Here is a 60,948-nt window from a genome sequence, read left to right on the forward strand (position 1 = left end):
AGACAATTCAAAGGAGAGGGAATTGTTTGTTCTCTAATGTTTAATCCACAGTTTACATGTTAGATGTGCTCTTCTACACGACCTTCTCTGTCAGTGATCAATAGAGATGAACAATAAGGCTTTATATGTTTTTCGTTGTGTGTAGCTTTCCATTTGAAGCACCTGCAAAATGGACGATATTTGATACAGAGTGTCACAATTTATATTACCTGTCGGTTTCAACCTTGATATGTGTTTGTGATTCGCTATGACTTACCTGTTCTTGTGTCAGGTTACAGCTGGTCTGAAATCAATGATGATATACACTGACACTTGTTCATTTCAGAAATGTAATCGGGAATGATGGTATAACGTATTGTTGTAGGTACACATGTGTATGGTTATCTAAATCATGGAGGTTATACGACAGATCAATTCACTTCCGATGTAACTGTATGTGTATACTCTTTCATGTATATTCTCAGTCATAGTTACGAGCACACTACATGTATTATGGCAACGCATTCCTTCGCCCGGTATCCTGCAAGTTAAACAGGTTAAACAAAAACCTTTGGTTGATCGTCTCACTTTGACACGTGCCAACATTTCCCTGTCACTAGATATTCAATCTACCATTGCTAATTGAATGTGGGGGGTATTTTCTTCTGAAGAGTTAGGTCCTATCTTTTCAAAATTATTCCACCTATTAATCCATTAAATGGCGGTTTATTAAGCAATGTGAATACTGACCGTCCAGTAGTGACTATCGGTTTACCCTGCTAATGTCAATATTTCAGAAAAAGGCTTCATACATTGTATGTGATGAATCGAACCCGCGTAATGTGTGAATGGTTTATCCACTTGGCTAAAACCCCACCCACCCACCCACCCCATTATATCGATGACAAATATTATTATATATTTAATATGTCATTGGTGTGCCAATATACATTGAACTGTTGATTATAGATTTCACCAAAAGGGCAGTTTAGATCAGATTCCTATACTAGTAAAGTGTATGCAATAGATGAACGAAGGGAGAGTTGACAACTGGGTCGGTGTTTTTCTTCTGATAAACTGAAGTCCCAGATAATGAATTTAATCATAAGCAAAGTAGCAGTCAGTTATGCTGATTAGAAAAGAAACAGACCGCGACATTAAAAGTGAAATCCTATTGTGATGCAAAACGAACATACTTCTTGAACGTTTCTTCTTTCCCTACAGTCTGAAGATTATCTGCTATAAGTTTGTAATTTCAACAAAATCAGTAAATTCGCTATCATGTCACTGGATTTTCTGGTTCATCGATCAGGCGACCGTCTGCTTTGCTTACAGGCCTCATCATGGCAGGAATTCTGCTGTGAGGCGAAGGGCAACAAATAATCATTTGCAGTGCAATCAATCTGGTGTAATCAATGATTTTAATGCTCCTTTCATAAACATTTGCCTTTTACGCCAATTGAATCTGTTTCAACGGATAACAGTGATACACACAAGTTGAGTACTGTTTATGACAAATGAATTTATTTTGATTTTTGATTTTCAGTTTACATACTTTATTCAGTCTATACCATCCTTGATACAGTATAATATCTTAAAGGCAACATTTAATTGTGGTAGCCTTTGCAGGTTTGGGAAATGTGCAGTATGTACTGACGCTGTTGTAATGTAAACTAAAAATGCGCCTATGACAAATCAGTGTCTTACATTTACAAGTCTATATATATTGCCAGTCAAGCCTAAACTGCATACTTGTCAGATCATTCACATGTACGTAACCAGACAGAAGAATTAAAAATACTCGGACGTGGTCATAACCTGCTTAGTATTATCTGTATAATCGCAGACTGTCATTTTTCTACAAAGAGCGTTGTGTCTACAAGCATTAGTGGGATTCATTACCCCTGTAAACAAATAGGACATCAAAACTATCAGCATGTACTACACCATGTCTAGAAAACATCCGTGTACTTTTTAATTAGTGATATGGTCGACAATTTGGTGAAGCATTGGCCTCAAACGTAGGTTATCACAGCAAGGAACTACTAAATTTCAGTGTCAAATAGTCCTGGTACTGACAGTGCCTTAGTCGTCTAGACAGACTGAACAGATCGAAGCCTTTGATCTGAGTGGTGGTAAAAATCCTTACCTAAGTGTATTGTCTTTACTTAGATGCACGGAGATAGTATTATACTGGTACACAGACCACCTACATTAGTATGAGGACACACAGATAGCTTTGTTGCCGTGGCCGTCTCATATACAAAACTATATCTTTAGATATAATATTGCTTGAAAGTCATTTTGTGGTTGAGGTTCTTTCGATAAACCAGTTTCAAACTTCACAGCGATAACAAAAGGGAAAAAACACGTTCATAAAAGAAAGCAGTGCTAGAGCGTGAGGCTTCCAACAGATGAGTAAGAATTGGGCGGCATTTTGAATACCTCATTGTTGATTGATATTTATCAATTGTATCTATCAGCATTAGCAAAAAAAACCTTTTGATAAATGGTATGGCAACGTTCAACAGTTTGTGATTGATTTAGATCATTCTTGGGAATATATTTTAGAAATGTTTCATTGTTTAAGACGATATATTTGGAACGGATCATTTCGCTAGGTTTCGAATTTATTAATAGTATTATGTAAACTAAATTTACCCGAGCCTTTCTCTATGTGAAACTGTCGCATCGGCCATACAATATACACATGCATAAATATTTATTAAAAGGCGAGGATCCTCTGTTTTGCATCCCTTGTGATGAAAGAATCACGGTCAAGCATTTTCTGCTCGACTGTGTTGATTTGTGCATCACAAGGGATACATATTTCTGTGTAACAACGGTTAGAGATCTATTTAATAATGTTGATGGTTGTCTAATTGTTCATTTTTAACAGACATAGAACTGGTTGATAAATTTTGATTGATATGTTTTGTAGATTGTTGCTTACTCATAGAAACGATTAAGGGAACACATGAAAGTACAAGTGCTCCTTTATTTATTTCCACAATTTCACCCACAGTGCAATACATACCTTGTGAAGAAACCTGGAAAAGAATAAAGGAACACTTGTACTTTCATGTGTTCTCTTATTCGTTTCCATGAGTATATTTTTTAAATTGGTAGTTTAAGTTTAGTGCCTGTATCCTTAAAGGGGGTAAAGTATCATAAAATTATTGTCCTCCTGAGAGGATGCATAAGTCCCGAAACATTCAAAGTAAATTTAGATCTACCACTATCTTTAATTGTAGAATATATGAGATTTTAATGTATGGCTAGATTTGTCTACAATAGCTTACATCTGAAGGGATGGTGTAGATCCAGCTAGGGGACATGCAGGAAGCACATGTACTGTCCCCATGGACCCTAGTATGGTAATCTACTTTCAGTTGTTGGCAATTTATAACCTGTTCTTATACTGTATTGTTTCCTTTAGTTAAAGCGTCATACTAGTTTTAAATCTCTATTTGTGATGATCTAGTTATTTTACTGGCCTTTGTTGGCAGCATTTAGTGTGGAATGTTTTGCATTAATGTATTGTAGAAGTGTATAACTTGATCAGGTCACAGTATGGCTGACATACTGCCAACGTGACTTAAATTTCACTCACTCACTCACTCACTCACTCAGAGTGAAATATGATGTTTGCATATTTATTTCCTTTTTATCGGTTCCTATCGGTATCGGAATAGAAAATAATTAAAGTGTATTTTGGTAATATTATGTTAGAAAGAAGAAGAAGAAGTAGTAGCAGTAGCAGCAGTAGCAGCAGCAGCAGCACTGACTACAGGTGTATGATATTATATAGGAAGCACAGTCGAGTGTTTTGTAAAGTTGTTTGAAATATTTTTTTTAAAAACTACCGTGACAGAACACTTCATAACAATGTATTACTCTGTTAAATGAACTTTATTATTGAGGTGTCAAAATTGCTCATGTTATTTTGCACGAGCACTTATTAAAACGCCGCGCAAGCACAACACATATAAAAGACATAATCTGAACTTAAAATAGCGTAAAATACCGCTTTGATATTAAAGTGGTAAGGTGTCCGATGCATATATTATTTTATGTAATATTCATTTTATCTGTCAAATGTCCTGGATAACCCTAGATGTACCTGTTGTATAAATAGTTACAAACAGAGACGGGTAGTCTGTTCCATGAGTATCTCCATGACATCTACGCAACAGGCTAATCCTTATAACTTTGTAAAAAGTTATCATGAATTCTCGCACGTAAATCATACACAATGAAGCAGCGCTTCCAGCGGAGAGATCAGTAACAACCTGGATTATGACATGCCAGAATATAGCTGGACGCGTTCTCATACAATACTTGGAAATACTAAACCCTATCAAGGATATTGTGCTAAATGAAATGTTAAATACACATAACAGATGCATACATCTGATTCATATATTTACCAGGACCGGTGAATATGAAAATTCACGATAGACAATCTACACTCTTTTAAAATATAGGCATACTCGGAAATAATATTAAGTTGCAAGAGGCATAAGCTGTAGGTGATAACAATAATAAGTTACTAGCTGGTAATAGAAGGAGTGCATGCGTTTTTGTCCTGAACGACAAAACGTTAACCCGAGTGCACATGCCCAGCAATCTGAACAACCAAAGAGCTGACTATGTCAGCATAGTGTCCAATAGCACCATCCAGGGACCAGTGGGCAGCATAGAATGGTGTTTCCCTCAATGAAAGTAATGTCATCCCACAACATATCCACATGTGTCAAATGGGGAGATGCTGAGACTGGCGTTACGTTCATTTCGACATCGCCAGACGTAACCACCAAGGAAACACACTGATTCCCTACTCATCTAGAAACATGAAATATGACCAACGATGATGACCCCAGTTTTGACGTTGTATGCAGCATCTTTTGGCAATATAATGTTTTTCAAAGGGTAGCACAACGGGTGGTGGTCAAGCATGGAGATGAGCTGCATATTTTTAGGATTTTTAATAGTGTAACTCGTTACTTGTACGATAGTGTCCTATTGATAACTTGCAGCTTGGCATCACAGTTTTAGCAGTTGGGACTGTTTTCGGATGAGTTGATCCTGTATGCCTCCCGTTGACCTGGTTTGTTGGTACCGGTTCCATAGTCTTCCATCACGCACTGTAAACATTCTACAGACCTGCAAAGGGTCTGTGTCGTCAACACTAATATTTTCCCGGTACTTTTCTAAGGGTATAATTTGTTTTACAGAGTACCATGGATGTAAGAACTCAGGTACAGCTACTGACTTTTGTATAAGGTATTAGTTTAGCGTATACCAACATTAATGTACATACACCACATGCAGCCATGTAACAAATACACGTAACAACTTAATTGTGCTGCGGTTAATGAGATTGAAACAGTGCAGATATTGAATGTAGTTTGTTTAAACCTTTAAAGTATATGGGAGTTTGACAGGTATGAGAGTGGTACTTGAAAAAGTAGCAATAGCTGTCTATAAACTCATTATGTCGAGTGTAAAAGATTCCGTTTGATAGTTAGTTCATGTATTCAATATACAAACGAAAACATTTCAGTCAACGTCAGATGTTTAGTTAACGATATCGCGGTTTGACATTATTTATTACCAGCTGCACAAACCAGGACCATAAATTGCGTGACTTGGGGAAATTTACCTCACAGGAAAATCGACACTTGTACAAGGTTCAGACGGTGTGCCCATCTTTTCAACAGATTCACGCCAAATTCGAGCCTTGGACCTGGGTCATGAAACCGCAAACCACAAAGTTAAACCTTTGCACATTTTGCCGTGATGTTATCACTCGTTCGTGACGAAATGTAAGTGGTTTGAATTGATAAGTAAATTGATGTGCATTTTTACAGACGTGCACAAAAAAACTGGACAGTGGTATGACAATATGGGAGCTGATAGTCCCCAGGTGTCTTCATTTCGTTACAATGCATTAGAATATATGACACATTCCCAAACTAGAGGATTTTGTTCCTCAGAAGAAGCAAAGAAGAAATACATTTTAAACGTAAAGTCATTATTCATTTCACCTCAGTCACGTCAGTCTGTGATGCCGTTACATGTGCTTGTCACGTGGTCACATGTTCACCGACAGTCATTGTGTGACTGTGTAACTATAACTGTTTATGAAATGCACAATGTCATTTAGAAAGACGTCAAATGTAACAAATGTTATATTTTGGATTACACTTTCTTTGTTAAGTACAGATTCTAGTACTTTTGTTGGGTTGAGTCCCCTCCGGGATTCGAACCCACACCCTCAGAGTCAGGCACCTAATCGCCAGCACACAAAGTCAGACGGCTAGACCGCTCAGCCACCGCGGCTTCCACAAAAATGGTTGTCGGACAACTGGTAGTCTAGACTGCGGACTTTGTGTACCCCTCTAATAAGTGTTAATTAGCACGGCTTCCATTTTTGTGGAAGCCCCGGTGGCTGAGCGGTCTAGGCGTCTGACTTTGTGTGCTGGCGATTAGGTGCCTGACTCTGAGGGTGTGCGTTCGAATCCCGGAGGGGACTCAACAAAAGTACTAGAATCTGTACTTAACTAAGAAAGTGTAATCCCAAATATAACATATATTATAACTGTTTATCCTTGTAGATCCCTAACAAGATGAAAGAACGCAAATACAATTACACAAAGGAACGTAGTATATGTTAATGATTTCTAGTGACAATATATTCATATTTACCCATTAAACAAAGGGGGGTTGTGTTTTGTCAGAAATTGTGAAGACATATGTAGAAAGTTATGGAATCGACCGAAAGTGAAGGGAAGCGAATTCATGTCATTCAGTACCTCAATACAAGAAATGTTGTTCGTTTGCCAATAACATAACTTATCTGCCCCAATAAGAGCATTCCTTCATTTTCATTTTATTTGGGAACGAGAACACAGTTCTGAAAGTCATTAAAACATCAACCGTCAGAAAGGCACGAGTTAATGAATCTATGAAGGGTGGTCTAAAAACAGGTTGTTTCATCGTACAAAGTTAAGAGCACTTGCAAGTTATAAGGACGTGTTGTAATCACACACCGGCTCCCGAAATGGTATACAAATAGTGTATATTCTTATCGGAAATATCAAAGAAAAGTACACGAGAGATAACATCATTGCTAAGATTTCTGATCTCCCTTCAAAGATAATTACGTGTTTGTACAAAGATATCCGTAGTCATTACAGCTAATGCCAGCGGAAGATAGTGGTCAGTGAAAATGATATGGGAACTGCTTTGGGACCGTTGACCAGGCACTAATCTTGAAGCTAAAGATGAATATATCTGATTTTACTTTCAACCATGAGCACAATGCTTCTTTCATTAGTTGTGCTTTGGTTGATTGGTCAGTTAACTTGTTGAAGGGCATTTGTAAGAAACCACAAAGCAGAATGATAATATTAATAACATATTTTACCTTTCTGTCTACCCCATGTACATTAGGTTCGGCAATTATTACATTGTCATTCATCAGCCAATTTTAAGGTTATCCATAACATAGCCCAAACACTGTAACGCCGGGTGAACTGATTTTGCTTTTAATGAGAATTCATTTGAATCCCATATGATATTGTGAGCTGAGAGAAAAGCATTCAAATCAAGTAACACCAATTAAATCGATATTATTTTTGTACGTTTTGATGCGTATCACATTAGTATAGACTGCAATACATCAAGTATCAGAATGCTGATGTATACAAGTATACAGAAAAGGATACACATACCCGCTTTTGTATATTCGATGCAAACTATCATATTGGTTAAGTATGCACCTACAAATTCATGTCAAATAAGTCCTGTCAACTCTAAGTATGTTGACATAAGTGTTGTCCTACAACCCTGTTATGATGTTTTGAAACAGTTGAACATGAGTACATCTTCCTATGCCAGATACACAGTGCCGCATGCAACGTGACCGAATAATGGTTTACACACCTGAAACGATTCATTCCACACTGTAGAATACCTCTTGACCTTGGTTCCACGATGAGAAGTTTCAGACCTGGTGTTCACAATAACCATGAAAGTGGCTCTGTATAATCATTTACAGCCAGTTGTGGTTATCATGTTAGATACAACACTAAAAGCTTTGTTTTAATTATTCAAACGTGCTATTTACGAGTGTAGTCTACTCAATTTGTAAAATTATGAAAATGGCAAAAATGAAAAAGAAGAACTGTTTACAGTATTTTACTTCGATCCCCATGGAAATACCATTCAAGCTTCGATACAATGAATATGGTAGATATGATCAGGAAGCGACTATCAGGGAAGGTAAGAACTATATCAGTATATTCATACTGATCAATATTCCGGATGAGTGAGTGAGTTAAGATTTTATGTCGCATCGGCAATATTTCAGCCATTTCGTGAATAAATCAAGTTGTAGATCTTTCGTGTGAATGTGTCTGCGAGAGTGCGGTTCAGTGTTATCTGGAATTATCCTCTGTTACTGCATCGTGACACGACATGTCTCCCCAACACTGAACTGTAGCATGCACTATGGCACTATACTCCGACACTACATTATGACACTACACTCTGGGACTACATTCTTGCATTTGTATTTTGATGCTAAGCATTGACAATGCATAAGGACACTTTTGCACTACATTATGACACTGCATTACAGCATGTCAAATGGAACTACCACGTCCAACAACATTATGACATTACACAATGAAACTATACCCTGACATTGTACTATGCATGACACAACACTCAGACACAATATTATGACGTTACACAATAAAACTATACCCTGACATTGTACTGTGACACTACGCTCTGAAACTAGACTCTGACACAACTTTATGACGATACACAATGAAACTATACCCTGACATTGTACTGTGACACTACGCTCTGACACAACGTTATGACGTTACACAATGAAACTATACCCTGACATTGTACTATGCATGACACTACACTCAGACACGACATTATGACGTTACACAATGAAGCTATACCCTGACATTGTACTGTGACACTACGCTCTGAAACTAGACTCTGACACAACTTTATGACGATACACAATGAAACTATACCCTGACATTGTACTGTGACACTACGCTCTGACACAACATTATGACGTTACACAATGAAACTATACCCTGACATTGTACTATGCATGACACTACACTCAGACACGACATTATGACGTTACACAATGAAGCTATACCCTGACATTGTACTGTGACACTACGCTCTGAAACTAGACTCTGACACAACTTTATGACGATACACAATGAAACTATACCCTGACATTGTACTGTAACACTACACTCAGACACGACATTATGACGTTACACAATGAAACTATACCCTGACATTGTACTATGCATGATACTACACTCAGGCACAACATTTTGACGTTACACAATGAAACTATACCCTGACATTGTACTATGCATGACACTACACTCAGACACAACATTATGACATTACACAATAAAACTATACCCTGACATTGTACTATGCATGACACTACACTCAGACACAACATTATGACATTACACAATAAAACTATACCCTGACATTGTACTATGCATGACACTACACTCAGACACAACATTATGACATTACACAATAAAACTATACCCTGACATTGTACTATGCATGACACTACACTCAGACACAACATTATGACATTACACAATAAAACTATACCCTGACATTGTACTGTGACACTACGCTCTGCAACTAGACTCTGACACAACTTTATGACGATACACCATGGAACTATACCCTGACATTGTACTGTGACATTACGCTCTGACACTTCATAATGACTATGACACTACACTGTGACATACACATTATAACTACTGCTTTACTCAGCATTCTGACACAACATTCTGTGACAAACACAATGGACCTACACACTGACGTGACAATATGACGATGTGTTGCCGCATTAGACTCTGCGTGTAAGCCATGGCGCTGAATAATGGCACTACACCGGAGAAGGACAACGAATATCTTTATTTAAGCCACGTCTAGATGTTATTGATAATCTCCAATCTGATATGATGTGACTCATGAATAAAGTGAATGTAAACCTGCATGTGCCACTGTGCTGGAGTGGGTTTTCTTGTCTTGTTGCTGCATGTCTTGTTGGGGGGTTACTTCTTTCTATGTGTACTTTTCAAAGAATTCGTGAAAACCTCGTCTCACCAGTTATGTCAGCATAAACTAAACGTATATACCGCGCTGTTACATCAATGAATTTCAATGAAGGCAAAATTAGAAAACAACTCATGGTAATGAACGCGTTTAGGTTGCAAAAAATATATCCAATTATCTCGGGAACATTTTCTGTAATATGAAGTGATGAGGTAGAAACTCCATGGTATGGCATTTAACCACATTCCACTATGTAGCTAAAATTGATTGTTCCACTGTTCCAAATCCGGTGTTCAACAGCATGGGCATAGATCTACACAATTGGGATACGATGACTTGTGTCGACCAAGTTAGCGAGCCTGACCACCCGATCAGTTGGTCGGGCATATAACGCTTGTTGTTCTTACATGTACATATATATGCTCTCTGCCTCATACCATCCATTTACCTGATGAAGGAGCAGGTATATACTCCGAAACGTTGTGTTCCTGAGTAAGGAGCAGGTATATACTCCGAAACGTTGTGTTCCTCATAATAAACAAGTTGACATCCATAAAACTCTCTTCCTTATGATATACAAAACCTTCCATGGGACATTTCACTTGCTATATACATAGGGGAATTCGTGTTATTTTTGTTAAATACCATACCATGAAGTTTCTATCGCATCTTCTGCATCACATCATATTGAGGTGAGGTGAGGTGAAATTGGGTTTAACGTCGTGCTTGAATATATTTCGCTCATATGACGACGTGCATGCGTGTGTATGTGTATGTGCGGCTGCTTGTACTAACCCAGACTGAAGCTGGTTTTATAGTGCTAGCCCACTCAGATACCATGCCGCAGTGAAGCATGAATACCCCACTCAGACACATTATACTGACTCCGAGCCGACCAGTCCTTGTTGTACCCATTAATGCCGAGCGCCAGGCAGGGACCAACAAGTACCATATTTTAACGTCTTTGGTCATCATATTGAAGGAAAATGTTCCTGATATACATTTATATATTGTTTGCAACCTAAACGCGGTTGGTTATTATTATTATTTGTTTTCCAATTGTGCATTCACTTGAAATATATATACACGATTTTAACCTCCAATACGTCTGTTGTTGACATGGGTCGGCTTGATCACTATATAATATACATTTCTGTGTAACCGAGTTAAACACCACTTGCTGTAAGTAAATTGCAACAGAAAGTTCGGGTGATTATTTTAAATAGACACGAAACCTCTTGTTTAAATGGGGCATCCTTTATTTACAACGTAATACGTTTTTCACAAACATATAAAGTTTCTGTAATATTTACAAACACACACATGCTCACACACACGCACGCGCACACATGCGCACACACACACACACGCACAACAGACATTCGCCACATGCACATCGAATCGATCAATTACACCGTCTGTACAATATCTCAAGTATAAATATTCAAATTGCCAAGTAAAAATGTCAATGCTACAATAAAAACATGCACTATTTCTCGGCGGAGTCTGCATGTTCAGGTAGCCGCTATGTATAAGCGTCGGGCAAACAGACATCCTCCCTAATTTGGTAGAAGTGTTCTGATTCCCTCAATTGAATGACGAGCCATGGGGGGTTTCTTCTGAAAAAATACAATAACATGATCGTTATGGATTCAACACCCTGATTTCAGAAAAAAAAGTACTGGTAAAAAACTTGAAGGATGGAAATGTGAAAATGCTAAGTATTTTAGGAGTGTTTCAATCGGCTGCCTATGTGTGCAAGATGGAGTGGGTTAGTTGTCTAATGAGACAACTAAGCACAAGGTGAACTATTACTCATATTATACATATCGGCGGCTAACTAGGATGGTCCTAATGTACACGCTACTGACAAAATACCACCGGTATTACTTCCTCTGGGTTATGAAAGTACTCGCAGAATCATGGAAAGTGCAGTATTCATAACAGACACGGGAGGATTTTCTGATGCTTCACAAATATTGAACATCAAGAAATGTTACCGTTTGTTTGTTTTGGCAGTGTCTCGGGATGGCAAAAACTCCATAGTCCTGTATTGACGGTTGAAACTCGGCAAAACTGTAGCTGACTGCCGTCTTAACTACAACAAAGAAGTTGTCATCAAATTGTGTTGGTTGGTCTACTGTCAGGCAACATACATGTATGATGCGCTGTCTATAGTTGTATTTTAAACACTACTGGCGCCATGTACTCTGTTACAGGAAGGTGGTGGTGTAGCAAGAATAGTTCCACACGATGCATGCATTCCTTAACATTGATATAATTACAGACCATATGGCTACAGTGGGGAAAATTACTTCCATTAGTCACGGACTCGCAGGACCCCTGAAGGTCCGGGTTTGAATATTGATCTTCAGTAACCCATGCTTGTTCTTCAGGTACCCGTGTCGTAAGAGGAGACTAACGGGATCGGGTGGGCAGGCTCGCTGACTTGGTTGACACATGTCATCGGTTCCCAATTGCTCAGATCGATGCTCATGCTGTTGATCACTGGATTGCCTCGTCCAGATTCGATTATTTACAGACCGCCGCCATATAGCTGGAATATTGCTGAGTGCGGCGTAAAACTAAACTCACTCACTCACGGACTCGCTGGGGCAAACATAATCTGAAGTCGAAGAATAGTGAGCGAGTATGGTTTTACACCACTTTTAGCAATATTCCAGCAATATTCCAGGACATAAGAAATGAGCTTCACACATTGTGCCATGTAGGGAATCGAACCGGGTCTTCAACGTGCATGACGAGCGGAAGCTTTAACCACTAGGCTACCCCAGCGCCCCATTGTCGAAGAACCAGGGGTAGTAATACTTTTAACATTTGGCAGTGTATAGAGCCATATATTTCACGGTGTTTACCAGGGTTCGAAATCAACGTCGGTCTTTAGGTCCGAAGCCGACTGAAAATCACTCGGACCCACAGCTTTTGTTTCTGCAGGTCCTTATGGCCGAAAGCTTTTTCATCAAGAGTATTACTTCCATATTAAAATATGGGGCCTACACATTCTGATCAGGACCCACAACTTTTTATGGTTCTACGTCCTTAGGGCCCTCAGCTTTTCGGAGTTAAGGGCAAACACTGATGTTTACTGATTACTGGGTTCAAACAACGTGTGACGTGAGTTGTAGATGATAGCCACATATCATTGTAGCAGTGAAGATCCGGTTGAACTTGTTCTTCAGGTACCCGTGTCGTAAGAGGAGACTAACGGGATCGGGTGGGCAGGCTCGCTGACTTGGTTGATGCATGTCTTCGTATCCCAATAGCGTAGAACAATGCTCATGATGTCAGTCACTGGATTGTCTTCTCCAGACTCGATTATTTACAGACCGCCGTCATATAGCTGGTATATTGCTGAGTGTGGCGTCAACAAACAACAAACAAACAAACTTCATATTACTGATTCCACCCGTGCCTCCTTAGTGAGAGAGAGGGGCTAAAGTGAGGCAAGTTGTAGGAGGGAGTCGATGTGGTAGTCTGGGGGTAGTAGTAGTAATAGTTGTAGTAGTAATAGTAGTAGTCGCAGCAGCAGTAGCAGCAGTAGTGGCAGTAGTAGTAGTAGTAGTAGTAATAGTAATCGTCGTCGTCGTTGTTGTTGTTGACGATGATGTTGCGTTAATGGTAGTGGTGGATGATTGGTGGAGAAAGACGTTACACGGATTCATGTAGTTGTGCCCGTGAAGATGGTTGATCTTCGGTAACCCATGCTTGTCGTAAAAGGCCTAACGGGATCGGATGGTCTTAGTTATATAAAATCTATTTATACAGCGCCGAGTTCCAGCTTGGGTGCTCACAGGTGCTTTGTTGTTCCATTGGGTGTCAATCTCAACGGCACATTGTATTATCAGTCTCAACTCCCTGGGGACCATACAACTCTTGCAACTTGCAGAGTTTATGTGGCATTCCCAGCATTACGAGGTACCCAATCAGAGCTGAGTGGACTGGGACACATAGTCACAGTACTTTGTCTAAGTTTACTGCTCGTTGCTCTGCCCGCGACAAGGTGTTTGCACGTATTCATGTGGCCACCATCTGGTCATATACCAACGGATTCCTGGGTTCTTTTAAGTGCACAGGGTTTTGTACTGTACACTAGGGGTTGAAATTACACTGAAAGACTCTGTGTGCAAAAGCTGACTCCAAAGTTTTTAACCCGGTCACAGGTGGGTTCGATCCGGGCACCTCAAGTTCGCTGGCTCACTAGCCTGGCGCCTTAGACAGGTCGCCCAACAAGTCTCCTTGATGCATGTCATCCCAGCTGCGTTGGCCGATGCTCATGATGTCAAGCACTAGCCTGCCTGATGGTGTATCGCGATTATTTACAGACCGCCTTCATATAGCTTAAACATTTCTGAGTGCGGCGTTAAACAACAAACAAACGGTCGTAAACATATTAGTAGAACTAATAGCAGAATTATTTAACGAACCGAACACTGTTGACACAAATGTGGAAACATAGTGAGCTTGCGTTGCCTAACAAATACCACCAGGCGTCTCCCAACTGTCTATTATCGTGTATGAACCCCCGGGGCCAAAGAGCCAACACTGAACGGTAAACCCAGCTCGAACTGTCTATAGTGTGTTTGACCTTGATCAATCAGCAGGTCAACAAAAACGTCAAGGTCATGGGCTGTGTCACGTAACTCTCTGGACTCTTTAGTATAATTAAATTTAACCATAGCGTCTAATCGACTGGGAATTCCAAGGGGAATATAAAGAATTAATATTTTACACGTGCATCTAAATTCCTCTGTCTGAAGAGATCGTCTCTGTACTCTTGTCTATGCCTCTCGAGGCAGTTTGGCCACTGTCGCCCATGGCAGTTATTAAATTTCTTTACATTCATCGAACGTTTGTATGATCACAACATTCCTGCGAACTGTACTCAGTTCTTGTATGCAGATCCTGACTTCCTTGCTCACATTTGTGATTGTGCGGCCGTTAAGGTGGGTTGGATATTGTTGTTTTCTGGAAGCCCAGAAGTAGTAGTGTTACAGTCAATGCAACAGTGACTGAAATGGGTTAATTTCGTTATTTGTCAGTCGTGGCAGCTCGCATACACCCATCTTGGCCTCTGTCATAAACAATCTGAACATCTGTTGCAAATGTAATGTGTGTCGAAATACGCGTACTTTGACCTATTTGGTTCTTATGCATCTGCGTATTACAGAAACTGATCTCCACAGTTTTTGTTATGTATTTCAATTTCAATTTCCTATCTAGACATAATCCAACCAATCACTGTATGTAGCCAAATATGATTACCTCCACGAAGTGTGCCGTACATTGCCTCTGTGATGGGTATACAGTTCCTGGAACTGACGGTCAGTTTGACCATCACGTCTGATGACCGTGTTGGAAACTCCCACGATACAAACTCCACCCTCTCTTCTCCGTACCCGAAGTAGCTGGTACCCAGGTATGTCGCGTTGCCTTGGAAACAGATAATGTACGCCTGTAGAACCATACTACATACAGTGTCCACCACCACCTGCCCTTGCAGTTCTATAAGCAGGCGTGCTGTACTCACCATTACAAGCGGAATTGTGCAATACATGTACACCACTTATGAGAAATACACGGTGTGCAGCATAACGCATTACCATCGCTCATATATCTTTTTTTAAAGAAAGACATCTACTGCTGTAAACATGATCGTCATAACAAAGTAATTCTATAAGTATATCGCCTTTCCGGTTCTTAATTCCATTAGCAATTACCAAAAGCAATTACTGCAAGTAAGAACAGAATGCATACGCCAGTTCAACCTAAAGTGTTAATGAAAATGACATCAACGTAGAAAGTCTGGTCGTATTACTATCAGAACAAGGTACTACATTCACATGCATATGTGTAAGTTGTTACATCGACGTAACTACATATTGATTGCAAAGATACAGGCCAGTCATACCGACTGCATAAAATATATTCGCCTTGTATTGTACGAACAGACACATACACGCATCTGTTTAACAAGACCATATAGTGTTAGTGCAAGACAAAGTAGAGATTCGGTGTCAGATCTTTCAGCACTGATGAAAATAACATATACTACCCATCAAAAATTTAGACTCACTAGTGTAAATGTAGCCATTTACTTAAGTCAACTGTTTTAAAATAAGTTTTGCAAAACTGTCCATACTGTTTAAAGGTACTGTTTACACATGAACTGATGTATTGTAAAACACATTGGTAACGTTGAAAAGATTATTGTCATGAGTTGCACATGCTTTACAGCAATGTGATGCATGACCCTCGTGCAGTTCATCTGCATAAGGTTTTCAGTTGGTTCCCCTAAGTTAGTGGAGAAATTCATCTTCGATGTAACCATACATATATACATAACATATAGTGCGTGCTTTAAGGTAGTCTAAACTTTTAATGGGTAGTATATACCATTACATAGAGACATGAGTCTACAGTCTTCAGTTAAAGAGAAATCTCTCAAACCAACTCAGAAATGAAACGATTTAGTTTTGAAATGCTCGTCCTTGTGTAAGATACAGTTTCCTACACAAGGACCTGTATTAGAAAGATCCAGACCACACAGAATATAATACCCGGCGTGTGGTTGAAGGGCACTAGTCTTAACTATATGTGCCTGGACTCAGGTGTTTGTTACCTAACTTACTGTGCACCAGGAGGTATCACCGGTTTATCCCATAGATCAACAACATCACAACGAGCACAAACACGTCCCTTTCTTATGATAAGCTGCATACACAAGTGAGCAATACCTGGAGAGCGTGGCTGTGACAACTTGGAGCGTGTTGTGCAGTTCCATCACAATACCCCTTCCCGTGCCAACACAAGTTTGTTAAACATGCAAAATAGTCGTAGGTTCTTCAAGACTTGCTACAAGTTCACATCGGTTAAGAAATCATATCTAAAATGCAGGCAATTGCGTCAGGAACGTATGCATATTCTTTTAAGTTGTCTAGAATGTCTTCAGGTGACATCAAAGGGCTCCGACTGACAATCAGTAGATGTAAATACCCTCGTGCACGTGAATCAGTGCATTATGTCGTTCTGTGTCAGGACGTCTGAATCTACAAGTTTTTACCACACGTGAGCCACTTTCTACAACTGCTGGGTATTTGTGCAGACGGCAGGGACATATCAAGTGACGACAGGAAATTATTTGCATACTAATTCCGTTCAGAGAGTTTGTCTTTGAGGTTCGTCTTAAGAGGAAGATCAGTTTTTTGTCTTTTTTAACTCAAATCACTGCCGGCTATTTGCCCGCACTGGTCGGTTTACTTGACACAAAGTGCACTTCTTCTTATGATTACGAAGATTTTTTATCAACGCAACATTACAATGCTCTTGTGCATCTGATATATTTCACAAAAACATATGACTCAAAGATGTATTGATCTCAGCCAATATGGCAAAATGACCACTTAATTTGTACACGTCAAATCTCAAAATCAAAATTTAATCATTAACCAAGAAGTTGTTCAATGCTTCTTGACACAGTGATCATGGGTAGACATTTGCGACAATATCTTTGGGCCATGGAAATAGTTCTGCTTACTCTATCCTATGAAACTATTTAACACTTGTACATTTACCATAATAAGAATGCTTATTTATAACTGAACTGCGAAACAGAAAACACTACGTTAATTAGAAGATAAACATATTGCTTTTCGATGTAAGGTTAGGTTGACTCTGAATGTAGCGTGTATAGCTTAATATGTTTCATATACGTTTCAAAATTCAAAAGTATTGGGACAGAAGTTCCTTTCTATTTGTGTAAGCGGCCGCAGAGATGTTTCAATGACTGGTGGTTCATGTGATTAGATACCTCTGATTGAACCGAGTATTTTCAACATTCATGGTCGGTTGTTATATCAGATAGTGTGTGAAAGATTCAAACGTCCGTCGCAAGATATGAGGCACATAACATATTGATGAATGCTCTCACATATAGTGATATATAGTGAGTCATATGGGGAGATATGAGGTTATTACAGGTTTTGGTTATGGTATATTTTATCACTGTATAAGAGACAACAAGACTGTCATGTAATGACCCTCTGCCATGTCACTATCACTTAGCAACTGTCACACTGTATTACATTTCATTCGTAATGAATTTCGAAAAATAATTAATTCCAAGCTTACTTTTCAGATCACTGAAAGAATGTGTTTGTGTATGATACCCTTGTAGCAAGTCTAGGTACCTGGTACACATGGGTGCTGCATCTCTTCATGGATGTCCACAATGGTACAGCTCCCCTTGTCTGTGATGTACTGCTTCTTCTGGAAACATGATGTGTGCAGCAATACACTGTTTGTAACTCTTCCAAGAGTATTTACAGTAATAAACGGTTACACATTACACTGATCAACATTTACTCTGTACTCTGATACATTTATAATCATGTTACCATGCTGACATTTAGTAGCTTTCTCACTAAAATGGGAGTTTGTTCCATACCCCTTTCCCACTTAGAATATGCTATTATTTGCTGAAAAAGATTCCTTCTTTGATTCCAGGGTATACAGTGCTGGCAGTAACCTACCGTGTTGAAGTCCATCATGATACTGACAGTTCGGTATCGGCCACGGGATCTGTCATGGGCCTCCAGCGCCATCAACTTCCGGTCATAGTCGTAGAAAAGCTTGTTCCATCCCTGTAATAAAATACATGTGATTGAATGCAAGAATGTCATTTTCAACAAAATATGTGCAATTATGACTCGATGACTCGAACATTACTTTAACCTGCTGTAGTTGAAAATTGTTTTTCCGCATTTCCCTTCAACACATAAAGTTAGGATGCCTCAGAAAACGAAATTGTCTAACGTTGATTCATACAGCGTGCAAGTGCGATGTACAGGTAATAAAATGCTATTGCTCTAATAACATTTATTTAGAACAATATTTTCATTTAGAAAAGCCATTTTCATTTTCATTTGTAAAATAATTCTGCAACCATTTTGGCTTTCTGTACACGAAGTGGCATATTTGTGCTCAAATACAGAACTGTTTCCTAGCAACGGATATTTGAGTAGCTCAGCTTCTCTACACGAAACCCCGTACTAAAGGCCATCTCGAGGAACATGCTGTTCTCATGAGCTGTACATGTTAGCTCATATATCGTAGTTATTTAGAAATGACATGACAAATCTGGATAAATAACAGTAAACAAGGAGTTGTGTTGTTGTTGTTGTTGTTGTTGTTTTCCGGGAATGTGTATATAGTATCATGCAGATGGTTACTGATGTTTCTAAGTTGTAACTCCCCCAAGAATGCCATCTGATTCAGTCGGCACCATACTACAAAATACGAAACAGAACATCAAATGTGTTGAGCGTTTCGCAAATTTCTTTGTACTTCTATAACATGCACAACCACATTTCATCTTCTGAATATGGTCCGGATGCCCATATTTCTCAAAGTAGTCAACATCGTGTTCTATGTGTCTAAATTTTTACCGTATTTGCCGACCTTGGCGACGAGCATATTTCTCTAAAAAAAAATTAAAATATATTGTAAAATGTGTCAAAGCATTATGTTTAAAGCATTTAAAGCATGGAGCATACTTGAAGAGGTACGCGATCGTTGTTCAGAAGCCGGGCGTATAAGAAAGGCGAGATTATATTGTTTAGGAACACTGTCACATTGATTCCTTTATTGCCCGGGCCCCTTAATCAATGCTAACCTTTCGGCAATGTCAGACCACTTGTTTTCAGATTCAACACCCAGCCTCTAAACCACCACAAGCTCCATGCGGGCCTTTCTAACGGTGTTAATATTTGCAGTTAATTATTTGTGGATAAACAGCAAAAGTTAGCTTTTCAAACACGGCAGTTGATAGAGAGTGTGTGCTGCTCGCCCTTTGATGTATCTTGCGATAAAACGCCTTAGCCAATGGCTTTAGTTCTTACCTCTCCCTGTCCACGTGTTACGTAACAAGGACACATTGTGTCTTTCTCTTGAGAGATTTTTGCAAAGCTACCTCCGATAAAGATGCACCGTTTTTCTTCACACTTCCTTTCGAGGAGTGCATCAAAGTCTTTTTGCGCTTGTGATATGTGCACACCTGGTTCAAATGCAGCCTTTACCCGCCTTCATCTCAAACTGTTTGAGCAGTGAAGGTGTTCGGATTATTCCAAGGGAATATGCTGCATCTTTTTAAGATGATTATGATCATGAACTATCAGATGTCCCATACATGTTACGAACTACTGTGTAATTGCATGTGCCATGTGTGGATGTATGTAGTTGAGACAAATGTTCATATAATGCATATATGTTACAGGGACTGTGTGAAACCAGGAATTTCACGTAATTCCTAAAAGAGTCAGTGATTTCATGAAATCACGGTAACCCCAAGGGTCCTAACCAATGTAAATCGAGACGTTTAAATGTTTTATAGCGGGACTGAATTGTAATAGCCAGTGTCATAACAGTCTATGTTGTCCCAATACATGAATTTTATCAGCATGTACTCTGTACACTCATTATAGAATTGGTGTTCTTTAATTCAATAAAGGCTGTCAGGGGTTAGATGAAATCCCTGACCCAATATTGCAGTAACTTCATGAAATCCCTTGAATTTTTAGGAAATACATGAACTCCCTGGGGGTCACAGTGAATTCACGAAATCACTGACACTTTTAGGGATTACGTGAAATCCCTGGTTTCACACATTCCCTGTAATATATACACATGTCAGTGTGATGAGTAAAGAGACTGTAAAACATACATTTGCATTGAAGCCTTTCCTTTTACCGTTTGAAAGCCCAGTTTGAGTAACGTTAAATGACCGCTGTGCAGATTGAATTTTAGTGTTCCCTTAATCAGACGGTACAATACAGTATCCAGTCTACATGTTTACCTGATGAGTGTCACTGGAATGGTCATCGGGGGTAACATGGCTACCTTACGTGAAGGATGTATATGACTCCTTGACGACTTGAGAGTATCGTTAACAATGTTATGTCACAGGAGAAATAAAACCTACTTAGTGAAGTAAACCTGGTGAATTAATTACGAAGAACGTGCAATTGCCTTTGTACATTGCCTGCATCCATAAACGAGCAATTGTTTCCAAGTTAAAATGCTGTATGACAGAACTTGTAAACGTAAAAGTGTCAGAAACGTACTTGATCCAATTATGACACTATCGGTGCACCAAATAGAAAATATAGGTTGTTGTTTTTCTGGTGAATTATAATAACTACTGATGTGGACATAGAAAACTTCAGTACAATAGTGATGTTAACGCACCTTATGAGTTGTCAACACACATTAATGCCTAAATTGTGTATCATGGTTGTACTGAAACAAGTGTACCTTCCATATAAAATTTCTGGGATCAATTGTACTATATCCTATGTGTTTTTTTAATTTAACATTCTTATTGATTTATAATATCAGGTAAAGGACGATATTTTCATATTCCGCCATTGATACAATGCTTGTGCACGCTTCACTATCGGAGTATGACTCTCAACTGATGATATGGGATGGATCCAACAGATCTTACATACTTCATATCCTCGTGCTGTCAATACGTTCAGGACCATAGACCGAAATGTTTAGTGTGGAGTTGCCACTATGGTAACACATGGAATGACAGATCACACAGTCCAATGTTTAACTGCCTGGGTATGATCATGTTTGGTTATCAATTAAACATTTTTCCTTTCGGTCGCTCCAAACAGGTGTCGACTGCAACAATCACATGATTTTTACGAATAAAAACGTACTAATGCGGGTTGAAAGGTCAGGAGAGAAAAGGGGCAAGTTCAGTGTGCAGATGCAGTCACACCATGAGTGCACATGCGCATTGCCCTTGAAAAGTACAACACATGACCGTTGGTTGTCACAGACAGCCTTCTCACCCTGACGTTGTCCTGTGGTGGCATAGTAATGCCCTTTGTCCTAGCAAAGCGAAGCCATCCCTTGTACTTTGGTAAGCCTAAATGATTTCACTGTTGGCTCCTAATGTTTGCCTCTGGATTGTGACAAACCACGGATCATCCTGGGTTATATTTCGCCTTAACTCTGCTGATAACTGCTCAAGAGGTTTCTGAATACGTCTTTCTGGGCCAGTTTCTCACCTGGCGTCAGTACCCTTGGTACCCATCTTGCGGATTGAATGCTAATATGTAATGTGTCAGCTACGATGGACTGAAGGACCCAAAGCTGACCCCAGTAGTATCACAACGGGGATTTGACAAACGCATGAATTGTAGCACGTCGGTCAGCCATAGCTATGCGGTGAACAGCCTTTAGTTTCAGACGTGGCATGTGGTTGCCGACCAGCACTTGGGACATCGCCTAAGCTCCTTCTGCCACGCTTATATTCAACAGCTTAATATGCTTAGTATGTGTTAACAATATGATTTCTCAAAGACCCAAAGAACTTAATAAGAAGGACGGTCATTCCAAAGTGCAACGCGTCACTGACAAAAATTCTGCCCGGTATATAGGATGATAAATTCAATATTGTCACTAGCATCATCTGTTTCCCCGGGTATGTGTTCAAGGGAATGACTAACCGGCCTCGCATAAGCAAGCTGCGGGTGCCACAAGAGGGCAAGATAAGCCATCTTTTTCCAAATCCTGGTATCATTTCCATTTTCATGGGAAAAGGTGCATAGGTGCATCTATGGGTCTGGTTGGTAGGAAACCGTCAGTCGGTGGTTCTATGTTTGGGTATGTCTAGGCATGCTATGGATAAGGGGCCTGATGGTAGGTACCTTTTGTAGAGTTGCAAAAAATGTGGTCCAGACCGTGAGGCTCACACACGACATTCATTTCTGTTGAAGACATCACCGCTGACTGACAAATCAACACCCAGGTGATCCCATTCCTCGAGTAAAGTACATTGAAGTAATTTGAGAACGGGCGTCATTATCTTTGAAATCAAGCTGAACTACGAGAGAAATGAACCAGGTCTGACTCCAGAACCTCATCAGGATTATATGGAGGTATTGTCGAATGTACCTATAGTGCATAATTCCTCATGCGTTCCTATGCTGGTTTGACTTTAATGAGTGATTAAGGGGAATGAGAAAACACTGCGTGTATGAAAAAAATGGTCAGCATGACATTCTTAAAACCAAATGTCCAAATGTGTTTACTCTGATGAAACACCTACTGATATTATGTTATGTCTCTGTAAGATGTCTCACAGAGGGCAAAAACATAATATTTACAGTCACCATGAAACTCCACCATGTATGTGTGACCCGCGGACCCGCAGAGCCGTGGACCCGCAACCCAAGAGGAAATGTTATCCCAATGTTAAGTGATACAAGGTTACCAGACACTCAAATAACTGTATTAAATGTTTATAAAAACATTGTTGTAGTACTTTTATTGTAGTTATTAGACTTTTTCCAGTATCTTGCAACAGTTTAAACTAAAATGTCTAGTATTGCTGTCTATATTGATCTCATTTTGTGGCTATTTGGTATTTTTATACTTTTTATATGGTTGTTCACTATCTGATTACACAAAATGACACAGAGGCCTTTGACTGTGCCCCGTCTGTTGGTTCGGGTCCGAAGTTACAAACTTCTACGAAAAGCGTCACTTCAGGACAAGTGTGTGGCACCAGATACTGAGATACTATTCGGAGCAGCTTTAAACCTAGCTAACACCCTACACAAAGATACCATATGTTTAAGATTTGTTTCCTTGATGAACGTCACAGTCAACGATAATCAAGCTATAACAGCGTGTCTCGTAAACAACGAGGGCCAGGCATACCGGTGGTTGATATTTGGTTCAATATTGCAAGCAATCGGCGGATGATGACATGTACTATACCAGCTCCCACAGCATGGACACCTGATCCAGTTTTCTTGACTCGTAAAACAAAGTAATAAAGTGTTGAGGGCCTGCCATAACCTCACTTCTTTGAGAGGGGATATCACGGATGAACAACCTATTTATAACATTAATGAGCGATGTTTTCACCATCAACTCATTGGAGATATTCCAGTCGTAATCCTGCTGTATATACCACTGGCTTCACCTATTAGGATATCGTACATTATGTCACCTGCATGCACACCTAGTTTTCGATAACAGTGTAAGAACCTTCGCTAGCAATATATATAAAGACGGTGATAATCTATCTATATTATCCTATTGTAACCTTATTTTATACACTTTTGGTGCTAAATTATTTTGTGGAAACAGATCAACCTATTTGTTTTGATATTATATAGTGGTATCATTCGAAAGAGTAGTCGTATAAAGGTTACAACAATATTGAACAAACTTTATGGATAACAACTTATTTTATTTCGTGAGACGTTTCGATACAGATACTTGTACCGTTGTCAAGCAGGAATTCACTCACGAAATAAAAGAAGTTGTTATCCATAAAGTTTGTTCCATATTGTACTTCCCAACTTCTAGAATGCCACCCATAGAAGTTAACAATAGAATACTATACTATACTATACTATACTATTTTAAACGTTTCTGTGCAAATATATGTTGCTTATTTTGACAACAATGATAGATTATAGATGCATGTAGAACCTTAACATACCTATTTTGTTACACACGCATATGCTACAGATGTAGGAGATATATGCATTCCTCTGCAAAAACAAATAGATGATCGGAATTTGACCTTAAGAAGGGGTTCGTTCTCCAAATGTCATAGACCATCACTTCATATTTTGCACTTTAACCAAATGTAACTAACAAATTATCATTTACAATAAATTGACGGGTCTTTAAGTTTAGGAACAAATAGAGTATGCATGTGTAGCTTGCTCGTTTTGTTAAAAACATAACTTTCAGAAAGAAATACATTATGGCTGTCAACATGCACTGAATTATCTATATTGTAGTACGTCAGCCCACAAGTTACGAGTTTGTTTTTTCATATAACAAAATCATATTCTTAATCATCAGGCAGTAATTTCTCCTCTGTGTTGTATATAATAACGCAAGTGCAAGACAGTGAACTTTTACCACGACTGAACAAGTGGGCGTCAGATGAAGGAGCAGAGAAATACTTACGTCGATGGGTATGGCCTGTGATGCATTACTGACATAGACCCCGCCGATCTCGCCCAGCACCGCCTGGAAGACACTGTGCGTGCAGCAGGGCCGGGGTATGTGAGGTGTGGTCGTCGTGGGGCCAGGCTGGTGGGAGAATGGTGTGGTCGTGGGTCGAACCCATCCTGCCATCGACATCACGGTTACAAGAAATAATTGAAACATTGTCCCTGTAGGTATTATGAACTCGGGTTTTTATCACTTTTAAATTAACAAAGTCAGCCCTTCAGTGTGAACTTGAAGTAATGGTCTATGCTTTTACTTGTATGTCCTCTGAGGATATGATTAAAGTTGCCTCACATGTCAGCTTCCTCCAACTGGACGTGACCTATACCGACTTCCTCCAGTGTCGCAGACGTTTGCCTCTCGTCCACCACGACAGTAACAACTAACAGTACCACACTACACAGATTACAACTGCTGGAAAGTCTTTTCCGTATCTAAATGTCACAAGTGCCGTCAAGGAAGAAAGTTGATTCCTCGTCAGTAGAAAGTCCTGTAGCAACTGTGAACGGGCGCCTTACATATACGCAGAGGTGACCGTAATGTGTCTATCAACATAAAGTCACGGCAGTGTAGAGTCAAGACGCCCAGTGTTCCTATAAGGTTCCTGGAAGTACTACCTGCGAACTAGTTCAACAATTTCCAGCACTTGTGCAAGAGGCGACTCAAACTCGGGATGTGGTGAATATCTCTCAGTGTCAGCCCATATAAATGAGACATGTGATCAAAGAAACTGTTTTCGTAGAACGATGCACCGGCTAGATATATTGAATCAAATCATTAAAACCATCGATGTGTGTTCACTGACTTTTGCTGGGTAACACAAATAGGACGACACTCCGCAAAGTGACACGTGCTCAGCTCAGCCGTTGTCCTTCAGTACTGAATGAGAGCCCTCTCATGCAGCATTAAGGTCTCGAGGGACGCGGATCGATTTCATGTTGACTTACTGCGAATTCGACAAATAAGAACATGTCTGTTACTGGTCAGTACGCGATGAACTTGCTAGAAACAACAATACTAGAATTTTTAAGTGAAGGAGATATGTGAAACAGTCAAAAACTAGTGTAAAATGCAATTGTTTAATCCCCGGGGGTATGTATTGTTCGCGGTCGATGACGCCAGACAAGTTGAAAGTATATGTGCTTTACTTTAAAAGTCTGAGAGTTTCCTTGAAGTACACATGCGTCTGTTGTTGTGTACGCATATTGTCATGTCGCTGGTGTATACACCTTTGAAAACGAAATATTAAAAACATTTAAGACAAAAATATGTAAGTAAATATATCTCCGCACATTCCCGTGCAAGACATGCATCGACATGAAAATGACAAAGATGTTGATACACTTAATCTTCATGAGGCATAAGCAATGAAATGTTATTTAACGGTTATTAAAATCTAAACCTTATGGACTTAGTAACCAGAGTGAGCGGGTAGAATAGGAACATTACAGTCAATTCACTTACAGCGGTACCAAATTAGAGCTCCATACGTTAATTACACTGATATAAGAAATATAATCTACTTTTATGCTAAAGGATATGACATTAATTCATTACTATACGGCCACTCTAATGGATCGACTAAAGATAATCTGGAAATATTAGAATCTAGCCATTCTTTTATTGTATAGTCATACAGATTTGTGGTCTAAGTAGTTAAAACGAATGCACTAACTTGTACTTTCTGACACTAATAGTTAGATAAACAACACACTGCTTGTTTACCAGTCCTGTTCGACTTTTGGAAATATATGTTTAAACCAAATAGGTGCTTTGCTTATTGTAATGGTGTGAGGTACGGAAACCGTGTGTTTTCCATGACGAGGATAACGTATAGTTAGTAGACTATCAACCGTACACAGTTTAACATATAGGCTCCTTTACATGATGCATGCTGCCCCTATGGTCCTCCTGTTGAACCACCAGTCTACAGTCACGACACCTTACATGGATGTATTGACGCATGGCTGACATGGTTAGTTACAGGGACATGTTTTCTAATATTGTCTGATAATCACGACTGGTATTCATCCTTACACAATACAACCAAGTGTCCTCATTATATACTTTTCAAGTCCCTCCTAAATGTTGACACTTATCTCAGTTTAGATATTGCCACACATTTAAGACATTGTTAGACAGTATGTAGATGTGGTAATTTCAAACTTATTTCTGAGACTGGCAGATATAGCAATGTCACTTGTGATTCAAGATTTAATTGAAGATGAAATAGTTTTAGTTTATTGTGAAGCCTACTTAGATATGTGGAATACATTTCTAAATAAATATTTGAAACATCCTCTATCACAACTCAGTTATGGCAATATAATGTCTTCAACAAATACAAATGTTATAAATACTTTATGCCTAGTTTTATATAATGTCAGGAAAATAAACAAATTCTGATGCAAAATATATATTTATGAATGTATTTAGGCCAGTGGCCTTTTATTGAATAAAATGCATGTCTGTCTATTAATTAAGTCGTCATAACCCACGTGCCACGACCAATGAATATCAAAAACAATCATGGTATATATCCAAGGTATAACCATTAAATAGGTATGTTTAATAATTATACTTTGCACCATGCTTTAGAAATCTATATTATGCAGCCATCATCAAACATTTGATAGGTCCACGTAATGGTTTGAGTCAGTTGAAAGACCTCAATTCTGGCTCTGAAGTATAATATGTAAGTAATACATGTGTTCTAAATACGTAACAATGACGTACACATATACATCAGTACAGTCGTGGGTCCATCCAGGAAGAAATTGTAATACCGTGCAAGGTACTCACGGATACCGAATACATCCTGGGTAATGGTAATGGTTCTCAAATGAGAACAACGTCAAAGGTCTTCAATACGGGTGGTTCATAGTTCAACATAGATGTCTATATGTGTGTTTATAGAATTTATGTGATTTTGATTATTTTGATTATATACCAATTATATAATTAAATTGTATCTACATAAACAAAAGCATAGTTGTCTACAATTCACAGAAATATAAACACAAGAGTTGTATGATCAGTCAAATCCTTCTCAACTTTGGAATGTAATGAAAAACTAAATGTTAACCTTGACCATGAGAAGAGTAACTATTGGAACAAGTTCCCTTAGCAATGACTAGGAGGCAATCAATGCTTTGATGCAATCTGTTAGAATAAATAGCAATACAGGTGCATTCAAGCAAACACTCTGACGTCAATCGTTTACAGGAGCTCAACATCACGAAGCACTGTGGACAAGTGTTTTTGATCCCGACAATGTGATTGTAGTTTGTTAATACTGGGTCGACTGAGGCGGGTTTTTTGTTTTAAAAAACCGCAGGGAGAGAATGTAAATTTGTGGACATGTCTTCTACCTTGTAACACTTAATCAGCCATGTTTTCTGTCATTGAATTCTTGACATGATCTTTGCATATTAGTCATACTGTGGTAATGATTGTGATATTTTATTGACATTGAATTCATTCTACAGATAAGACAATTCGTTTCATTTGCTTTGCAAACAACAAGGCTTCGTAAGTTAAAAACAGGATTCCGAGACATTTAATCCTTGACACGATACATCACGCTGGCCCGATTTCTAAGCCTCCAATAACATATCTAGGGCATTTCGAAAAATATTCTTGTAAAAATGTATGCTTTTCATAATATGAGTCATATCTCCAAAAACGAAAAAACTATTCCACAATTCAAATATAATTAGAGTGCGAACCTCTCCATAAAAATGTAATCATTGCGTAACAGCTATTTGTAACAAACTAGTAATATATAATGATATTTGACGGAATTAAAAAAGGGTTATGCTTATCCTTCAAAATTGGTAATTATATTACAGATAATGCGTCCTCGTATCAATGCGTAGGCGTTACCGCTCAGATCTAACAGGTTTACATGGACAAAACTGAGGCTAAATGTAAAGGTAATAGCAACTGAAAGTTTTTTGTTAAAACAACTGCATCTGTCGCTTGACTGCACTTTAAGACGTTTTGATAATTGAGTTACTAATATTCATTTGTGTGGTTGCTTCAAAACAGCACGTAAACCATTCCATAATTATGTGCAGTCAACAAAACTGGTCTTGTCAACTTAGTTGAAAGCAGAAAATGTTTTGGGCATAAACTCTTGACATTATCTTTTGGCGTTATGGACATTTTGTATTGGCAGTATTTTGAAATAATATTATTGAGGTAGAATTAAAGGTATTTCTCGCAAACCAGGATAAAGTAACAGATAGACATAGAAGAACTTTTACAATGGTTTCTGTTAAAATATTTTAATTTAATACTAAATTGAGGATATGCCTACAAGAAATTACTGATAGAGAACACAGATAATTATTCAAAAGTGGCAACAGATAACACTAAGAAGTCTTTAGATTTAAAATTAGGGCAGTATTTATGTTATATGCAAGAATCTAACTTGGCGAAGTTAATTGAAACTGAGGACATCAAATGATGCATTGGTGACTGAGACCGGGAGATGGAAAATATCCCCATAATGTATCGAAAATGTAACCTCAGTATCATTGACCTCAGAGATACATTTCACTACTTATTTGTAAATAAAGCATTTTATAAATATGGGATATGTTCTGTACCTAAATATACAAATGTTAAACCAATGTATGCACAATAAATTATCATCTTTATTGCTCAAAATTAGGAACATATTCGTCTTTAGTAGATAAGAATCACGTTTGAAGCAACGTGTCCCACTACCTCCAACAGAGACCGCAGGTGAGCATTTTCAATAAGCAAATATTTTGTGGTCATAAGTCTCGCACCGATCGCATCTTATCGACAGTAGTATTTACCTGCTGACAACAGTTTGTTTCCTTCTTAAAATAAACAAATGTGGCTGACGACTGATACAAAGGTATCAAAAACAACAATTAGCACGTGTCCTTGTATAGAGCAAACTTCAGAACGTCACCCCACACAACGACTTTGTGAACATTGTACTGTTGCCCGGTTACAGCAATTATGATGTCTTTTCTATTTCCGTTACACAACGAATGTACAAAGGCAAGGTGATGTTTCAATATTTTAGTATATTTTACAAAGTTATGTTCATAGCCCGACTGTGATGTCATGATCCATGTCCAGTTCTTACAAAGGAATGACCATTGCCGGGCAAACGGAAGAGGTAGCCACACTGGTAGCTATGAAATACACAAAGCCATTTTAGAAAGTGGTCAAATGTAACATATGTTATATTTGGGATTACACTTTCTTAGTAAAGTACACATTCTAGTACTTTTGGGGGGGTTGAGTCCCGTCCGTCATTCGAACCCACACCCTCAGAGTCAGGCACCTAATCGCCAGCACACAAAGTCAGACGGCTAGACCGCTCAGCCACCGCGGCTTCCACAAAAATGGAAGTCGGACAACTGGTAGTCTAGACTGCGGACTTTGTGTACCCCTCTTATAAGTGTTAATTGGCACTGCTCCCACGGCCGAAAGCTATGAAATACACAATGCCATTTTAGAAAGTGGTCAAATGTAACATATGTTATATTTGGGATTACACTTTCCAAACCCAAAACAAAAAAAGTACTAGAATCTGTACTTTACTAAGAAAGTGTAATCCCAAATATAACATATGTAACACTTATCAGAGGGGTACACAAAGTCCGCAGTGTAGACTACCAGTTGTCCGACTTCCATTTTTGTGGAAGCCGCGGTGGCGAAGGTCTAGGCGTCTGACTTTGTGTGCTGGCGATTAGGTGCCTAAATCTGAGGGTGTGGGTTCGAATCCCCAAAAGTACTAGAATGTGTACTTTACTAAGAAAGTGTAATTCCAAATATAACATATGTTACACACTGGTAGCTTCCAATGCTCAATTCAAATTCATTTCCTTACAGAAGATTATACAATAGAAATAGTGTCAGTGTTTGTTGTATTTAAACACATATCTGAGCTTATTAAAAACAGTATGTATTGTGATTTTAGAGGCGTATCCGTCCATCCTCATTTTCGTGTAATATGTGCATTGTAGTTTGGGCTGGTGAATCTGAAGAAAGGTCAACTTGACTATTGCATTAGCATGTGGTCGCGATCAGGAAATCTTAGCATGAACGGTTTAGAGTCTATGTAAAAAATGTTCCATATTTTCTGGTATTTTCATGATAATATAAAAAATGTTCCATATTTTCTGGTATTTTCATGATATTAAATGTCACAATTGTGGTTCTTTCTTCACATATATCGCCCAGATCTCTGTGTTCGAGGAAAGTTATTTAGATAAACCTTTGCGTTTGTGTCATGAGAACGATACTGGGGAATTATTGACATGATACATTGTGATGCTAATTTGAATGTTTTATTAAAGCCATTGAAGCAGTGTTGCTAAAGCAGTCCTCGCATCTTATGCAATGCCTGACGCTGTCTCTACAACTACCGACAGTCGATAAGGATGCAGTCCCACAACCTTGTGTCTAGGAACTCAGAGATGTAAAAGATGTGAGTAATCCTTGATATCTCAATTAACAAATGACCTTCTTCGATTTCCACATAGTCTACGTGGCATTGTTACACCGGAAGGTTAATTGACCGGTGACTTTTTGCCTCACAGTCGTTATACAAGAGAAGGGGGAGGCATATCGATGGGAGGTGTGTGTGAGGGGAAGGTGGATAGACGGGGATGGACGCGACTTACTGGGGTTATGAGGGACATCATCTGTAAGGTCGGTGGGACAAACATCCGTAGTCAAGTGAAAGTCAAGATAATGCTGTGTGGATGACAGCGTGCGGTCACTGTCCTGTTTGCTGTGGGCAGAATCGATGGCGGCTGTGACCCACGTTTTGGAATGATTACTTCAGTTGATCTCTCTTTGTTTATAGGTACTGTGCTGGTTGCACGAGGACGAGATGCTGAATTAGCAAATAAAGCAAAATTTTATGTAATAACGTTATTGCCTATCACGAAAAGGATAAATAAACCTTCGATGACTTAGTTCAGAGCTTGAAAATCTTGCCATTTATAGCATCAAAAACGTATGCATCGAGAGATGCATTTGGATGGATGGATGGAGGGATGGATGGAGGGACAGGCAGAGACAACACACATAATATTTGTGTGTTAGTTTGTCATGTAAAACGTATGCTTCAAAGTAACACTACGAAGTATTCAATAAACAATGTTTTTAATGTATTTCTCATGAGAGAAGGAACTGTTTAATGCCAGTTGAGCAGTATGTTGGTGGCATCTGGTCGGTCTTTTAGTAAAATGTTCTCGGCAAAAGATGGAAGTTTATCGTGAAATACAAACTAATTAGCGAGAACGTTTCCCTGGTGTTGGAGTATGTACAAAGAGGGCATATCAGTGAACCACTAAGAGAACCGTGAATACACGTTGTCACTCTGTCAATCCTACTTAAACTATAATAACATATCAGCAAGCGATTTTAAGTGACCATGCAGATCTCACCATCAGACCAATTTCACTTAAAAACTCTGAAGATATTATGAAAATATATTTCTTTAAAGAAGTATTACATCTTAATTGAGATGAGGGAATGAATAAGTTTAGTTTTACACCGCTCTTAGCAATATTCCACCTATGTGGCTTCACACGTTGTATCCATGTGGAGAATCAAACCCGGGTCTTCGGCGTGACAAGCTGAGCTACCCAACCGCCCCAATTGAGATGACACACCGATTAAGCAACAACTTCTTAACGTGCAACTCTTTCAGTTAAAATTGTCACCACAATTGTAAGTAGTTACCCTGAAAGAAAATGCACATCCTCCCAGCTCAGCTCAATACTTGATGAAAGCTGTTGTTTATTCAAAACATTGTAATCAATGATTTATTATCCTATTGTTTGTTTACGTGTGAAATAAACAGGGTTACTCTTTAGTGTAGTGTATCTAGCAACCATTGCTCTTAAACCCAAGCTTGAATATCATTTCGTGATGCAGACAAATATTGAGTCACCGCTACTGTCCCAATAGACGCCGTGTTTGTTCTGTGAAGCATTTGAAATATATGCATACAGTACAGATTGCGTTGCAGTCCTTATTGACTGCTGATTGTATACAGAGATAATTTCAGCTGAACAGAACATAACATGCGATGGATCTCTTGGAATCAGATCGTCAGTTTATTGAGTTGGTACATCAGTTGATGTCAGTTAGGATCCAAACAGGTCCTTTAATGCTCGAACCGCCCTTCCCACCACGCCGACCTATAAATAACACAGCACCATGACGTCACAATATTTACATTTAGGACAGAAGTGACAGATGAGCTTGGAAGTTCCATCACAAGCGAAAACATAAATTCAGACCAGGCTTGTCATGGGTATTTAACGTAAAACATGTGTCTGGTGTTTATGCAATTCAAACACTTGGAAACACAATGCAAACACAGATATAAAGAGGTAGAGCGTAGAAAAACATCATCAGACTGAAGCACCTGCTAAGATATGTCCCCACACGAATGTCAATCACGAATGAACTTATCACCTGTACATATTGAGCTAGATCTAATCGGAGGTGGTTGTGTGATTATCGAAGTGGCATTAGAAGGAAATTTTGTTAAACAGCATCACGACTCACTGAGGTAGAATGTCGAACACATTTACTATTTTATCTTAATAACCAGTGCCCCGTTCTACAATGCGATCACAGTTCTAAGGTGATCGTTACTTCCATACTTTAACAGAGGCATATGTATCGTATCGCTAAGATCGCTTTCTTAATCCCAGATTGAAAATGTTTTCTTTTCTATTATAGGATTTAATATGTAAATTACCTTAATATATTATCATATATATGATTTAGTTTCATAAATATGTTTCTGATAGGGGTAAATGTTCTGGAAACACAATATTGGAATTTAATATATACTGAGAGAAACAAATAAGGGAACATCACTTCACGGCAGTGTTCCTATATTTATTCCCAGATATCCTCCCACAACGCTATACAAAGCTTGTGATGAAAACTTGAAAGTATGAAAGGAACACTTGAATTTTCCTGTGTTCCTTTATTTGTTTCTCTCAGTATATGTGTGAATACAGTAAAACATGTCCAAGACTACTGACCGCACTGCCCCCTGTCCGACAGTTTCGCGGGAGGGTGAACACACTGCGGTCCTTGATGCCAGGCTGGAACGACGTGATGAAGTAGACAACGTCGGTCTTGGCTGGAGACAGAGTATAATCACTATAATGACTCGGTACACAGAGCAGGCAGTTCCACAATCTATAGCAGCACATCGTGGCGAGGTTATATCAACAGGAAATGTTATGTAGGATCTATTTTAACAGTTTCAACAATTCCTGGGAATGACAAGGGTTATATAGACGGGTGTATTTAGCAAAGCACACAGACTTATGAAGCATGTAATAAAAAAGCAGTCAAAAAAGCATTAGAGTAAGCTTTCAAGCAAAAATAATAACAGTATTTTTTGTAACGGTCCTTTGACTATTATATAGATTGTTAAGTCGCAGTGGTGATTGTTGAAAACGTTATTGACAATGGCAGCAAAGGAAACAAGAATCTTGAAATCAGAATTAGTTGAGGGTCAGATGCCCTTCAAACTAAGTCCCTTAAGCCATTCCATTGAGATTGATTAATTAATACACCTGCATTGTTAAGGTTTTGATCAAGTCTCTTACTTGGTTTACCCTACGAGGTTCTGTCAAGCTGGCTAGGGCTAGACAGATCAAATCTAGTGCTTATCTCCCAAAGCCACAATCCACAAAGGTATTAATCAGGTATTTAAGTACAGCTCTCTGTTTCCTGCTACACATGTATTTATTCTCTTTATATATACTCCTTTGTGCATATTTCAATAGTGATGTTATATATATCTTTGTATATACTCTGTCTTCTGTGCATACTGTGATAGCATGTAATGTTAATGATGCTAATGTTTCTGCGGGAGATAGCTACCTACGTTGTGAAAACTTGCTCAGTCCTTTTCCTTGTGAATAAACTATGTTTATATCAACCCTGAGTCACAAGGTGAACTGAACATGTTTTACGAGACTTTAAATATTATCAGGATTTCCTGCTTGCCGTTTTCCCGGAGAGAGGAAGGTCGGCGGTTCGATCGTCTTGCCGCATCATACCATAACACGTTAAAAATGGTCCCCAGTTTCATTGACGTGCGCCTGGCATTTCGAACATGAAACAAGAACTAGTCGGCTAGGAGTCGTGATGTGTGGTATCCATTTTATATTGCAGCTTGTTTGTTTGCTTGTATGTTTGTTTTGTTTTGTTTTAAGCTGCACTCAGCAATATCCCAGCTATATGACGGCGGTCAATCGAGTCCTGACCAGACAATCCAGTGATCAGCATCATGAACATAGATCTCAGCAGTCGGTATATGATGACATGTGTCAACCAAGTCAGTGAGCCTGACCACCTGATATTGTTAGTATGGGTTGCTGAAGATCAGTTCGAACCCTGATCTTCACTGGTATGAAACAAAGCATCTCCATGGGCTGGTGCTATACATGTACTTGCATGTCGCTGTGTAAGTGTAATCGTCTTGACCACAATGTCTACCCTATTTCACCTCACCACATGCATGTAATATCCCACATATCATATCATATTCATCCTCAGCAATATGTGTAATAGCGGGAATGTACCGTTGTTCATTGTGCCGTATGACGCCTCAACCATAGGGACGCAGCCGTCGGCCGTGACGACGAGGTTGACGACGTTGTCGGTGCCAGGTTTCTGGTACTGCCACGTGTTCACCTTCAGCGCCATGTCGCCGTAGCCAAATGAGGTGTTGCCCAGGAAACGGGAAATGGCTGATGGTGATACACACATGTATGTAGGCTAAGTTCAACATATGTATGATTCCATTTTTAAAGGCACTATTTCACACCACACTTCTCTAAAAAAATATATCATTTCTCTCAATGCATTTCTCTCAATAATACTAACTATCAGCCCTCAGGGAAGCTACTATATAATTTATTCAAAACAATTACGTATTTACATGAATTTAATGAATTAATGGAGCGTTGCATTAAATCGACTCTCGCGCCCTCTATCGACCGAACATTATTTCAAGTGAACCCCATAGAGTTATGTCCCTTGGAGCGCTCTTTACGAATATCCTACGCACAACTTGTGATTGAAACCATTTCGGAAAACACCGACAACAACGCATGCGACAGTTTTCGATGTACGGAGCAATTGTTTACATTCCATATATGACAAGTGTTCTCTCTTTGGAAGCTGTTGGCCTCGAAGTTTCAATTATCGATTTCAGGCAAGTCGTAAGGGATAATAAGTCTTTTACTGCATCAATAGGAAACTAAGGTGAGAGTATATGCGCCAGTATATATAATATAATATAGGCCAAAATATTGTCGAAAATATGTGAAATTATGCCTTTAATATCAAACGTTAGGACTATCACATTTGAATGACATTTTCATCACATTTATATGAGCCATCGTTAGCAGAACTCATTAGATAATAATTAGAGACAGTTATCTTATGTTCGTAATTACGTCACTCGCCGTACATTATTACGACAATCATAATACGTCACCTACCAGGTACGCATGGCTCTCTCATTTGTTCCGTGGTGTCCAGAACTGTACACCCGGTTTCTGATTTCACGTACTCTTTACCCTGAACATATGTATAGATTTAAAACAAGGGCAACAGTTCATTCGCAGCTTGACCGAAGTTATCATCCATGTGTTTGGCTGTCACAACAAAGAAGCAGTCGGAGATGATTAACATGAGTCATGCATCAAAACTATCTCATAGTTCCATACCCTAACGTACAGTTGATGGGCCTATGTCAGTATGTAGAACAACCTGTGATCCTCAGAGTATACTCATACTCTTCACTGGCGTCACAGCAGTTAAGGTAACCTTGATGTAATCAGCAGGTTGACAGTCAAAGTGTGGCGATGACTGCTTGAACAAACGTTGATGTCAGCATTGCCACTTAAATATCTTATGCAAAAACACTGGAGACAAAAGAACTGACAAACACGAAGGAATGTAACAGTGAAGAACACATTCGAGTATTTGGATGGGTTGAGTCCATAAATACGTTTTTCACCTCACTGAAAGTGAACAGGATCCGTATAAGTCAATCTGTTGTCATTTAGATGTTGTTACGTCCGGCCAACCTTGGGTCCCTGTTGTCGATGGCGATCTGTCCTCTATAATGTCAGCAATTTGCCTAGGTCAATGTACACTCAAGGTAAAGAGCCAGCCTGTCGGTGTTTGACATCTGGTTTATGTCAATGGACGCTTTCAGGTGTAACACTGTCTATGGTGTTATTACAGGATTTGGTATGGTATTTCCTATCATATATATTGCAAGAACAAGTGCTACAGGCTCACGATTAGTGTTTGATAATAACAACTCACGTGGTGGCTTAGCATGACACTTGTTGACTCTCAGGGATTAGCAAGAAATTCCAACGCTTCCTGTGTAGTCGATGATTTATAAGAAGATCAGGAAAGGAAATCTGAAGTCGCACATTATACAGCATGTCTTTGCATTATACAGTGTTACAGACTATGTCTTTGCAATCTGTACAAAGTGGCCAGGTTCTAAGACAGCTGTTTTCGCAATTGTGAAAAACGAAAGACACATTCATCTGTTATTGTGCCGTCATTTTGTAACGTATTTTATCCTGTGCAACTGAGATATATGCTCTACATTCACAAAGAAGGATTGCTTAGGTTCTCCCTATTTTTTATATGCCCCATCTTCCGCCCACTATGAATTTTCATTTCGACGTTGAAATTTTTTTTCTTCTCGATTTTCCCCGCAGCTGTCGAATTGAATGCCCTGATGTGATATACATAGTACTCGTACTAGAGTACACACATAAAAAACAGGTTAACGTGATCTTTCTTTAGCTAAATATTTTAAAGCCAATCGATTAGAAGTACATCATAAACTAATTTCAAAACCATTTTCAGGTTATATACATTTTTATGTCTCACAAAAGTAAGTCAAATAATTAGTGAAAAGCATTATATTATTGTTATTTATTTCAGTCTCCCGCCCGTCCGCACTCTTGTTGGTTGAGGTTGGGGATGAATATCACATAAAATATACGGATTGACATATTCTGGGAATGATTTTACTTTACAAAACTGAACAAAAATCGACATACGTTATGTTCTATCCAAGTTCTGTAAAACACTACTTCACGTAGTTTCCAAACAGCAACTATTATACGGTGAAATATACTACGGATTGGTCTACTTTTTGTAGGAACATGTAGATGTTTCAGTTTCTTCCGTAAAATATTGTTTAAAACATACTCACCGCTTTGTAGTCAATTATGACATTTGTTACTTGCACTGTCCCGTCGGGCTGATTCATGTGTGCCTCCAGCCTCATCATCTTTGCGTAATAGTCGTAGGACATTAGGTTGTACCCCTGGTAAACAAAGTACACAGAGGACATTAGGTTGTACCCCTGCTAAACATAGTAGATAGAGGACATTAGGTTGTACCCCTGGTAAACATAGTAGATAGAGGACATTAGGTTGTACCCCTGGTAAACATAGTACATAGAGGACATTAGGTTGTACCCCTGGTAAACATAGTACATAGAGGACATTAGGTTGTACCCCTGGTAAACATAGTAGATAGAGGACATTAGGTTGTACCCCTGGTAAACATAGTAGATAGAGGTAGAGGACATTAGGTTGTACCCTGGTAAACATAGTACATAGGACATTAGGTTGTACCCCTGGTAAACATAGTAGATAGAGGACATTAGGTTGTACCCTGGTAAACATAGTAGATAGAGGACATTAGGGTTGTACCCCTGATAGTAGATAGAGGACATTAGGTTGTACCCCTGGTAAACATAGTAGATAGAGGACATTAGGTTGTACCCCTGGTAAACATAGTACATAGAGGACATTAGGTTGTACCCCTGGTAAACATAGTAGATAGAGGACATTAGGTTGTACCCCGGTTGTAATGGTAAACATAGTAGATAGAGGACATTAGGTTGTACCCCATAGTAGTAATGTAAACATAGTAGATAGAGGACATTTGGTTGAACATTAGCCAGGTAGTATAGAGGACATTAGGTTGTAAACAAACATAGTAGATAGAGGACATTAGGTTGTACCCAGGTAGGTTGTAATGAAACATAGTAGATAGAGGACATTTGGTTGGGGAAACATAGGACATTTGGTTGGTTGTAACCATAGTACATAGAGGACATTAGGTTGAAAAACCAGGTGGTAATAGTAAACATAGTAGAGAGGACATTTGGTTGTACCCCAGGTGGTAATGTAAACATAGTAAACATAGAGGACATTTGGTTGAAGCCAGGTGGTAATGTAAACATAGTAGATAGAGGACATTTGGTTGATAGAGGACATTTGGTTGTAGCAGGTAATGTAAACATAGTAGAGTAGAGGACATAGAGGACATTTGGTTGAAGCCAGGTGGTAATGTGAACATAGTAGATAGAGGACATTTGGTTGAAGTTGTGGTAATGTAGATAGAGGACATAGAACATAGAGGACATTTAGTTGTACCCAGCCAGGTAATGGTAACATAGTAGATAGAGGACATTTGGTTGAAGCCAGGTGGTAATGGTAACACAGTAGATAGAGGACATTTGGTTGTACCCAGGTGGTAATGGTAACACAGTAGATAGAGGACATTTGGTTGAAGCCAGGTGGTAATGGTAACACAGTAGATAGAGGACATTTGGTTGAATCCTTGTGGTAATGTGGTACATAGAACATAGAGGACATTTGGTTGTACCCAGGTGGTAATGTAAACACAGTAGATAGAGGACATTTGGTTGAAGCCAGGTGGTAATGTAAACATAGTAGATAGAGGACATTTGGTTGAATCCAGGTGGTAATGTAAACATAGAACATAGAGGACATTTGGTTGTAGCCAGATGGTAATGGTAACACAGTAGATAGAGGACATTTGGTTGTACCCAGGTGGTAATGGTAACACAGTAGATAGAGGACATTTGGTTGAAGCCAGGTGGTAATGGTAACATAGTAGATAGAGGACATTTGGTTGTACCCAGGTGGTAATGTGAACATAGAACATAGAGGACATTTGGTTGAAGCCAGGTGGTAATGTAAACATAGTAGATAGAGGACATTTGGTTGTACCCAGGTGGTAATGTGAACATAGAACATAGAGGACATTTGGTTGAAGCCAGGTGGTAATGTGAACATAGAAAATAGAGGACATTTGGTTGAAGCCAGGTGGTAATGTAAACATAGTAGATAGAGGACATTTGGTTGAAGCCAGGTGGTAATGTAAACACAGTAGATAGAGGACATTTGGTTGTACCCAGGTGGTAATGTAAACATAGTAGATAGAGGACATTTGGTTGAAGCCAGGTGGTAATGTGAACATAGAAGATAGAGGACATTTGGTTGAAGCCAGGTGGTAATGTAAACACAGTAGATAGAGGACATTTGGTTGTACCCAGGTGGTAATGGTAACAAGTGGTTATGTGAACATAGAACATAGAGGACATTTGGTTAAGCCAGGTGGTAATGTAAACATAGTAGATAGAGGACATTTGGTTGAAGCCAGATGGTAATGTGAACATAGTAGATAGAGGACATTTGGTTGAAGCCAGGTGGTAATGGTAACACAGTAGATAGAGGACATTTGGTTGTACCCAGGTGGTAATGTGAACATAGTAGATAGAGGACATTTGGTTGAATCCAGGTGGTAATGGTAACACAGTAGATAGAGGACATTTGGTTGTACCCAGGTGGTAATGTGAACATAGTAGATAGAGGACATTTGGTTGAAACCAGCTGGTAATGGTAACACAGTAGATAGAGGGTTGAAGCATTTGGTTGAATCCCTTGGTGGTAATGTAATCATAGTAGATAGAGGACATTTGGTTGAAGAATCCAGGTGGTAATGGTAACACAGGTAATGTAAACATAGTAGATAGAGGACATTTGGTTGTACCCAGGTGGTAGGTGGTAATGTGAACATAGAAAATAGAGGACATTTGGATGAAGCCAGGTGGTAATGTAAACATAGTAGATAGAGGACATTTGGTTGTACCTGGGTGGTAATGTAAACATAGAAAATAGAGAGGACATTTGGTTGAAGCCAGGTGGTAATGTAAACATAGTAGATAGAGGACATTTAGTTGAATCCAGGTGGTAATGGTAAACACAGTAGATAGAGGACATTTGGTTGTACCCAGATGGTAATGTGAACATAGTAGATAGAGGACATTTGGTTGAAGCCAGGTGGTAATGTAAACACAGTAGATAGAGGACATTTGGTTGAATAATGTGAACATAGAAAATGGTAATGTAATCATAGTAGATAGAGGACATTTGGTTGAATCCAGGTGGTAATGGTAACACAGTAGATAGAGGACATTTGGTTGTACCCAGGTGGTAATGTGAACATAGAAAATAGAGGACATTTGGTTGAAGCCAGGTGGTAATGTAAACACAGTAGATAGAGGACATTTGGTTGTACCCAGGTGGTAATGTGAACATAGAAGATAGAGGACATTTGGTTGAAGCCAGGTGGTAATGGTAACACAGTAGATTGAGGACATTTGGTTGTACCCAGGTGGTAATGTGAACATAGTAGATAGAGGACATTTAGTTGAATCTCTATTGGTAATGTAAACATAGCACGTGGAGGACATGTTGAATCCCTTGTGGTGATGTAAACATAGTAGATAGAGGACATATGGTTGAATCTCTATTGGTAATGTAAACATAGATGGAGGACATCCTGTTGAATCCCTGGTGGTAAAGTAAACATAGTAGATAGAGGACATTATGTTCATTCACCGCAGAGAGTCTCAACAAAATATCTGTGTTAGGTTAAAGCTGTGAGTTGTGGTAAACCAGAACAGGCACTGTTGGCATTTATTATTATATTGATGCACGTATCGTTATGTCTTATCATCAGCTCCTTGATTCAACCCTCCATAAAAGTCTTAGTATGTGATTTTGACGCATCCCTCGCGATGCTTAAAAGGTCATAAACTCCCTTGATTCATGCTGCGTGATGCTTAAAACATATCATTATATGACACTTTACTTCACCCCTCGAAAACAGGTCCCTATCAAACACCACCCGGAAAGAACACACGGAGGGCGATAGAACACAACCTCACTAGTCATCAAGGTAATCTATTCGCCATCTCTCAGGACAAGCTAGTGAGCTTCAAGTGATCAGTACTTCTTAACCTTTAACAATCGTGCATGGGACATCATAATCACTGGGCCCCTTTAAATTGGGCACCATGTGAAGAGCGCTTAAATTCTCTGGCTTGAACGTTTTCGATAGCGAAAATGTAATAGCAAATATGTTTAATGTACACTTAATCGTTCAAACAAATAACTTCTTGAGGAAACGTTCTGAACCCGATTACAATTATCAAACTTTCACGAACAAACTTCTCTCTCTTGGAATCAAGGAAATTTGGGTCAGGACAAGTATTTAACAAGGTAATCAATTTTAGGGAGATTTTTCGGTCTGGTATTACGCTTGTTAAAGGTGGAAAAAGTTACTCCCCGCAATATTTACTTGCCAACAAATCTATTTCGAATTGTTTTTCGCAATAATGCACATTGAAGAAGGCTACTTTTTACGCACTGAGCAAACACGACGATCATTTTGGAATGATTTTTTGTTTTAATTTCCATCCCTTAATTTGTATTTCCTTAATGCCCTAAAGCATATTTATTTCATTAACACAATTGAAACCACACTTCATATGTGTGTGTGTCGGCACTGTCGTCGTATTGAATCACCTTAAGGCCCATAGTTGCCAGATATTCAACTCACATCTAGATATTGGGTGTTTTGTCCGGGGAGAAAGACGCCTCCAAACTCTCCCAGAATGGCTTCAAACTGTTTGTCCACACAACATTTCTGTGGTTCGGCAGCAGCAATGGTGACAAGGAAGGAAGCAAGAAGGCAAGGAAGAATCATGTTGGCCTGTGTTAGTGTACTCCACCAGGTCAACCGCTGATATGTGCCTTGTCACACAGATCACCCAGGTGAACATTCCCATGGAGATTTCACACAGTAACTAAAGATATGTTCACTGCAATGTATTTATAGACATCAGCTTGCAAAGGTCGACATAAGGTAATATTGCTATACCGTATACCAACACTGATGCTTCTACAGTTATTACCTTTAATGTATGCCTGTAATATATGCGCTCTATGTTCATAATCGTAAGACTACTTCAAGAATCCCTTGAAGCGTCAACAATTACTTATAATTAGGAGAGTTTTAATCCATAACACTAATTTTGTAATCAGAAGCATCAAATGTAGATGAATTAATATTGGATTCAGTTGATGGTCAACAAAAAGTAAGCTGTTTACGTGAGTTGTGTAAAATTACGGGAACTCCGGAAGATTCTTTTGTGTGGACATGATGCTATTTAAGCCATCCGATCATGTAAACAGTAAAACGCAAATGCACATACAGCTCTTTTTGGAGAAACAAAACAAGAAAGTGTTTCGTTTCGCCTTATGATTTAAGTTTACAAGATTAACATGTATTTTCACTGAAAATATATTTTAGCGAATTTCGACCTTTTTGTAGCTACTAAGAAATGAAGCCCATTACTCTGGTCGATATGTTCTATGTCATTTCATGAATGTGTAGGAAATAATATTATTTGTGATTTAAGTCCCTAACATTAAATATTTAAAGGCCCGAAATAAGTCTACATGATCAAGTATATGCCACGTTAGTGCTGTAGACCTTACCCTTGCCTGTGTCTGAGTCATGAGCAGGACATACCCGAGTTTGTTCACATTCATAGCCTGTTTGCAGTGAAAACGTACCGATGAATTTCGCTTTAAACAAAAAAGTAAATCAAATAAAGTGAAATTAAGATTGCGAATCCTCTTAATTCTACCTTGCCAATTGAATATTTAAATCTCAGAATTTTATTCATCTTAGGATAAAAGTTGTGTAACAAACGATCATAGATTATAATGCCAGGTAATGTTTATATGACATAAGGGTACCGTGCCACTGACTAGGTAGTTTGGAAAGGTACCAAATATGTATGGCATTACTGCTAAACAGACATTACGTTGCAGTATACTACTACTTCCATGGGCAATTCTCAGCTCCTCTTGCCAGGGTAGTTTTACCACGTCCGACTTTGTCATTGAATGACACTGCAGAACCGTTTATCGATTCTTACGACAAGCATGGGTTGTTGAAGAATTTTTTCATTGAAAATCTGATATTTCTTTTGGACAAGCATGCGATTGGACATCATGTCTGGAAGTAACAAAACCAACAATATAACCTGTCAGTTAACAACAATAGTTTTGCAGGCACTTCTGTTGCTTTATTATTTGAATACGAACATACTGATATTATTCCATAATAAATTATACATAATCGTCGACAACTACATCCCATGTTTCAGACACTACTGCTGCTGTATGTTAACAGTGACAGGTTTATATCCACGCTATAGTGCGGATCCTTACGGGCAGGTAACAAGGTGTGTGTGTGTATGAATTACAGTACAATGTGGCGTGGGAATAGTTTTATTTTCACAAATAAGCATCAGTCTCCGCGTGACAGAACTGCGTCAATGTAGCGAGCTCCTCGCGTGGTGTGATCCGCTGGCAGCTGGAAGGCGATATTGAGAATATTGATATTTTTGTGTGTGGTTGTCTGTTTGAAAACTAGGCATTTACAACGTAGGCCATTAAATACACTTTTAAGTTGTGTCCTCCTTTTTGTTGTATTTTAACTGACGTATTACGTTTAAAGGGATCGTGGTTGAAAATCAATAACTTACTACGACTTGAAAGAACTCTGTCATTGTATTATATGACGTTTGCTCCTTACAGTCATAGTCCTTACAGTAGAATACCATCCAAGTAAATGAACATTATGACGTAGTGAGATAATGAACTCTCTGACAACATAAACTCATATATTACACATCACCTGAGTGCCATCACTTGTTTGTTGGACACAATTAGCTGGAATGTCAAAGACAGTTGGACTGTGGATCCCCGGACGAAACCCCGTCACAATGAACACCACGTCATTGGAAGCTGTCGATATAGAATATCACCTACATCTAGGTACGGTTAGTGTTTTCTCCCACACATATGGTATGCACAACATAACAACGATAGAAGATAATGTTCACAAATTCGATCCAGTCATAGGAATGAAAACTTAGTTTCAGGGATAAGAACACTACTGTCAATGTTAAGAGCATCAGAGGGTTGGTTTCAGAAGTATGTTTTCCTGTTAACGTTAATGTTGCATTAGTAGTAGTTGTGGTAGACCTGGGGATAGTACATATGGTGAAAATACATATTGAGCCATTTCGATAATAGACGTGTCTCTCAGTTGGTTCATTTTGTTTATATTAACCATGTTTCTGTGTGAGTAACAAAACTGTATGTGAGGAAAATAGCCATTTCAAGTCATATGAATATGTCCAATGACACTCATTCTGTTTACAGTATTCATTGTTTAGACATTGTGATTATGTAAGTATTTCAACTGAACGTACCTGAATAAAGGTTGCCAATGTTGAGCCACGAAAATATAGCCATTGAATTGTATCAAGCACATCGGATTACCTTGTTATCACGCAATGTATAAATAATTCATTATGGCAAGTAAAAGTATCACCGTGTAAAAACGTAAGCAGACATTGCGAATGCTCGTACCGTCATGTCCCAGAGTGGAGAAAGTTGCTTGTACCAATGGTACACAGTTGGATGCTGCTACTGAAGACTTGATGGTGATGTTGGCGGAGGGGCTGTGATATTGCCAGTTGTTGGCACTAACACTGTTGACGCCGGACCCAAAGGTAGACCTTCCAAGAAATTTGGCGTTGTCTATGAAAAACAAAATATTCAAAATCCTTTACGTATAATTGATAATATTTGAGTTTTTGAAAACATTTAAATATTTCAATTGTGATTGCTTTTGAATGAGCCTTATACAAATAATTTGTAGAGATAATTATTATCTGTGAGGATACGACAAAAGAAACCTTTGTTTCGTGTCATGTAACAACAGTAAACGGCTTCACAAATGCCACTTATTATTGTTTGCCATTGTCTTATCTACATACAAGGTTGTGGAAGTTAATCTGTGTGACCTCTGTGTGGATGTACAGGTATACAGATATTGGAGCAGTAAACAAACATGATGGGTTCACATAGAATACATACCAGGGATGCACTGTGTAGATGTACAGGTATACAGATATTGGAGCAGTAAACAAACATGATGGGTACACATAGAATACATACCAGGGATGCACTGTGTGGATGTACAGGTATACAGATATTAGAGCAGTAAACAGACAATGATGGGTACACATAGAATACACACCAGGGATGCACTGCTCGGTCATTATTCGTGAACCTTTCACATACGTGCATTTGTTGTCTTTAATCACATAGCGGAGACCCTAAAAAGAACATGTAAAATATATTTTTCTATTGAACTAAACTTGGACGTGTTTGAATTATACCATATTCTCATGTAGGCTGAATACATTTGGTTTTAAATAAACATATTGACTTTATTTTACTGGGCAATAACGTACCGCTGGAATAAGTATGTTTGAATCTTGATTGCTAGCTCAAAATTAGGTACAAAATTGAAAAATTAAAAACTAGTAATTGTTTAAATACGAAGTCCAGTGTTTTGCATTACTTGACATTAATTGTTGTTCAATTAAATTCAAATCAATTAAATTGTGTTAAATTTCAAATTAGACTGCAACATCCGTACGGAAATGAAGTCATGCACAATTCGGGAACGAACGGTCCTGCCCTGGGCCCCCCGCTGAATCACCTCGTACACCACCGTCCTGTTGTAGAAGTCGTAATGTAGAATGTTGTCCACCTACAAGGTACACCAGATACATTGTGTGCAAACATTAGCAGGACCAGTAAGAGAAAACTGGATACATGGGTCCAGGAATAGCCTTTTTTGTTTCTTCGACCATTGAAAGCTTTCTTATCTGTATTTAATTGTTATTTTGAAATTTGTAGTGTTGAACGAAGGAAGTAAATGTAGCTAACAAAAGTAGCTCAGAACTCTGGGAGTTTCTTTTATAGCTCTGTTTCCGGGACCCCTGAAAGTTCCTTGTTCCTTTATGATGGGTCGCTGCGCGTATTACAACCAGCCTATTTAGCCTAAAGCCTTTGCACATATATGACGCACTCCTACACACTGGTGTCACAAACTACATTCGTGAAAGACGACTACGCCGTTTGACGTGGTTGAATATTCAAAATAGCTTATTTAAATATCTTTTAACACCGTTAATTATTTACTACTTCGGCCCCATACCTTGCTGATCTTAGTATTACCGTATTACCGACATAGACAGACAGTCCTGTAATGGCGTATTTATCTAATAACACACCAGCATGTATACATCAACATTATTTAACACTACAGTAAATTCTGAATAAATCCTGTGCTAGGCATGCCTCTGGGGTGTTATATTGCACGATATCACATGGTTACCGTTAAATCTTATTTTCTGGACGGTAAATATCCATTGGAAGTGTTTTCCTGGCTACCACAAACATCAGTCAACTGTGACAAAACTGGTTGTTTCTTGTAATATCACCACGTACATCACAGGTCCACGTGGCAGGTTCCTCTACTTCAATCAGTTCCAAAATACAATGCATGTGCATAAATGTGTTGAGATAATTAAATCTTATAATCATAAGGATGTATATACATGTATGTCACTAAATATAACTGTCCCCAAGCACGACAGATAGACAGACAGTAAAACAATGAAGCTAACGATGAGATAAGCGCCATCTCAATGATGGCCCGACAGTATGTCGGGCCAGAACAGCTATGTTTGAAGATGAATGTAAAATTGTTGTCCTCAAGTGTCAGGCTTGAAACACACAGGGCATTCAATGTATCAGTTGGTTCTTGATTAAATTATCGGTATTCAAATTTTATAGTTCTAGTGCAACTTTGAACTAGATAGTAAGCATTAAAGTCAGTGATATCCCGGCGTAACATACATCCATGAGAGAAGGAACCTGGTGCCCGCTGTGGTTGTACAAGGCGCCCCCAATTTCAGCCAACCTGGCCTCGAACTGACGATCTGAGCAGCACTTAGTGGGATCCGCGCCACTCACTTCACCTCCAGTAACAGCCAGAAGAACAACAGCAGTGAAAAACGACATCATCATGTTGATATGTGGTTATATGTGACTCTTGATACAGTCACACATGGTGTCTGCTACACAGCCTGCAATTGCAGTCAGATTGTACAGATAACCTCCCACAGCTAGCTGGAGCACTTGGTCACACAAGCAAGCGATTCTATTTATAAAAAGATATGACGAAGTAAGTCATGTCTGTGTGACAGAATCCAGCCAGAAGTACTATCGGGATACCATGGTTTTAGAAGGAAGTTTTATTCACATTCAAAACAGCGACATATAACTGCCAGTGCAGCATTTCATTGTCCTTTCACGGGAGCTTATTTGTAGGAATTCTGCTCGGATTGGTAATATCAAACGAATAGAATTGGGAAAAGAGGTTTAAATTAATAAACTTCAGGTGCATCAATATCGTCAAATAACGGTCAAATAATTCTTTGATAGGCATTCTAGAAGTTGGTGAGTCAAATATGAAACATACAACTTTATGGATGACAACTTCTTATAGGCTAAATAGGCTATCCATTCCCCATCATTTACCACCCCGGGCCAGAGACCGCCTCGTTTGTGTCATATTCATGAATCTGCGCATTATGATTCAGAGAGACAACAGTCTCAAGACCGCATGACGAAAGGTATGATTTCATGTTCCCGTTCGTCAGTTTTCCCTTTGTCACCAGTAATGTCCCAGTGAACTGCAGACATAATCATTAAACAACTTACTGGTGATGAGAAACCAGGGATAATAACCAGGGTTTGAAACCCATGACCATAGAGATCTGGTGACCCAACTCCACACAGCGCCTTCTCTACAGCCTCAGACAACGAGAGGAGAGAAACAATGTGGGGAGTGTGTACTACTTGATTGATACCAGTTTTCTACTTCTAGCTGCTAGTCTGTGTGACTAGCATGATATAGGTGACAGAGTTGAATGGCACGTTCTACCGTATGTATTGTTAAACCAATGACCTTTAGTGGAACACTTTTTTGGGATAGACAGCTTCTTTGTTGCAGTAGTTGCAACTTTTTTTGGATAGACAGCTTCTTTGTTGCAACTACTGCAACAAAGAAATTGTCTATCCATAAAAAGAGTCCCACTTCATCATACCAGCTTCTAAATGCCACATAAGGAAACAATGACCTCTAAATTTCAATGGAAACATAATTGTGTCAGTTGTTTAATATCTCATTGCACCCACCAAGACTAAACTTGCATTATTTACGGATATGTGACAAGATCATATTTATTGCATGAAAAGGATATGAGAATTTAACTCTCGGAAATTGGGTTTACGGGAAACATTACATATTCTGGAACACAGTATCCCTTTTTTTCAATATCCAAGACACGCACATCTCACACACACACTTACATCCCGGATATCACATGGTCGATTCTTTGCGGTCAGTAGTTTGAATCGGCATTTCTATATAAATAAGGAGAGATAGAGGTAAATGTTTTATTTTCACACATTAAGATACCCAGCCGTCCATAGCCATGATAGCACGTTGAATGTGAGGTGGATGGTCCTGCAAAAGAACATGAAACTGGCATGAAAGCATGTAACATAACCATTCACCTCCAAACACCGGACATGAAGATAGCCTTAAGATCAGCAAGGCCTAAAACATATTTCGCTGTAGACCACGTTTACAGATATGATCTATTATAGAATATATACGATACAATGTTTCATTCATGTTGTCACTATGAAAGTTTGACGTCCTTGGCATAGTGTTATTCGTGTGGTATGAACTAACGGTATTGTTGCATGTACCTCATTTCTGACAGTGTCGGCGGCCCCGGTACACAGGGAAGGCAAAACAAACAGGTCCGGTGTTCTGATGCCTGGCGAGAAATTATTGAAGACGAACACAAGCTCGGATGGGGCTGCAACATAGTCGAAACATTCGTACTTACAGTCAGCTTCATGGAAGATTGTACAATAGTACATATATACATATATGTTTTGAAGTTTACTTACTGAGTGCACATAACTGATTCAAACATTCAAGTATTGTCATGCTCCAAAGATCACGTTGATGTAGGGAACGACGTGACGTTGAACTGGTCTTCTGGCAAAAAGTCTGGCTTTCTATAGCCAATTGCGCACTCTTAGGTCGGAGATTCGGAGCAGTCCAGGGATTTGGATTGTTGATGCGGCCGTGGTGTTTGAACGAAAATGTCTCACCCGGATGTAGCGATCTTGGGCGGCGGTGGTAACTCCAAGTCGACCTGACCTGGGTCTGTCATTAACACTCCCAGTATTTTTGTATCGGGTCCTTAGGTTTGAGATGGTCTATCTGGACACGCTACACGCCTTGCCACATCATGCTGTGATGTCCGTTTTAGCGATTCACTACAGACGTGAGTGTAACGTTACGTTTTTGTTAAACGTTTCTTTTTTCAAACGTTTTGTCGTCGGCAACCATTCCCCTACATGCTGGGATTCATGGATTGGTTTGTGTCAAATATTTTCCTAAAATTCAAATTTGTCCTATGTCAAGTTTCTTTTTTGGGGGAAGAGTATATTTATCCATCATTATTTCATTCATCCAAATTTCCCATAGATACGAAAAATATATAATAATTACATGATTAATAAATCGCATACGAAACTTGAAATATATGACGGTCAGTCAGTTTATAACATCATCGTGAGCAGCCCACTGCTGGGATCACCTCACCATTGTTGACGATTCCAAAGACGGCCTCCAATACTGGGACACACCCCACCGATGTTACAACCAGCCTGAGGTCGTTGCTGGTGTCCGGCTCTTGGAACTGCCAGTTGTTGAAGGTGATCTTGTTCACGCCGTAGCCGATGTAGCTGCTTCCCACGAAGGTGGCGTTATCTGTTGTGGATGAATGATAAATAAGAATTGTGTACAAGAACACAGTAGCCCTCGTGTTTATCCTTCAGATTAATGACAGAAGTTTATTGTAGGCAGGGGCGGAGTTCCGATAAGTTATTTTTGGTTGAGTTCCATCTGTAAGCTCGGTGTGTTCTTACAAAAGTGTTTTATGACATATTGTAACTTGCGTCATGTCCATAACGATAATCAAACCAGATTATGTATCCTCGTAACGCCAGTGCTTGGTACCCAATAATAGGTAATTATACACGGTCTTAGTCTGCGGGTGTCTGTTTATACTGGGGGCGGTGGGGTAGCCTAATGATTAAAGCGTTCGCTCGTCACGCTGATCATAAAGACCCGGGTTAGATTCCCCACTTCTGGTGTCACCCGCCATGAAATTGCTGGAATACCAAAACGGCGTAAAACCACACTCACTCACTCAATGTTTATACTGATGTTTGTACTGCTATTTCGTACTGACGGTTACGAACGTCATCCAGAGCAGAAAAAACGGAGAAGCCCCGGTCTGTAGTCACCTGGAATACAGGGCTCCCTGAACCCACGGCGAATCGTTGACGTTGTGCACATTCCTGATCCGAACACATGTTGTATACCCTGGAGAGTACAACATAGGCTATATTACTCCACCTGTCAACACACAGCATAATGTTGTACTGAACACAGGATGGTAATATAACACACACAAACAAACAAAACACACACGCACACGCAAACGCACACGCACACGCAAACGCATATTGCACACTGACCGCGACTTTTAACATTATCGCACTTCCCCTCACACGACATATATATTTGTATGAAATCAGTGATTACAATTGACGTTTGTTGAATAATCAAGAAACAGAAGTTTCCGACAGCAAATCAGGGCATGTTGTATGTTGCTGTAATTATGAACACACAAGTGTGTAGTGTATTCCCAGGGTTTGTCTTCCATTGCCCTGTTGCTGTAATCCTTAACACAGGCGCCTGTGTCAGTCCTGGACTGACTGTGTGTGGTTGTACAGTCACCGTTTCACCATTCCCCTCCACTACAGGTTACATCAAACCAAATGTGTTCCCATAGACCTCTATAGTAACTTTATATATTATTTTTAATCATCCAGGCTGTAAACAGCCATTCCATGTACACATGGTTACAGTCTGGTCTTAGAATAAAAAACAACAATTAAAACACAAATTCCGGCTAACTTAGTCTGCCAATTTTCCGAGCACAGGAAGCTGAATACATCAACCCCAGTTCCGCACCAAATGTCACCTACTTGAAAATATCTATTAACACATTAAGCATAAGTCATGGTGATAAAAATGACTGCATTAGATACTTAACATTGTGGTCAGTTTTAATTACTGGATGGATGTGCTTTAAAAAACATAAAAAATCTTACACCATTTCATCCAATCACAGCTGTCAGTTGTCTCTATCTGGCCAGATGTTTACACGGGCAACTGGCTCAGCGAGCAAGTGATTCTGGAAGGATCTCTCTGTTACTTACCGTGTTGTAATCCTGAATGATCCTGGTGTAGGTGGTGGTATTGTCGGGGTTGTGGGTGTTCACTTCCATCACAATGGTTCGGTTGTAGTAGTCGTAGTGCATGACGTTGTCAGACTGCAAGGGGAAATATAGGCATACACCAGTAAACAGTAAGATGGTTTATAGTTTATCTCAATTATCACTGTTAACGTGCATAGTCATGTGTAGCATTAACGTATGAATCAACGAGTTATCACGACTTTTGTTGCTCTAATTGTAAAATATAACTGGGAATACCGTATGCTTTCCTGTGAATGTTGCGTGAAATGATCTCACAGTTCCTCATTATGCGTGTCACTGTCACTATCACTGTCCATAAAAAGTCGGCATCACTCTTGGATGATTATCACAGCAGTCACTCACGTCAAGTAGTGCTGGCACCTCCACACCATAGGACGTATAGATGGCTCCGCCAGTCTCCCCCAACTTGGCCTCGAACTGACGAGATATGCAGCATGTTTTCGGAGGAGGGTCCGTCTGTCCCCCAACGGCAGAAACAAGACACAGGATGAACACCAGCATGGTCAGTCTCTTACGCCTGACTATCTCGGAGTACCTTATCTCTCCGGTGAGAGCTGGCCATCTGGTGACTTCCCTGGTGTCCAACAGATAAGACGCGTGAACCGCTCTACCTTGTCACAGTGTCACAGCAGATACCATGAAAATCAAGTCATCTGTGATCTGGATTATAAGAGCAATCGTTAGAGGAGACCAGGCAAATCATTATAATATGTAAAAGGAGGCCCCAAATCCCCAACCCTGCCAAGTATAAACTATAGTAAAACATCAGATCTTATTCATCACAGATGTGTTTACTGTCTTTGTATTCATGATGTTGCCCTTCAATATTATTCCCAAATATGGATTGTACAGGGTTCACTGGCTTTAAACCATCGCGAGTATCCTCCCTTGACGCACTGACGCCACTTAATCTAGCGGTTTCAACAGCATAATCTGGGCCCCGTTTCGCAAACCTAAGATCTATACGGTCCCACCAACTCTGCTAGAGGGCATGGATTCCGATAGTGTTGACGGCTTCCTCCTGGTTGTGTAAAATGTTATCACAAAAGACATTTTGTCAACACACACACACACACTCTCTCTCTCTCTCTCACTCACACACTCTCTCTCTCTCTCTCACACACACACACACACACACACAATCCCATGAAATCATCATGTGTCATTTCCTTGTCAGCAGGCAGAGATCAACTCAAAAATCGGTACTCAAGGAAATAGATTGAGATATAAGTAAATAGCCTCACAACATCAGTGAATTCTGAATACAATATATTCCAAAGTGAGTGAGGTAATTGTTTCAGCGACGTATGTAGGTTGTTACGATGACTGGTATGGTCATTAAGGTAGTTCTGATAAAAAGTGAACTTACCCTTTTCAGCTAATACAAAAGTAGCTGAACTTAACATGCAGATGTACAGACATTGTGCGTTCCTTGGCCACTCCTTGGCCTCGGACAGTAAGGAGGACTGGTTTGACTGGCAGGTCGGATGTCAGATCGAGTCTCAGAACGAATATCAGATCGAAACCATCCTTCATTAATGGTCCAAAAGCCGATTCCCTTCCACTGATTCACCAACCTGAACAGACAGGAGAGATCAGTGATGTCGTGTTTCATATTCAGATTTAAGCATGAAGTATCCACAAGATTGTCTGACAAGAAGGAATGCTTCCTGCTTCCAATACTCGACTGTCGTTACTCCTGCAGCTCCACCTTCTATGTGAAACGTCGTGACCCTTCGCAATAAAAAAGTTGACATCCATAAAATTCTTGCCTTGCGGTTTGATGATGCTCATATTGATATCGTTACTCTACATTAGTCTTATGAGCTCATTATGGAAATCTGGATTTCAAAATAAAGTATCAATGTGTGTATATTGTTTGTCTTCAATTTATTTTGTTCATATATTAAACAACATCTAGATGTGAAAATGTTACGACAGGAATAGTGACTGGATAAGAACTTATTTGTTATGACAAACATGAGGTTTTGAAATAAATTCCTTTTGATACTCAGAAGTTTCTTTCTGTCATAACAAAGAAGTTGTTATCCAGTAATCTGTTATTCCTTGAATTGCCTTGAAGGTAGATCCTCCAAACGTCCAACTAAAAGGGATAAAACAGACACTAATTCGTGGTGCAACATTATAAATGAAGCAAATAAACTTTATTCACGAAACAGTAACCATAAGGAAATGTTGAATAACGTGGTCTTATAATCAGTATGTAAACGCATATGATAGGGGAACTAAATAAAAACTTTAGATTTAAAGCGTATAGGATATGGCAATCTCAATGCCAAGAAATCAGTTACTGTTTTAACTCAGTTTCGCTTCCACATGCTGGGAACGGAGGTGTGTTCAGTGGCTCATCGCTAATGCGATGGTTTAGGCTTGATACCCCGGCACTAGCTCTGGCTGAGCTAGATCTGTCTCCAGGCTGCAGAGTGTCAGCATCCAGGTCCAAGCTCAAGTCAATTAGACGTAGAGACGATGGCGAGCTATTGTTGGAGGTAACGGGAGGAGCTGCTCATGGACGCGGTTGAGATGAGCATGACGTGTTGAACTGAAGAAACTCTTGCCGCATCCAGCGTGGATCCATTGATCCCCACAGGGGTGGGCCACTGTGTGTGTGTGCGTGCGTGCGTGCGTGCGTGCGTGCGTGCGTGCGTGTGTGTGTGTGTGTTTTACAGTCAAGCGACAGCATGGGTCAACAAGGTATTTCAAGGTAAATCTAAGATGCTCCGCTTACAGATCAAAGGCCCGTCAGAACTCTATCAGATAATGTATACTTTTTGCATTACGTCACACTGTATTGAGTCACCCGACTATTCTAGTCTGCCCCCTTAATCAAACGTACCCTTGATAACCGACTTGGCGATGTATGTCAGTTGTCATTGCCTAGTGCAGTCTTCTACAGTACAACTGACTCCGTAGCACCCCGTTCCTTGGTTTCAGTGCTTCAGTTGGCTAACGTCACTGGAGGAAATAAATACGTTTACCAAAGCATGTCTCAGCCTCACATTGTACCTTACGGGGGTCCAGCACAAACGTACACATTGTACATTACGGGAGTCCAACACAAACGTACACATTGTACATTACGGGAGTCCAACACAAACGTACACATTGTACCTTACGGCAGTCCAACACAAACGTACACATTGTACCATACGGGAGTCCAGCACAAACGTACACATTGCACATTACGGGAGTCCAACACACACTTACACATTGTACCTTACGGGAGTCCAGCACAAACGTACACATTGCACATTACGGGAGTCCAACACACACTTACACATTGTACATTACGGGAGTCCAGCACAAACGTACACATTGTACATTACGGGAGTCCAACACAAACGTACACATTGTACATTACGGGAGTCCAACACACACGTACACATTGCACATTACGGAAGTCCAGCACAAACGTACACATTGTACCTTACGGGAGACCAGCACAAACGTACACATTGCACATTACGGGAGTCCAGCACAAACGTACACATTTAACCTTACGGAAGTCCAGCACAAACGTACACATTGCACCTTACGGGAGTCCAGCACAAACGTACACATTGTACCTCACGGGAGTCCAGCACAAACGTACACATTGCACATTACGGGAGTCCAGCACAAACGTACACATTTAACCTTACGGGAGTCCAGCACAAACGTACACATTGTACCTCACGGGAGTCCAGCACAAACGTTTGTACCTCACGGGAGTCCAGCACAAACGTACACATTGCACATTACGGGAGTCCAGCACAAACGTACACATTTAACCTTACGGGAGTCCAGCACAAACGTACACATTGAACCTTACGGGAGTCCAGCACAAACGTACACATTGAACCTTACGGGAGTCCAGCACAAACGTACACATTGCACATTACGGGAGTCCAGCAAAAACGTACACATTGAACCTTACGGGAGTCCAGCACAAACGTACACATTGAACCTTACGGGAGTCCAGCACAAACGTACACATTGTACCTTACGGGTGTCCTACACAAACGTACACATTGTACCTTACGGGAGTCCAGCACAAACGTACACATTGTACCTTACGGGTGTCCTACACAAACGTACACATTGTACCTTACGGGCGTCTAGCACAAACGTACATATTGTAGCCTACGGGAGTCCTACACAAACGTACACAATGTATCTTATGGGAGACCAACACAGGATTACACATTGTACCTTACGATTTCATAAACATCTCATTCAACAGCAAATATACATCTGAATGATGAACTATATTCCGTTGTAATTCATCATAAATAAGAAGCATGCTTCAGTCTTAAACATACACATATTCACCAAACTAGCAATATATTCATGAAATTGTGTTCATGAACAATTTGAAAAGTATGTCATGGTGTCCTACTGATCAAGCTTTGCCTTCTTCCACAGTACATCATATGGCCAGCTTCTGAAATGAGTTGGGTCGAGTTTCTTGCCTCCAATGATAGGCTCATATGCAGAATATTTCCAGCTTGATAATAACTCTACCAGGTTTTCACCACTGATATCTGTTTTCATGAGTTGCCATTCCATTAGAATTACTGAAACTTCGATCTCCTTGAAAAAACTGCCAGCACCATGTAGAACGTAATATTCAAATTCTTGTATGTCCATTTTCAAAACTGCTTTCTTGAATGGAAGGTATGGTAAAATATCATCTAAAGTTATAGTGTAAGAGTCAGATGGTTCATCGCAAGGTGATGTGAACGACGATGTAGACGACGCTACAACACTTGTCCCTCCCAGATTGTCTGGAATACGCTTGAAATTCACGAGAGAATGGTTTGCACCTAGAGGATTGAATATAATTGTCATCCTGTCCGTAAATCCACCCTTCTGGATAGACTTACAAAGTCTTTGGACATTCTCTATGAGAGGGTCCACAGATACCACCTTCCTCCCAAACACGGCCACAGAAAGGGAGAAGGCACCAACATGAGACCCTAAGTCCATGAAGCCAAGATCTGGGTCCTTTTGCAGTTCTGACAAAACAAGTTTGATGTTGTTAGATTCCCATACTCCATTATGTTTTATTTCCTTGGACACCCACTTGTCAACCGCTACATCGTGTATGTGGATTGGCGTCAATCCTCGTGGTGTGTTCAGGGGGACACAATCAACATGCACTGTCTACGTGCAAAAATCATGAAGTTGCTGCATGTGACTTCCATTGAATCTATACACTTTAGTTTTACCAAGACTGGGACGAACTGGTGTATGCATGAACCTTTGATATGCCTCCGAGCGCATAAACTCAGTGGTCCCCACCCTGTGGGGTGAAAAGAAGGGTAGGATGACGTGCTCGACGATAAACATAGTGAGGGCACCAACAATCACCAGATAAAAGTGACGCGAGGGTGGCATTATGGTGTCAGGTGTCAGGTTGATATCTTCTGATGTTTCGAGGGCCAATCTGAAACTTAGATAAAGTCATTGACAGTTAATTCTAAGGCATTAGATGTTGCACATATATAGTTTGAAAGATATTTTCGGTTGAAGTCGAGCAAAGTTCGAGCTGTATGACATCGGCCTGTAAGTAATGGAACCTAGCAGCATGCAGCTTGTTGTTGATCTCATGACGTACCGTCCACGTCATCGGCTACAACTGCAGGCAATCAACGACGTCGCTGGAGTGGCTGGAGGCCATTATATTTAGTCTTACACGGGAAACGGGAAATCAATCACCTATATCGTTGAACTATATTTGATATGACTTACTTTAGTTCAGTTCCACATTCAGCTTTTTATGTTATATATTTACCATAATCAGTTAAACTAACATTACAATGGAAATCTAATAACCCTATTAGATAAAGCTGTAATTAGTCAACCTTGAGTTTAATATATAGATGTAATTGATCCAGCATTGGCAGGAATAAGCAATTAGTACATCATTATCATGAACATGCTATAAACCCAGCATTAGTTAGATGAAGATGAATTCTTATGGGGCAGTGTAACTTGAAAGTATATTGCTTATGCGTGTGCTTGTCGTAAGAGGCGACTAACGGGGTCGGATCGGTATATCGATGCTCATGCTGTTGATCACTGGATTGTGAGGTCCAGATTCGATATTTACGGAATGCCGTAATATAGCTGGAATATTGCTGAGTGCGGCTTTAAACAACAAACAAAGAACATTAAGTGTACCAAACTGATGTTGCAGTCTAGAACAACAGACTACACCTGCTATAGGCTATTTACATGTACGAGTATATAGAGGGAATCTATTCAGTCAATATATCACGTCACTGAGGTGAATTTAAGGATGAGTAAATCCCACATGATACATGTTGACATGTTTCCAAGTGGCAATACCCATCCGGCAAAGGTAAACCAACGAAACAAATCTAATGCTGACGCCATTGGGCAGCCTGGCGTGTCAACCTGACCCCGGCTCGGACTGTACAAAGACGGCCTTCACTACTGGGCGACAACGCCCACTGTCACTTTTACTGCACGAAAACGTTATTAAGCAGTCTCGAGACACGAAAATCGTCGCTACATAGGCGAAATGTAAACAATAACACCCCCCATTTCACCGACATGTGCGTTGATGTATCGTGTCAGCTCGCTGTTGTCACGAAATAGTACACATAAAACTTGCCACTGAACGACACATTAATTAAATATCGTCAGCATTTTTCTATTTTGGGGTGAGGTATATTTCGAGTATCATAGCCATGTGATTTTCCCTATCATATATACTACCCATCAAAAGTTTAGACTCACTTTAAACACTCACTATGTTATGTATATATATTTGTGGAAACCAACTGCAAACCTTATGCAGATGAACTACACGAGGATCATGCATCAAATTTCTGAAATGCATGTGCAAATATCGTGCATGTGAACTGCTGTGTTTCGGTGTAAAGAATTGTTAAGAATTCGCCAATTTTCACTGAGTTTCATCATTTATTGAACTCATGACAATATTCTTTTCGACGTTACGAATTGTGTTACAATGCATCAGTTCATGTTTAGACAGTACCTTTAGACATTAAGGAATACTTTGCAAACTCTAGTTTAGAACAGTTGACTAAAGTAAGTGGCTACATTTACACTAGTGAGTGTAAACTTTTGATGGGTAGTATAGATAACTTAGTCTGTAGTGTGATTTGTAATCAACTTCTCGGTAGTGTCGAAACTGCATTCGGGGGTCAGTAAACGCCTTAACAGTTACGTAATCGTATTGCCGCTCCATGTTGCGGGATGAACGCCCGGATTTCCGGGTCAGTGGAGGGCTGCTAAGTCAAGGAGTGTAGGGTCGGACGACCGTGACTCCCAACTGTCTACATCACATTCATGATGTACATTCTTACAATGATTAACACAACACCAGGTTCTATACTCACATTGGTTTACTTTGTTTCAGTCCATCTCTGTTGCTTGGAAACTGAGGGACGGAGACTGGGAAGCCCGCACCACTCTACTCTTGTTAAAGGTATTTGTTTAAACGGTTAAACCTGTTAAACCTCACATGTCCAAATACATCGTTTTGATTTGTTAAAAGTGTATCTGACCATGAACTCATGTGATGTCTAATCGGAAAAATACCGGCCAACACTAAACGGTGAATCATCATCCATTTACAACTGCCCTTGACCTTTTTAACGTAAGCTAAAATCTGTTCTGTGTTTTATGACACACTCCCCACTTTCAACACCGACATGCGCGTTGATGTATCACGCCAGGTTGCTATTGTCACGAAATGTACACATAAAACTTGCAACTGAACGACCACAGAGAGAGTATCATAGCCGTGTGATTTTCGATATCCTTTAGATAACATGGCCAGTGGTGTGATTATCAACTTTGTTCTTGACTGTTTTAACGTAAGCTTAATCTGTTCTGTCTTTTTTGACGAATGCATTCGAATTCATTGGCAATGAACTAGGCAAACACACATATCTCTATCGATAAACAAACAAAAAACATGAACTGCGCCATCTGTTGTAGACTCGACTATAGGTGTCTGCTCATTGAGGACACATTCCAACACCCGCAATACTTTATTTACATTTACGAGTATATAGATTTTGTGAGATGGAATCTATTCAGTCAATATATGCAATAACATGTGTTCAAAAGT

The 60,948-nt window shown here is 39.5% G+C and overlaps 4 protein-coding genes across 4 annotated transcripts; all 4 read right to left on the bottom strand.

Moving 5' to 3' along the window:
• Positions 1–33,295: 33,295 nt before the first annotated feature.
• Positions 33,296–43,200, bottom strand: LOC124277930. Its single transcript, XM_046713650.1, has 6 exons — positions 43,000–43,200; positions 38,489–38,602; positions 36,741–36,819; positions 35,817–35,984; positions 34,260–34,360; positions 33,296–33,398 (listed from the first exon to the last, which is right to left on the bottom strand). Exons 1-6 carry the CDS (start codon positions 43,144–43,146, stop codon positions 33,345–33,347), a joined length of 663 nt encoding a protein of 220 aa, XP_046569606.1. The 5' UTR covers positions 43,147–43,200; the 3' UTR covers positions 33,296–33,344.
• A 1,527-nt stretch (positions 43,201–44,727) lies between these two features.
• On the bottom strand, positions 44,728–48,516 carry LOC124277961 (ependymin-related protein 2-like). The gene is made up of 6 exons (XM_046713682.1): positions 48,237–48,516; positions 46,969–47,082; positions 46,564–46,642; positions 45,891–46,061; positions 45,151–45,260; positions 44,728–44,826 (listed from the first exon to the last, which is right to left on the bottom strand). Exons 1-6 carry the CDS (start codon positions 48,405–48,407, stop codon positions 44,761–44,763), a joined length of 711 nt encoding a protein of 236 aa, XP_046569638.1. The 5' UTR covers positions 48,408–48,516; the 3' UTR covers positions 44,728–44,760.
• A 1,311-nt stretch (positions 48,517–49,827) lies between these two features.
• LOC124277931 lies at positions 49,828–53,369 on the bottom strand. The gene is made up of 6 exons (XM_046713651.1): positions 53,160–53,369; positions 52,758–52,871; positions 51,777–51,855; positions 51,070–51,237; positions 50,160–50,272; positions 49,828–49,911 (listed from the first exon to the last, which is right to left on the bottom strand). The coding sequence occupies exons 1-6, from the start codon at positions 53,316–53,318 to the stop codon at positions 49,855–49,857; spliced, it is 690 nt and encodes a 229-aa protein (XP_046569607.1). The 5' UTR covers positions 53,319–53,369; the 3' UTR covers positions 49,828–49,854.
• Positions 53,370–54,216: 847 nt separating this feature from the next.
• On the bottom strand, positions 54,217–60,308 carry LOC124277902. The gene is made up of 3 exons (XM_046713628.1): positions 60,212–60,308; positions 57,217–58,272; positions 54,217–54,394 (listed from the first exon to the last, which is right to left on the bottom strand). The coding sequence occupies exons 2-3, from the start codon at positions 57,804–57,806 to the stop codon at positions 54,217–54,219; spliced, it is 768 nt and encodes a 255-aa protein (XP_046569584.1). The 5' UTR covers positions 57,807–58,272; positions 60,212–60,308.
• Positions 60,309–60,948: the final 640 nt, after the last annotated feature.

The sequence above is a fragment of the Haliotis rubra genome, unplaced genomic scaffold, assembly GCF_003918875.1.
Source record: "Haliotis rubra isolate DU_JTF1 unplaced genomic scaffold, ASM391887v1 Scf23, whole genome shotgun sequence".
Taxonomy (NCBI): Eukaryota; Metazoa; Mollusca; class Gastropoda; order Lepetellida; family Haliotidae; genus Haliotis; species Haliotis rubra.

Bases quoted from the DNA above. Each gene is read 5' to 3' on its own strand.
- LOC124277930 (XM_046713650.1), bottom strand. From the start codon at position 43,146: ATGATTCTTCCTTGCCTTCTTGCTTCCTTCCTTGTCACCATTGCTGCT. The intron at 38,603-42,999 runs GTGAGTTGAATA...TTTGTTTACCAG, and splicing joins AAAACACCCAATATCTAGAT to GGGTACAACCTAATGTCCTA. The intron at 33,399-34,259 runs GTCAGTAGTCTT...TGTTATTTATAG, and splicing joins GTCGGACAGGGGGCAGTGCG to GTCGGCGTGGTGGGAAGGGC.
- LOC124277961 (XM_046713682.1), bottom strand. From the start codon at position 48,407: ATGATGATGTCGTTTTTCACTGCTGTTGTTCTTCTGGCTGTTACTGGA. The intron at 46,643-46,968 runs GTACGGATGTTG...TGTTCTTTTTAG, and splicing joins TTGTGCATGACTTCATTTCC to GGTCTCCGCTATGTGATTAA. The intron at 44,827-45,150 runs GTGATGTGTAAT...ATCGCCTTCCAG, and splicing joins AAACAAGTGATGGCACTCAG to CTGCCAGCGGATCACACCAC.
- LOC124277931 (XM_046713651.1), bottom strand. From the start codon at position 53,318: ATGCTGGTGTTCATCCTGTGTCTTGTTTCTGCCGTTGGGGGACAGACG. The intron at 51,856-52,757 runs GTAAGTAACAGA...TGTACTCTCCAG, and splicing joins TCATTCAGGATTACAACACG to GGTATACAACATGTGTTCGG. The intron at 50,273-51,069 runs GTGAGGTGATCC...ACTATGTTGCAG, and splicing joins CTTTGGAATCGTCAACAATG to CCCCATCCGAGCTTGTGTTC.
- LOC124277902 (XM_046713628.1), bottom strand. From the start codon at position 57,806: ATGGACTTAGGGTCTCATGTTGGTGCCTTCTCCCTTTCTGTGGCCGTG. The intron at 54,395-57,216 runs GTAGGACACCAT...CTGTCTGTTCAG, and splicing joins AAGAAGGCAAAGCTTGATCA to GTTGGTGAATCAGTGGAAGG.